General features: G+C 42.0%; 1 protein-coding gene across 1 annotated transcript; it reads left to right on the top strand.

The window, feature by feature from the left end:
• Nucleotides 1-21,244: 21,244 nt before the first annotated feature.
• Nucleotides 21,245-49,103, top strand: LOC140200799 (hepatitis A virus cellular receptor 1-like). Its single transcript, XM_072264413.1, has 6 exons — nt 21,245-21,359; nt 21,836-22,183; nt 31,788-31,871; nt 36,652-36,710; nt 41,328-41,436; nt 48,250-49,103. Exons 1-6 carry the CDS (start codon nt 21,308-21,310, stop codon nt 48,324-48,326), a joined length of 729 nt encoding a protein of 242 aa, XP_072120514.1. The 5' UTR covers nt 21,245-21,307; the 3' UTR covers nt 48,327-49,103.
• Nucleotides 49,104-72,089: the final 22,986 nt, after the last annotated feature.

The following is a 72,089-nucleotide window of genomic DNA, read 5'->3' as shown; positions in this document are numbered from 1 at the left end:
CCTCCCAATTACTGGGGTCTGATCTTCATCTCAGCTTTACCTATGAGCTGCTTGGGAAGTGCACCAGACATCTGAAGTAGTCATCCCTAGTACCAGGTCTGACCACAGCACCAGTATCACTCCCAGTGTCAGTGCTTATTACAGCATGATTGAATAATTTGCAGTTTGCAGTTCAGAGACTCTTGAGTCACCATTAAGCCTCTTCACAGTCGGACAGAGAGTGAAAGTACCTTCACTCCTCACCAACAAATAGTCATAGTCATAGTCATACTTCATTGATCCCGAGGGAAATTGATTTTTGTTACAGTTGCCCCAACCAAGAATAGAGTATAAATATAGCAATATAAAACCATAAATAATTAAATAGTAATATGTAAATTATGCCAGGAAATAAGTCCAGGACCAGCCTATTGGCTCAGGGTGTCTGACCCTCCAAGGGAGGAGTTGTAAAGTTTGATGGCCACAGGCAGGAATGACTTCCTATGACGCTCTGTATTGCATCTCAGTGGAATGAAATGACCTTGACTCCAGTCTTGAACTGGGTTGACAGACCAAATTTAGACTACCAGTGCAGAACAGGCTTGTGTTTCAACAGAAAATGGTTTCAACAGAATCTGGGTCTCTTGATCTCTCACTCACTCTCTACTTCACCCTCCGTTCCGTTCAGGTACGAAGCATTGAAACGTGACACGAAATGACAGGACTCAACCAGACCAGCGACCCAGCAGTTCGAACAGCCAGTTGGATACTTGGCAATTTGCCCATTCGTGTTACTGATGGACATTTCAGACACGAATTTCTGTCGATGTCGCGTCACATCTGTGATCGGAAGAACTAATTTATCTCAAAACCGGGAACTGAAAGCAACATTGAAGGAAATCCGTGCACGTTTAGACTTTGATGGAAACACCGGGGAGGAGCCGAGTGTTTGGTAACATTTGCCTCATTTCTCCGCTTCTGTGGAAGGAACACTTGTCCACGATAAGCCGGAAGCAACAGTTTAACTCGCAGCCGCAGCATCTGCTGCAGCGACACGGAGAGCGGCCGCCACAGTGTCCGGAGCGATGGCTGTTACTGGCGTTGTGGCTCATTTGTTAATAATGTTACTTCTGTTCGGTACGTTTCTGAAAGCAGGAATTGAATTATTTTGTTCAATCTTGTTGTTTTAACTTCTTGGACGCAGTAGTTGAGACGGAGACTGTGTTTGAGTGAGGGACCCGGGAGGGATACAGCCGAGACCCTGAGTGATGCCCGGCGCTGCCGGTTTTTGTTGATCAATGGCCGGGGGGGGGCGCGGGGTGAACTGACGGGGTGAGTAAACTTGCAGGACTGATCAGTGCTGATCTGAATGGACCATGAAACAAGACCAAAGCTCGGAATATCCCCGATCATTGCGGTGAAGGCTTGGGAGCACAGTGGGTATGTGAGTGGGAAAATGAATCACAGATCCAAAATGGCAAGAGGGGAGAATGATTTCAATCCGCGAAATCACAATCGGATCTTCGTCCCTCCCTGCTTATTTCTGTGTTAGTGACAGAACAGCTCTCTGAAATGATACCGCAGGACCATCGGTTTTGTCAAAACTACAGAAATGCTGGTCGATCACCACATCCTACTCCGGGTCAGCTGAGGGATTGGTGTTTCAGAATGTCGGGAATACCTAATAGTATCCACATCCCTTTGAATTTTCGTAATATTCTTCAGATGCCGCCCGGCAGGTAAAATGGATCACATTGCCGTTGCTCGGGCAGGTTTCTAAACTGTGGGCTCACCCGTCTGATCATCTCATTCAGCGCCATCTGTAACTTTCTTTCCCTGGTTTGTTTCAGGTCGAGTCGCCTTCGTCTCTGGGACAAACGTGCGAGGAGTCACGGGAGAGTCGATCACACTGCCGTGCCGCTATTCTGTCCGAAAATATGTCAAAAGTGCGATGTGCTGGGGTAGGGGACAGTGTGATGTTATGAACTGTGGAGATGAACTGATCAGAACAAGTGGAGACAGAGTAACTTCCGTAACATCCCAGAAATATAGTCTTGGTGGTAGAATTGCGGCAGGAGATGTGTCGCTCACTATAAATGATCTAGAGAGATAAGGTAGCGGCTGGTATTGCTGCCGTGTGGAGATTCCGGGACCGTTTAATAATCTGAAAACGAATTTGAATCTCCGGGTTTTGGATGGTAAGCAGCTCAATATTACATGATTCTGTGTCAGAAATGGCGGCATAGTGGTGTAGCCGCTATTCTGTCGGAACATATGTAAAAAGTGAGATGTGCTGGGGTTTGGGGACAGTGTCCTTTTAGCGCCTGTGGCCACGGGTTGATTAGAACAAATGGAGACAGAGTAACTTCTGTAACATCCCAGAGATATAAATTTGGTGGTAGAATTGCGGCAGGAGATGTGTCGCTCACTATAAATGATCTACAGAGAGAAGATAGCGGCTGGTATTGCTGCCGTGTGCAGATTCCGGGACCGTTTAATGATCTGAAAACGAATTTGAATCTCTGGGTTTTGGACGGTAAGGATTTCAATTATTACATGATTCTGTGTCAGAAATGGCGGCATAGTGGTGTAGCTGCTAGTACATTTTCCACAGATCTCCTGTGATTCTGGTTCCATCGGGAGCTCCTCTGCTTAGTGTGCGGAAATCATATGTCCTTCCTTGCTTCCTCCGGTGCTCTGAGATCGCAAGAACAGGTTGGTAGATTAATCGGTCAACGTAATCAGCCGCTAGTGTAAATTAACGGCAGGACAATGGCGGGAGCCAAGTTTCTAGGGAGATATGAGGGATGTATCCGATGGGAATCTGGGGCAGATGATATGATCTCGATGGGCTGAACTGCCCTCTTCTGCCCCTGAGAACATAAGAAATACCACAATGAATACTGATATTATTCACTCTGTTGTATATCCAATAGAATGGATAATGTGCAGGATGACAACGGCAGGACAGTACAACGTGATGTGGACTAAGAGTGCATTGTCAGATTCTTTTGTGTGTTGCATCAGATATACATCACAGAACAATGGGCTTCAGGTGTCAATAACTGTGTTAATGCTGCTGTCATAGGAGCATAACAAATAGAAGCAGCAGTTGTCCATTGGACATTCCTGGCTGTTCCAACATTCATTCAGAATGTGGTTGATCTTGTTTCTACCTCAGCGCTATTTTCCACCACTGTCCTGTATCCCTTGACTCCATGTCCAGACATCTATCAATTTGTGTTTTGAACAAATATGAAGAATGTGCATTTACAGACTAAAGGATCATGACCACAGAAAGATCTTCTTATGCTGAGCTTTACAAGATACTAATCAGGTTGTACTGAGAGTATTGGCTCAGTTTTGGGCCCCTTATCTCAGAAAGGATGTGTTGTCATCGGAGAGATTCCAGAGGAGGTTCATGGGGATGATTACGGGATTCAAGGAGTTGACATGTGAGGAGCATTTGGCAGCTTTGGGCCTGTACTCACTGGAATTTAGAAAGATGTGGGAAGATATAATTGAAACCTACAGAATGTTGAAAGGATGAGGTAAGGTGGATGTGGAGCCGATGTTTCTTATGGTGGGAGTATCCAGAACTGTAGGGCACAGCCTCATGAATGAGGAGTGACCCTTTAGAACAGAGGTAAGCAGGAATTTTTTTAGCCAGAGAGCAGTAAATCTGTGGAATACTCTGCCACAGACTGCAGTGGAGGCCATGTCTGTGTGTATATTTAAGGTGGAAGTTGATTGTTTCCAGATTGATCAGGGCACCAAAGGATACGGTGAGCAGGCAGGTGTATGGGGTTGAGCAGTATCTGGGATCAGCCATGATAGAATGGTGAAGCAGACTCAATGGGCTGAATGGCCTCATTCTGCTCCTATGTCTTATAGTCTTATGGCATGTACAGTTCTGATGAAAGGTATTGGCCCAAGCCATCAACTGTACTGATTTCTATAGATGCTGCCTGGCCTGCGGAGTACCTCCAGCATTTTATGTGCACTCCTTCGATTTCCAGCATCAGCAGATTTTCTCATTTCTCATGTAAGCTTTGCTGGCCTGTCTCAAGTTCTAGGTTCCTCAGGCAGGGAAAACAGCCTCCTTACATTTTTTTCTGCCAGGTTCTTGAAGGATTTTTTCTCTTTGTTGAAGCTGAAGAAAGTAAAATCCCAGTCTACTCAATATCTTCTCATTTTGAAAACCTACCAATCCTGAATCATTATTGCACTCTGCCTGTAGCAAGTACATCCTTTCTTAGGTAAGAGGTCAAAACTGTCCAATATACTCTTGGGTGCTTTTGCCAAGTCATTTTACAAGTACAGCAAGACTTGCTCATTGCTGTATTCAGATTCTCTTGTAAATTGCAATCGACTATTTGCACCTACATCAGACCTTGGTCTCTATAAACTTTAACATTACGTAATCACTCTCCATTTAATAACTAGTTACTTTCCTATTAATTGCACTAGAATGGATAAGCTTTAAATTTTTTCACATTGTAGGAACATGGAAATGTAAGAAAACCTACAGCACAATACAGACCCTTCGGCCTACAAAGCTGTGCTGAACAGGTCCTTACCTTAGATATTACCTAGGGTTACCCATAGCCTTCTATTTTTCTAAATTCCATGTACCTATCCAGGTCTCTTGAAAGACCCTATCAGATCTGCCTCCACCATTGTCGCCGGCAGCACATTCCACGCACTCACCACTCTCTACATAAAAAACTTACCCCTGACATCTCCTCTGTACCTACTTCCAAGCACCTCAAAACTATGCCCTCTCATGCTAGCCAATTCAGCCCTGGGAGAAAGCCTCTGACTATCCACACAATCAATGCCTCTCATCATCTTATACACGCCTATCAGGTCACCTCTCATCCTTCCTTGCTTCAAGAAGCAAAGGACAAGTTCCATCAATCTATTCTCATAAGGCATGCTCCCCAATCCAGACAACATCCTTATAAATCTCCTCTGCACCTTTTCTATGCTTTCCACATCCTTCCTGTAGTGAAGCGACCAGAACTGAGCACAGTACTCCAAGTGGGGTCTGAACAGGGTCCCATATAGCTGCAACATTACCTCTCGGCTCCTAAACTCAATTCCACGATTGATGAAGGCCAATGTACCGTATGCCTTCTTAACCACAGAGGCAATCTGCACTGCAGATTTGAGTGTCCTATGGACTCGCACCCAAGATCCCGCTGATCCTCCACACTGCCAAGAGTCTTACCATTAATACTGCAATCTGCCATCATATTCGACCAACTAAAATGAACCACTTCTCACTTATCTGGGTTGAACTCCATTTGACACTTCTCAGCCCAGTTTTGCTTCCTATCAGTGTCCCACTGTAAACTCTGGCAGCCCTCCACAATATCTACAACACCCTGACCTTTGTGTCATCAGCAAATTTACTAACCCATCCCTCCGCTTCCTCATCCGGTTCATTATAAAAATCACAAAGAGTAGGTGTCCCAGAACAGACCCCTGAGGGACACCACTGGTCACTGACCTCCATGCAGAATAGCACCCGTCTACAGCCACTCTTTGCCTTCTGTGGGAAAGCCAGTTCCGGATCCACAAAGCAATGTCCCCTTGGATCATACCTCCTTACTTTCTCAATAAGCCTGGCATGGGGTACCTTATCAAATGCCTTGCTGAAATCCATATACGCTACATCTACTGCTCTACCATCATCAATGTGTTTAGTCATATCCTCAAAAAATTCAGTTGGGCTTGTAAGGCACGACCTGCCTCTCACAAATCCATGCTGACTATTCCTAATCATATTATGCCTCTCCAAATGTTCATAAATCCTGCCTCTCAGGATCTTCTCCATCAACTTATCAACCACTGGTCTATAATTTCCTGGGCTATCCCTACTCTGTTTCTTGAATAAAGGAACAACATTTGCAACCCTCCAATCCTCTGGAACCTCTCCCGTCCCCATTGATGATGCAAAGATCATCCCCAGAGGCTCAGCACTCTCCTCCCTGGACTCCCACAGTAGCCTGGCGTACATCTCATCTGGTCCTGGTGAATTATCCAACTCGATGCTTTTCAAAAGCTCCAGCACATCCTTAATATCTACATGCTCAAGCTTTTCAGTCCATTTTAAGTCATCTCTACAATCACCAAGATCCTTTTCCATAGTGAATACTGAAGCAAAGTATTTAGTAAGTACCTCTGCTATCTCCTCTGGTTCCATACACACTTTTCCACTGCCACACTTGATTGGTCCTATTCTCTCACTTCTTATCCTTCCTGCTAGCCTTATAATCTTCTGGACTCTATCATTACCAGTATTTTGAAACTTTCGTAAGCTTTTCTTTCCCTTCTTGACTAGATTTACAACAGCCTTTGTACACCATGGTTCCTGTACTCTACCATCCTTTCCCTGTCTCATTGGAATGTACCTATGCAGAATTCCATGAAAATATCCCCTGAACATTTACCACATTTTTTTCGTACATTTCCCTGAGAACACCTGTTACCAATTTATGCTTCCAAGTTCCTGCCTGGTAGCCTCATATTTCCCTTTATTACAATTATATTATATTCCTTTTGACATTTTCTTGCCCTCCCATGGAGCTTGTTTATATAAAATACATAACTTTTTCTCTCATATATTTCATTGCATCTCAATCCTGAATGATGATGCCTTATTTTGAGATTTTGAGATGATGATCCCTACAGGCAAAGCATTTCTTACACCTTCCTTTTGTAGCCCTCTCAGAATTGTATCCATTTCAATCAGCTCTCCTGCTATTCTTCTAAGCTCTGCTGTGCGCTCAACATCTGTTTCCCTGGAATCAATGTATGAATATTTATTTCTTCTAAACAAGTTTTTTGCTTATCTGCCTATTGGCTTACTTAGCCTTCAGTGACCATGAACACAGACACCCAGATCCTTTGGATATCCAATCACTCACCATATAACAAAAATCTGTTTTTCTAATATTCCTCCTGAAGTGGATCATGTCACATTTCACCACATTATATCCCATTCATTATGTCCTTATCTATTTAGCCAGACCTCCCTTTTCCACTGATTTCTCCTTACATTCTCTGTAAATCTCATGGTGTTAAATCTTGGAAATGTTGCCCTTGAGCTAAGTCTTTGATATATGTTACGCAGAGAAGAGGGTCCAACCCTGTGACTATGAAGCCCATCCACCTGCAGATTCACAACCCAAGCTTATTCCATCTGTTTTCTCCGTTAACCAATGCAGATTAGAGAATTGACCCCAAAACAAAATGTCCTAATCACAGCTAACAGTGGCACTTTAAAGATCCTCCAATGGTCTCAATACTTAATATCCACCTGTTGTCCCAAATCTTTTCTACAAGTTATATAAGCTTGAAGTAAGTGAATAAAATTGCATTACAAGCATTGAAAAATGTAAGAAAATAAATTTAATCTTTCTTCTGTACACAGACAAGCACACAGTTCTGTTAGCCATAAGTAAGTGCTTTATTACACACCATGGAAATGATGTTTCTTATTTAAATCTCTGATATCAGTGTCTTTTTGTTTGGATAGACTGCACTGTTGGTGATAAAAGTTAATAAGTATGCCTTGAAATTGATTTTAATTGAAATATTTATGTTTAGAACTTTAAGATTTGGTGAAGATATTTGCATAAAGTAGGCTGGGAATGTTTGCAGTTAAAGTGATAGTAAAACTTGCATTTAATAAAGTGCCTTTCACTCTGAGCAGCCATTGAGGAAACTGCTTCCACAGACAGGGATGTGGTAATGATCAGATGTAGATCACTATTGCAGATTTATTAACTCTATTACCATTTGGTTAGGAATTGAGTTAATTTCTTGTTAGGAAAAATAATCGAAGTCATGGCAATACTGAAAGACCTTAATGTGACCAAATTAATGGTACTTCATCTGTTCACAGAATGAGCAAAGAAGGTAAACAAATCAGTGACACAAATAGAAGTAATCCTGATTTCATCACCTTGTGGAAACTTGTCCAAAATGTTTTATGAAGAAACTCAGTGAGATGACAAGAAATTGGCAGATGGAAAACAATGAAGACATAAGGGAGATCATCCAATTTAGTGCCAATCATGTAAAAGTAGTTTTTCTTAAATTCTGAGTGATTGGATGGTGCTGAACATTAGAAACAAGGTGTGATGATACTCACATCTCTTCAAGAGACTCTCCAGGTGGAAATAATAAGTTACCATTTATAATTAGAAGCTTTGAACATTGAAGTCACAGAGTCATACTGTCGTTGTACAGAGTCTTGGCAAGACTGCACTGGGCAGGTAGAGGAGAGTTCCGGTTTCTTAACAAAGAAGAGACATACTTGCCACAGAGAGAGAACAATGAATGATTGGAGTCACAGATGACCCTCCCTCACTCTTCAATGTAGTGAGTGCTCAATATATTTGGAGAGTTCAAGATAAAGTCATTGTTTGAACACATCGGTGGTCCATTTGGTCAGAATATATCTGAACTGCCTTTTGCATCACCAGGTGTTCAGACAGTTGCTCTCATTGTCTGCAAACTGCTCACTCATCATTGCTTCTCATAAATTGGAGACACAGTAATCTGAGACAGAATGGATATATATCTAAAACCTGGATCTGGGGCAGTGGGCATCTTTTTCTTGAAATCACTTTGATCCCTCTGTAAATTATTATCCTAATACTTCCATTCTTTGGTGTTATGTTTAAATCTGTCTGTCAGTTTTTTTTAGCTTTAATGATGCAATATAAATCATTATCAGTCCCTGCATTACATTTAATTACAGTTGTTCTGCATGAAAAATAACTGAATACCTTGGCTAGGGCAAGTCAGCCTTGTTCTGTTGTTTCTGTCCATCTCTTTCTGGCCATTATCATGGTTCATTTTCCCTGCTCATCCTTTCTCACACTCCATGCTTCCGATCACTTCCACATCTCCCACTGCCTCCCCACCTCCTTGATATTTCTTCTGCACATCTATCAGCCAGTCACCTCCCAATTACTGGGGTCTGATCTTCATCTCACCTTTACCTGTGAGCTGCCTGGGAAGTTCACCAGACATCTGATGTAGGCATCCCTAGGACCAGGTCTGACCACAGCACCAGTATCACTCCCCGTGTCCATGCTTATTACAACATGATTGAATAAAGTAAAACTGCGGCTACAATTTGCAGTTCAGAGACTCTTGTGCCACCATTAAGTCTCTTCACAGTTGGACAGAGATTGAAAGTCCCTTCACCAACAAATGTCCATGACTCCAGTATTGAACTGGGTTGACAGACCAAATTTCGACTGCCAGTGCAGACCAGGCTGGATTTAAAACAAAAAATAGTGGAATCACCTTCTTTGGGTCTCTTGATCTTTCGCTCACTCTCTACTTCACCCTCCGTTCCCTTCACGCACAAAACATTGAAACGTGACACAAAGTGACAGGACACAACCAGACCGGAGACCCAGCAGTTCAAACAGCCAGACGGACACTTGCCCACTTGCCCAATAGTGTTACTGATGGACATTTCAGGCACGAACTTCTGTGGATGTAGCGTCATGTCTGTGATCTGAAGAACTGTTTTATCCCCAAAACCGCGAAGTAAACGACATTGAAGGAAATCCATGCACGAGGAATGCGGTAGTCATAAGGGATTCCATAGTCAGGGGAATGGACAGGAGATTCTGTGAGCCTGATAGAGATACCCACATGGTGTGTTGCCTTCCAGGTGCCAGGGTACGGGATGTCTCGGATTGGAACCAGAATATTCTGAAGGGGGAGGGTGAGCAGCCTGTTGTCTTGGTACATGTTGGTACCAGTGACATAGATAGGACAAAGGAGGAGGTCCTGAAGAGAGATCTCTGGGAGTTAGGAAGGAAGCTGAGAAGCAAGACCTCCAGGGTAGTAATCTCGGTGTTGCTACCTGTGCCACGTGCTAGTGAGGGCAAGAATAGTAGGATCAGGTAGATGAATGCATGGCTGAGAGACTGGTGCAGGGGGCAGGGCTTCAGATTCTTGGATAATTGGGATCTCTTCTGGGGTAAGTATGGCCTGTTCAAAAATGACACATTACACCTGAACCGGAAGGGGACCAATATCCTGGCAGGAAAGTTTAATAGAGCTGTTAGGGAGGGTTTAAGCTAATTTGGCAGGGGGATGGGAACCGGAATGACAGAGCGGAGGAAGGGAAAAACAGAAATAAATCTAAGATAGTGAGCAGTAAAGATGTCAGGAAAGACAGGCAGGTGATGGCGCAAATGTGTAGCCACTGAGATGAGTTGCAGTGCAATAAAGTTGCAGTGAAATCAAAGCGAAAAGTACCAAATACTGGTGTTAAGGTGTTATACTTAAATGCACGCAGCATAAGGAATAAGGTGGATGATCTTGTCGTACAGCTACAGATTGGCAGGTATGATGTTGTGGCCATCACTGAGATGTTGGTAAAGGATGCATGTCTCTGGGAGCTGAACATCCAAGGATACACGGTGTATCAGAAGGATAGGAAGGCAGGCAGAGGGGGAGGAGTGGCTTTATTGGTAAGAAATGATATTAAATCATTAGAAAGAGGTGATATAGGATCGGAAGGTGCAGAATCTTTATGGGTTGAGCTAAGGAATCGCAGGGGTAAAAGGATCCTGATGGCAGTTATTTATAGGCCTCCAAACAGCTGCAGGGATGTGGACTACAAATTACAACAGGAAATAGAAAAGGCTTGTCAGAAGGGTAGTGTTATGATAATTGCAGGGGATTTTAACATGCGAGTGGATTGGGAAAATCAGGTCCGCACTGGATCTCAAGAGAGAGAATTTGTAGAATGTTTGCGAGATGGCTTTTTAGAACAGCTTGTTGTTGAGCCCACTAGGGGATCGGCTGTACTGGATTGGGTATTGTGTAATGAACCGGAGGTCATTAGAGAGATTGAGGTGAAGGAACCATTAGGAGACAGTGATCATAACATGATTGAGTTCACTGTGAAATTTGAAAAAGAGAAGCCGAAATCTGGTGTGTCGGTATTTCAGTGGAGTAAAGAAAATTACAGTGGCATGAGAGAGGAACTGGCCAAAGTTGACTGGAAAGGGACACTGGTGGGAAAGACGGCAGAGCAGCAGTGGCTGGAGTTTATGCGAGAAATGAGGAATGTGCAAGACAGGTATATTCCAAAAATGAAGAAATTTTCAAATGGAAAAAGGATGCAACCATGGTTGACAAGAGAAGTCAAAGCCAAAGTTAAAGCAAAGGAGAGGGCATACAAGGAAGCAAAAATTAGTGGGAAGACAGAGGATTGGGAAGTTTTTAAAACCTTACAAAAGGAAACTAAGAAGGTTATTAAGAGGGAAAAGATTAACTATGAAAGGAAGCTAGCAAATAATATCAAAGAGGATACTAAAAGCTTTTTCAAGAATATAAAGAGTAAAAGACAGGTGAGAGTAGATATAGGACCGATAGAAAATGATGCTGGAGAAATTGTAATGGGTGATAAGGAGATGGCGGAGGAACTGAATGAGTATTTTGCATCAGTCTTCACTGAGGAAGACATCAGCAGTATACCGGACACTCAAGGGTGGAGGGAAGAGAAGTGTGCGCAGTCACAATTATGACAGAGAAAGTACTCAGGAAGCTGAATAGTCTAAAGGTAGATAAATCTCCCGGACCAGATGGAATGCACCCTCATGTTCTGAAGGAAGTAGCTGTGGAGATTGCAGAGGCATTAGCGATGATCTTTCAAAAGTCTTTTCTTTTTAAATCTTTTTATTAATTATTATTGAAAATCAACAACAGAAAAAAATACATCAAAATAATCAAGATAACATATCCATATGTAAAGTAAAAGTTAAAACTATCAACCAGGCTGAACAATATATCAATAATAATCAATAAACAAAGTATTAAAGCTTTTTTTATATCGAAAAAAGGAAAGAAAGAAAAAAAAGAACCCTTACTAACTAAAACAGAGAAAACCCCGAATAACTAAAAAAAAAAGAAAAGAAAACCATTTGGAGCACAAACCCGGAGCTATGAGCCAAACAAGCTTCTATAGAAAAAGACATCAAACCACCAGCCAAACCCATAAACCAAGCATCAGAGAAGGACTATCTGAATTAACTCAAGTCAAATGGTAATAACGGGCAAAAGAACCTCACCTTTTCTTGAAGTCAAATTTAGGATCAAAAGTTCAACTTCTAATTTTTTCCAAACTAAGACATAGCATCACCTGAGAGAACCATTGTATCAAAGTGGAAGCAGAGGCATCTTTCCATTTTAATAAAATAGCCCTTCTGGCCAATAATGTGACAAATGCAATTACGTATTGGTTTGATATAGAAATACCGTGAATATGTTGAGGAACTATACCAAACAAAACTGTCAATTTATTAGGTTGTAAATTGATTTTTAAAGCTTTAGAGATTGTAGAAAAAATAGATTTCCAAAATTGTTTCAATACAGAACACGACCAAAGCATACGTGTCAATGTAGCTATCTCAGTTTTGCATCTATCACACTGACTATTTACATTAGGAAATATTTTAGACAATCTCTCCTTTGTCAAATAATAATGATGTACAATTTTAAATTGAATTAAAGAATGACTGGCACAAATCGAAGAAGAGTTAACCAGCTTCAAAATTCGCAACCAATCCTCTGTTATCAGGGTCATATTAAGCTCTCTTTCCCAATCTTGCTTAATGTTAAGTAAAGGATAGTTATCCTGTTGTAATAGTAAATTATAAATTTTCCCAATAAAACCTTTCAGTAAAGGGTTCATTTTTAAAATAATGTCTAACAGGTCAGAGCCTTGTATATATGGAAAATTACTTAAATATTCTTGTAAGAAATGTCTGACCTGAAGATATTGCAAAAAATGTGAGTATGAGAGGGTGTATTTAGTTACTAATTTCTCAAAGGACATCAATCGACCTTCTTGAAACAAGTCGATAAAGGAAAAAATTCCTTTATTCCTCCAAAGAGAAAAGGTAGGATCACTAAGTGAAGGTTTAAATAAATAGTTTTGATAAATTAAACTAAAAAGGTTAGATTTTTTAAGATTAAAAAACTTACAAAACTGGTACCAAATTCGTAATGATTGATTAATCATAGGAATTATATTTAAATAGAAATTTTGGTTAATTGTACAGGTAAAGGAGCTCCTAATAACGAAGTTAAATGAAATTGTTTCACCATTTTCAATTCCAAATCAACCCAAGATGGTCGTTCCTTTTTATCGGTCCAATATAACCAAGAACACGCATAACGTATATTAACCGCCCAATAGTACATTCTTAAATTAGGCAAAGTAAGACCTCCATCCTTTTTTAATTTTTGTAAATGACATTTTCCAATTCTTGGTCTTTTATTATTCCAAACAAAAGATCAAATAATAAAATCAACCTAATCAAAAAACTTCTTAGTTAGAAAAATAGGATTGTTTTGAAATACATATAAAAATTTTGGTAAAATCATCATTTTAACTGCATGAATTCGACCTACTAACGAAAGTGTAAATGGATTCCATCTAGAAAAAATTTGCTTCATAAAATCCACTCAGGGAACTAAATTAGCTCTACAAAGGTCTCCGTAATTTTTAGTGATGATAATACCTAAATATTTAAAAGAATCCGTAACTTTTAGAGGAATATTACCATATATAGATGCGGAATAATTTAAAGGAAATAATTCACTTTTATGCAGGTTTAATTTATATCCTGAAAACAATCCAAATTCATTTAATAATTTCAATAAGCTAGGAATAGATTCTTCAGGATTCGAAATATAAACCAAAAAATAATCTGCATAAAGGGAGATCTTATGAATAGTCCCATTTATAGAAATTCCTTGAATATTTTTAGCTTCACGAAGTGCAATATCCTTGTCTTGTACCCCGGGAAAGCTGGAAAAAGGGGGATCTACAGTTATTAGAGATAACAGTGGCAATAGGGCTTTTATATATCAATCTAATCCATTTATTAAAATTAGTACCAAAGCTAAATTTCTCTAAAACTTTGAATAGATATTTCCATTCAACTCTATCAAATGCCTTTTCAGCATCTAGAGAAACAACACATTGGGGGGTCTTAGAGAGGGATGAGTATATAATAGTTAACAATCTCCGAGTATTAGAAAAAGAATAACGGCCTTTTATAAAACCAGTTTGATTCTGAGAAATAATTTTTGCTAGTATATTCTCCATCCGATTAGCCATTATTTTTGAAAGAATTTTGGCATCCACATTTAATAATGAAATAGGTCTATATGAAGCACAATCAGCAGGATATTTATCTTCTTAAGAATTAAAGAAATAGAAGCTTTATAAAATGTGGAAGGTAACTCTCCTAACAGAAAAGGATCTTTAAGCATTTCCAACATATAAGGAGTAAGCAAATGTTCAAATTTTTTTATAAAATCCTGCAGTAAAACCATCCAATCCAGGAGCTTTACCAGATTGCATTGAAAGAATAGCTTTCTGAATTTCTCTTTCAGTGAAAGGAGCATCAAGAATTTGCTGATCTTCAATAGATATTCTAGGAAAATCAATCTTTTGTAAAAAGGCATACATATTAGAAGGGTCAGCTGGAAACAGATTTATAGAGTTCACTGTAATAGTCTTGAAAAAAAATAGTATCTTCATAATTACTAGCTAAACTAACATCTCCCTTACGAAATTTTTAAAATTTGTCTTTTAGCTCTAACTGCTTTAAGTTGAGATGCTAATAGCTTGTTACTTTTATCTCCAAACATATAAAATTGACTTTTTAACTTAAGCAAATTTCTTTCAATAGGATAAGTTAGTAGTAAATTATATTCTGATTGAAGTTCAACCCTTTGTTTAAATAAATCAACATTAGGAGAAACTGCATAAGTGTTATCCAGATCTGGAAATTGTATCTAACTCTATTTTTGTCTGTTTCTTAAGTTTAGCCAAATAAGATATTATCTGACCTCGCAAATATGCTTTGATGGTATCCCATACAATCAATTTCGAAACATCTCCCGTATTATTAAAAAGAAATCTTTTATCTGAATCTCTATAAATTTAACAAAGTCCGAACTTTGTAATAAATTTTCTGGAAAGCGCCAAGGCAAGTTTACATTACTAACATCATTTAACTCAAAAGTTAAGCCTAAAGGCGCATGGTCCGAGACTGCAATAGCATCATATTCACATTTCTGGACTTGGGACAAAAATCGGAAACCAGCTATAAAATAATCAATTCTCGAATATTTATTATGAACATGTGAATAAAAAGAATAATCTCTGTCATTAGGATGTAAATTTCTCCAGATTTCTATCAAACCATAATCAGTTAAAAAGGAATTAATAAGTGTTGCCGAATGACTCGGAAGCTGCTGATTAGTTGAACTTTTGTCAATCAAAGGGTTTAAAGAACAGTTGAAGTCACCTCCCATCAGCAGCATGTATTCATTTAAGTCTGGTAATAAACCAAGTACATTTTTAAAAAAAGAAGGATCATCTACATTAAGTCCGTATAGATTAACCAGGACAATTTTTCTATTACAAATTATTCCTTTTATAATTAAAAATCTACCATTATTATCTGAAACAATGTCTTCTTGAATAAATATTAGATTTAATAAAAATAGATACTCCCTTCGTCTTATTTTGACAAGTAACATGATATTGAAGGCCCTTCCATGTTTTAAAAAATCTATTTTGTTCGCCCGTTCTGATATGCGATTCTTGAGCAAAAATTATATCGGGCTGGAACCGATTAAAAATTTTAAATGTCTTCTTTCGCTTAATAGGGTGATTCCAGCCACGTACATTCCAACTAATAACGTTTATCTGTTTAAGTACCATTGGATATTATTCTTAAACACGACAATACACGCATACCATCGCGGGCTAATCAAAGATGGCGGTGATGAATATAACCAAATAGAAAATGCGCATGCTCCGGAACTCCATAATGGAGAAAAATACAAAATGTGTGAAAAAAAATCTCACAATAAACCCTAAAGTACAAAAATACCCCCAAACCTCCCATCATCCCCAAAGAAGGAAATCCAGCAAAAGAAAGAAAGGCCGGAACGCATCCCCAAGGAAAGACATAAGAACGGAATTCTGCGTGCTGCTCAATTTAAATAATGATTAAAAGTTTTTTCTCCCAATTCCCCCCTCCCCCTTACAACGAAAATACGTAACCTTAAAATAAGAAAGTCCAGCGAAGAAAAATTGTTTGTACTTAATCATTGAAAACAGGCTAAAGGAATGCGGAGACAGTCTCCAAAGACACCGAAACGATACTATTAACCCACTTCCTCCCTTACCACCATTCAGGGCCCCAAACAGTCCTTCCAGGTGAGGCAACACTTCACCTGTGAGTCGGCTGGGGTACTATACTGTGTCCGGTGCTCCCGATGTGGCCTTTTATATATTGGCGAGACCCGACGCAGACTGGGAGACCGCTTTGCTGAACACCTACACTCTGTCCGCCAGAGAAAGCAGGATCTCCCAGTGGCCACACATTTTAATTCCACATCCCATTCCCATTCTGACATGTCTATCCACGGCCTCCTCTACTGTAAAGATGAAGCCACACTCAGGTTGGAGGAACAACAACTTATATTCCGTCTGGGTAGCCTCCAACCTGATGGCATGAACATCGACTTCTCTAACTTCCACTAAGGCCCCACCTCCCCCTTGTATCCCATCTGTTACTCATTTTTATGCACACATTCTTTCTCTCGCTCTCCTTTTTCTCCCTCTGTCCCTCTGAATATACCTCTTGCCCATCCTCTGGGTGCCCCCCCTCTTGTCTTTCTTCCTGGACCTTCTGTCCCATGATCCTCTTGTATCCCCTTTTGCCTATCACCTGTCCAGCTCTTGGCTCCATCCCTCCCCCTCCTGTCTTCTCCTATCATTTTGGATCTCCCCCTCCCCCTCCAACTTTCAAATCCCTTACTCACTCTTCCTTCAGTTAGTCCTGACGAAGGGTCTCGGCCTGAAACGTCGACTGCACCTCTTCCTACAGATGCTGCCTGGCCTGCTGCGTTCACCAGCAACTTTGATGTGTGTTGCTTGAATTTCCAGCATCTGCAGAATTCCTGTTGTTTACTATTAACCCAAACAGTTTAATCTCTAAAGAGAGAAAATCAACACCATTATTCTTTAACTTACTACCTTATTTAACAAAAAATTAAAGCTAATTATCTATTACTAAACACTCCATAATGTAAGAAAAAAATCTATATAAACTGCAAGCAAACTATCACTTAATTAATAAAGAAAAAGAAAAATAGAAACAGATAATCAAACCAGTTTACAATCTATCCACTGTATTAATTCACTCCGTATACTAAACAGTCTTCAAAAGAAAGTCATTCTTTAATCAAACCAAGAAGACCACCTCTTCTTTAAGTAATCCATCAATCAAAAGATATCTTCAGCATACCGAAATCTTCAAAACCTGTTTTCTTTTAGAAAATTATTCGGAGACTCTAATATCCTTCATACTTCAGCCGATTCCACAATAGAATTGACAAAATCCAATGCCACTTGGGGATCCAAGAAGACACGAGGGGTAGAGTCTTTAGGAAATAACTTCAGTTTCGCTGGATATCTCAGGGATGGAAAAAGAGTTTTTTTGTAAGCGATTTTCATGACCGGTGTGAATTTGATCCGTTGTTCCATAACTTCCCGTGGATAATCTTCATAAAGACGGATCTCGGAACCGTTAAATTTAAAAACTTTCTGTTTTCTTGCACATTTTATGATTTGATCTTAAACCTTAAAGCGAAGAAAGTTGACTAAAATTGGTCGAGCTTGACGAAGTAAAAATTCTGTGAGCTCTTTCAATCTCGGGAGGCTGAGATAGAATATCTGGGAACAGAGATTGAAACAGATTGGCAAAATAATCCAATAGATTCCCAGATTCAGAGTGTTCCGGAAGACCCAGAATACAAATGTTATTCCTACGAGACTTTGCCTCTAAATCGAAAATTTTGCGTTGAGCCTGTTCCAGTCGGGTTGAAATATCCGCAACCAAATCCAAATCCTGCAGGACAAACATGGCCTAGAACATAATGACTTTTTTAGGTACCTTCAAGTACGAAACTATGTTAACCAGAGTTGTAGATATCAACAGTATCAATCTATCAACCTATCAACGGTAGAATTAGAATTTTTCAAGATTCTGAATTCGGCTTGCAGTTCAATACCTAGTAAATCAGTTTCTCGGTTATATAATGCACTCTCCCATGCTAAAAATGTAAATACACTGTATATTAAAGAGAAGTGGGAGAAAGAAGCGGGGTTGGTACTTTCAGAGGAGGCTTGGGAGAAAATCTGCAGCTTTCAATGGTCCTCGACTAATTCTTTGACTTGGAGAGAACATTGTTGGAAAAACATTATAAGATACTTCAAGACCCCATATCAGGAAAAATATAAAGATACAAATGTGATGTGTTGGAGAAGGTGCGGCTCCAAGGAGGCAAATCATTTTCACATTTTTTGGGATTGCCCTAAATTAAGTCTATTTTGGGAAGGTATTCATAGAACATTAGTTAAGGTACTTAGGTCCCAGATACTTCTGAACTTTGAGACGCTCTATTTGGGGCATGTATTGTTTCTTGAACAGAAGGAAGATATAAAGTTGCTGCAGGCCCTCTTTGCGGCAAGTAAGAAATCAATCACTAGAAAATGGCTAAATCCAATACCACCTACATTAGAAGATTGGTACTAAATTATCTTGGAAATATTTAAAATGGAAAAGTTGACTTACTCTCTGAGAACTCAAAAAGAAAAATTTTATCAAATCTGGGATAAATGGATTGAATATATAACCCTAATGCGAGCAGACTTTAGATGACTCTCCTAATGATTTATACTGCTCTTCTCTTCAACACAGTAATATTGCTAACGTAAGCACCCCTAGTCTAAATGTTTGTTTTTTTTGTTTTCTTTTGGAAAATAGAAAATTAACACAAGTAAAGGGAAAGATTTGGGAAAGGGATAAAAAAAATGAAAAAATTAAGTAAATAAGTACATAGGGATTGGATAATTATGTCTGCGGGCAGGAGCAAGCATGAACAAATTAGGATATAAACACCTACAATGGTTGATACATAGGCTTATATACAACATTTTGGACCAGTGGAAATGGTCCAGAAGGGTTATATGGAAATTATTATTACCATTTTTCTTAACAACTACTTCCATTACTTAGCCTAATAGGTTAGATTTACCACAGTACATAATTATCTATTTAAATGTTTATTTTCCTTTTATATCATCTCAATGTGTACTTAAGAATGTATAAATAATTGTAGTTTTATACATATAAAAAAATGGAAAAGGTTATATGTGTGAAAAAAGTACATGATATTTGTGAATTCCTTATCCAAATAAAAATAAAATTTAAAAAAAAAGAAATATCCGCAACCTGACGTTTCGATTCTTTAAACTCAGTATTCAAGGAAAGAATATTTTCCTCAAAAGTCTGTAAACTCTGTCGAAACGACTTCAACTCAGAGGTGTTATTATCCATTTTGTTATTGAGAGCCATCAACGTACATTCCAAACGCTCAGCCCAGACAGGCATATCTTCTGATTTTTCTTTTGAAGTTTTTTCCTTTCCATTGCTGGGTTCAAAAGGCTGTTTTCCACTTCTTAAAGGATACGACAAAATGACCACTATTTCCCTCTAAGATCCAAAAAATAAAAGTTGAATAATTCAAGGTTTAGACTGGGGAAAAGGAGGAATTAAAGGCAGCCACAAAATTTATGTGTTACTCCATTGAGCTGCAGGCGGATTCCCGATCTTTCAAAAGTCGATAGATTCTGGCATGGTTCCGGAGGACTGGAAGATTGCAAATGTCACTCCGCTATTTAAGAAGGGGGCAAGGAAGCAAAAAGGAAATTATAGACCTGTTAGCTTGACATCGTTGGTTGGGAAGTTGTTGGAGTCGATTGTCAAGGATGAGGTTACAGAGTACCTGGAGGCATATGACAAGATAGGCAGAACTCAGCATGGATTCCTTAAAGGAAAATCCTGCCTGACAAACCTATTAAAATTTTTTGAGGAAATTACCAGTAGGCTAGACAAGAGAGATGCAAGTTACATACGTGGATAGAGCGTTGGCTGATTGGCAGGAAACAGAGAGTGGGAATAAAGGGATCCTATTCTGGTTGGCTGCCGGTTACCAGTGGTGTTCCACAGGGGTCAGTGTTGGGGCCGCTTCTTTTTACATTGTACATCAACGATTTGGATTATGGAATAGATGGCTTTGTGACTGTTTGCTGACGATACGAAGATAGGTGGAGGGGCCAGTAGTGCTGAGGAAACAGAAAGTCTGCAGAGAGACTTGGATAGATTGGAAGAATGGACAAAGAAGTGGCAATGTTGGAAAGTGTATGGTTATGCACTTTGGCAGAAAAAATAAATGGGCAGACTATTATTTAAATGGGGAAAGAATTCAAAGTTCTGAGATGTAATGGGACTTGGGAGTCCTCGTACAGGATACCCTTAAGGTTAACCTCCAGGTTGAGTCGGTAGTGAAGAAGGCGAATGCAATGTTGGCATTCATTTCTAGAGGAATAGAGTATAGGAGCAGGGATGTGATGTTGAGGCTCTATAAGGCGCTGGTGAGACCTCACTTGAAGTACTGTGGGCAGTTTTGGTCTCCTTATTTAAGAAAGGATGTGCTGACGTTGGAGTGAGTACAGAGAAGATTCACCAGAATGATTCCGGGAATGAGAGGGTTAACATATGAGGAACGTTTGTCCGCTCTTGGACTGTATTCCTTGGAGTTTAGAAGATTGAGGAGAGACCTCATAGAAACATTTTGAATGTTGAAAGGCATGGACAGGGTGGATGTGGCAAAGTTGTTTCCCATGATGGGGGAGTCTAGTACGAGAGAGCAGGACTTAAGGATTCAGAACAGAAATGCGAAGACATTTTTTTAGTCGGAGGGTGGTGAATCTATGGAATTTGTTGCCACGGGCAGCAGTGGAGGCCAAGTCATTGGGTGTATTTAAGGCAGAGATTGATAGGTATTTGAGTAGCCAGGGCATCAAAGGTTATGGTGAGAAGGCGGGGGTGTGGGACTAAATGGGAGAATGGATCAGCTAATGATAAAATGGAGGAGCAGACTCGATGGGCCGAATGGCCGGACTTCTGCTCCTTTGTCTTATGGTATAGACTTTGATGGTAACGCTAGGGAGGAGCCGAGTGTTTGATAACACTTGCATCATATCTTCAGGGTGTCGGTGAACAACACCCGTGTTCCTGTGGAAGGAACTCTTGTCCACGACAAGCCGGAAGCAACAGTTTAACTCGCAGCCACAGCATCTGCTGCAGCGACACGGACAGCGGCCGCCACGGTGTCCGGCGCCATGGCTGTTACTAGTGTTGTGGCTCATTTAACAATAATGTTTCTTCTGATAGGTACGTTTCTGAAGGCAGGAATCGAATTCACTTGTTTAATCTTGTTGTTACAATTTCTTGGAATACAGTAATTGAGGTGGAGCCGGTGTGTGAGTCAGGGAGCCTAGACCCTGAGTGGTGCCGGGTCTGCCGGGTTTGAAGATTGAGGGGTGAACTTGGAGGACTGACTAGTGCTGATCAGAATGGACTGTGGAACACCTGATCACTGTGTATTGCACAATCATTGCGGTGAAGGTTTGGGAGCACAGTGGGTATGTGAGTGGGAAAATGAACGAGAGGCTGGATCTGTGATCAGAGGTGTCCGTTCGATTCCCACTGGGCAGTTTGGGGATGTTCCGTCATATTCCCCCGATGCCTCGCAGCAGGAAAAATGGATCAGTTTCCCAATGCTGGGACGGGTTTTCAAACTGTGGTCACAACCCCTCTCATCATCTCAGTCAGCGCCATCTGTAACTTTCTTTCCTGGATTGTTTCAGGTCGAGTCGCCTTCGTCTCTGGGACAAACGTGCGAGGAGTCACGGGAGAGTCGATCACACTGCCGTGCCGCTATTCTGTCCGAAAATATGTCAAAAGTGCGATGTGCTGGGGTCGGGGACAGTGCTCTTTAAGCGGCTGCGGACACGTGTTGATCGGAACAAATGGAGACAGAGTAACTTCTGTAACATCCCAGAGATATAGTCTTGGTGGTAGAATTGCGGCAGGAGATGTGTCGCTCACTATAAATGATCTACAGAGAGAAGATAGCGGCTGGTATTGCTGCCGTGTGGAGATTCCAGGACCGTTTAATGATCTGAAAACGAATTTGAATCTCCGGGCTTTGGACGGTAAGGAGTTCGATATTACATGATTCTGTGGTAGGTTAATCGGTCAGTGTAATCTGCCTCTAGTGTAGATAAACAGCAGGACAATGGCGGGGAGCTGTTTCCAGGGAGATATGGGGGATGTATCTGAAGGAATTCCTGGGCAGATGATATGTTCTCGATGGGTTGAACAGCCCTCTTCTGCCGCTGAAAGCGTAAGAAATAACATAATCAATACTGATTTATTGTTTATTCTGTTGTATATCCAGTAGAATGGATAATGTGCAGGATGAAAACGGCTGGACATTACAGTGTGATAACGGACAAAGAGTGCATTGTCTGAGATTCTGTGGAGAGGAATGTTTTGTGTGTTGCATCAAATATACAACACAAAACAATGGGCTTCGGGTGTTAATAACAGTGTTAATGCTGCTGTCAGAGGAGCATAACAAATAGAAGCAGGAGTTGTCCATTGGGCATTTCTGGCTGTTCCAACATTCATTATCAATTATCAGTTCCTCAGTCTCCGCCGCATCTGCTCCGAGGATGAGGTTTTCTGTTTCAGGACATCTCAAATGTCCTCTTTCTTTAAGGATCATGGTTTCCCTTCTGCTGTCATCAATGATGCCCTCACCCGCATCTCCTCCATTTCCTGCACTTCGGCTCTCACCCCATCCTCCCGCCACCACAACAGGGACAGAGTTCCCCTTGTCCTTACCTACCACCCCACTAGCCTCCGGATCCAACACATTGTCCTCCGCAACTTCCGCCATCTTCAACAGGACCCCATCACTAAGCAGATCTTTCCCTCTCCACCCCTCTTCGCCTTCCGCAGGGATCAGTCCCTCCGCGACTCCCTGGTCCACACGTCCCTCCCCACAGATCTCCCACCTGGCACTTATCCCTGTAAGCGTAAGTGCTACACCTGTCCCTACACCTCCTCTCTTGCCACCATTCAGGGGCCCAAACAGTACTTCCAAGTGAGGCAACACTTCACTTGTGAATCTGTTGGGGTCAACTATTGCATCCAGTGCTCCCAGTGCAGCCTCCTCTACATCGGTGAAACCCGACGCAGATTGGGGGACCACTTCGTCGAGCACCTCCGCTCCGTCCGCCACAACTGACAGGATCTCCCAGTAGCCACCCACTTCAACTCTGCTTCCCACTCCCATTCAGATATGTCCATACATGGCCTCCTGTACTGCCATGATGACGCTTATCTCAGGTTGGAGGAGCAACACCTCATATACCATCTAGGTAGTCTCCAGCCCCTTGGTATGAACATAGAATTCTCCATCTTCCAGTAATTCCCTCCCCCTCCATTTCCCCTATCCCTATGTCACTCTGCCCCCTCCCCCAGCTGCCTATCACCTCCCTCTTGGTTTTGCCTCCTTCTGCTACCCATTGTGTTTTTCCCTATTCTTTCTTCACCTTTCCTGCCTATCACCTCCCTGCTTCCCCTCCCCCACCCCTTTATCTTTCCCCTTACTGGTTTTTCACGTGGAACCTCCCAGCCTTTTCCTTCCCACCCTCCCCCCACCTCCTTTATAGGGCCTCTGCCCCTTCCCTCTTCAGTCCTGATGAACACAGAACACAGAGCCTTGGTCTTGGGGAGGACAGGAACACAGAACCCTGGTCTAGAGCACAGGATCATGGAGCCTTGGACTTGAGAGATAGGACACAGGGACATGGAACTCAGAGCCAGGACCCCTCCTTGGGAACAGGACTTAGGGCTGGGACTCATACACAGAACATAGAGCCAGGAACCATCCTTGGGAACAGGACTAGGGGCCAGGGCTCAACACAGAATGCTGAACACGACAAGACGGTTCCCAACACCAGGTAGCAGCAAATGGCCGGACCTACCTAATGAAGGCATGGACACAGAGACAGTTCAAAACAACAATAGACAGTTCCTTATCTTGCTCCGGCAGTTGACTTGACAGTGGTGCAGTCAAAGGTTGCAGACAAGGGTTACAGGTGAGGCAAGGCTTCAGATACTGGTTGCAAGGCAAGGCTTCAGGAGGAAGGAGCAAAGAAGGGATTCAGACAGGGGGCTTGGACAGGAACAATCCAGCAGCCAAGCCCTGGTCTCCAGCGGTATTTATGTGTCTGCCCAAACGAGAATCATGTGCTTTAATTAGAGCACCCTACAGAACAATGGAAAACCGGAAAACCTGGAATACGGATCGATGGACCGGGCCGTGAACCAGAATGCGGGCTTTATGGACCAGACCATGACAGAGAGAGGTCAAAGCTGTCCACATTGCTGAGCTTGTCTATATAACCTTGCTGCCTCTTCATATCCTCTTCTGTGCTCCCAGTCCCACTTGGTTTTACACCGTTGGTAAATCTCCAAATATACCCTTTGTTTCCTCATCAATTTCATTCCATCCCAGTCCTGAATAATGACCCCTTATTTTCAGATTATCCCTATTCTTGACAGGCAAAGCTTCTCAGACACCTACCCTTTCAAACCCTCTCAGAATTGTATGCATTTCAACAAGCTCATCTCTCAATCTTCTAAGCTCTGCCTTCTCCTCAACATCTGGGTAAAGAATAATATCTATTTGCCAGTGAAACCTTTTTCCTGGGTGTCTATGGAAATGCAGCTCATCAGCCCCTCGCTAATGAGCCACCGGATCCCACAGCAAGAAACCCACCTTTATCGGGCTTTGTATATCTAGGGTGTATATGACTTTGGTCCCACCAAATCCCTGAGGTTGGGATGTTTCACCCACCCAAACCCCGGTTTAGAAACAGAGAAACATAGAAAACATACAGCACAATACAGGCCCTTCCGCCCACAAAGCTGTGTCAAACATGTCCCTACCTTAGAACTACCTCGGCTTTACCCATAGCCCTCTATTAATCTCCATGTAACCATCCAGGAGTCCTTTACAAGACCCTATCGTTTCCACCTCCACCACCGCCACTGGCAGCCCATGCCACGCACTCACCACTCTGTGTGTAAAAAACTTACCCCTGACATCTCCTCTGTACCTATTTCCAAGCACCTTAAAACTATGCCCTCTCATGCTAGCCAATTCAGCCCTGGGGAAAAGCCTCTGACTATCCACAAAATCAATGCCTCTCATTATCTTGTACACCTCTATCAAGTCACCACTCATCTTCCATCACTCCAAGGAGAAAAGGCCGAGTTCACTCAACCTATTCTCATAAGGAAAGCTCCCCAATCAAGGCAACATCCTTGTAAATCTCCTCTGACCCCTTTCTATGGCTTCCACATCCTTCCTATTGTGAGGTGACCAGAACTGAGCACAGTACCCCAAGTGGAGTCTGACCAGGGCCCTATATAGCTACAACATTACCTCTCGGCTCTTAAACTCAATCCCACAACTGATGAAGGCCAATGCACCATATGCCTTCTTAACCACAGAGTCAACCTGCATAGCAGCTTTGAGTGTCCTATGGACTTGGACCCCAAGATCCCTCTGATCCTCCACACTGCAAACAGTCTTACCATTAATACTATATTCTGCCATCATGTTTGACCTACCAAAATGAACCACCTCACACTTATCTGGATTGACCTCCATCTACCACTTCTCAGCCCACTTTTGCCTCCTATCAATGTCCTGTTGTAACATCTGACAGCCCTTCACACTATCCACAACACCTCCAACCTTTGTGTCATCAGCAAACTTACTAACCCAACCCTCCACTTCCTCATCCAGGTCATTTATAAAAATCACAAAGAGTAGGGGTCCCAGAACAGATCCCTGAGGCACACCACTGGTCACCGGCCTCCATGCAGAATATGACCCATCTACAACCACTCTTTGCCTTATGTGGGCAAGCCAGTTCTGGATCCACAAAGCAATGTCCCCTTGGATCCCATACCTCCTTACTTTCTCAATAAGCCTTGCATGGGGTACCTTATCAACAGCCTTGCTAAGATCCAAATACACAACACTTACGGCTCTACCTTCATCAATGTGTTTAGTCACATCCTCAAAAAACTCAATCAGGCTCGTAAGGCAAGACCTGCCTTTGACAAAGCCATACTGTCTATTCCTAATCATATTATGCCTCTCCAAATGTTCATAAATCCTGCCTCTCAGGACCTTCTCCATCAGCTTACCAACCACTGAAGTGGAGATATAGTGAGATTGCATCCACTGTAGCCTATTGTGGCAGCAGGCAAATTGCAGCAGATCCATGTCCTTGCTTAGAAAGGAGCTAGTTATGGCCTTGCCCATCTTTTCGATGTACTTTGTCAAAGTAGATGTGAGTACATCTTTGCAATAGTCATTGAGGCAGCTCACCCTGCTTTTCTTAGGCACTGGTATGATTATGAGGCAGGTGGAAACCTCTGACTGTAGCGGTGAGAAATTGAAGATGTCTTTGAACATTCCCACCAGTTGATTGTCACAGGTTTTCAGAGCCCAACCAGGTACATCAGAGTGACCTGATCCCTTCTGAAAGCCTTTCAAAAGGTGTACTGACATTGGCCGACAAGATGTTAGGAAGTGGAGGCCTCAGGGCCCTGTGCTTCTATCTTACTTACCGCACAGTACCCTTACCTCACCACCCTTTTCTTAAAATGAAACTGCATTTGCCACCCCAATCTGCAGTCCAAAGGCTGCCAATTCTGAGGATGGATAGATTTTTTTTAAACAGTTCAAAACGGTGTTGCTTACTGAAGAATCCATGTCTGTGACTGTGGTTTTCAGCTGTAAGAGTTCTAAGTGGAAACTTTTGATGATTCCCTTTGGAGTTTGCACTTTTCAGCACCATCCTGGAACATCTAAAACACCAACCTGGAACTCTGAAGGAGTGAAACATGATTAATGCAAAAGTAGAGAACTTGGAAAGGTGGTTATGGAAAGTGTCGCCGTCATAAGAACACATAACAAGGAACTGGAGAAGAGGATGGAATGGAATCCTTATAGAAGAACTGTGGGAAAAGACATAGCAAAGATCACTAGGGACATTCATGGATTGTAGAGAGTAATAGTCAATCACTTATTTCTGAAAATGTAGCTGGAAAAGTCAAAGTCAAAAGATAATACCAGAGGTGGATCCCACAAAAAAGAGAGCTGAGTGGAAATTGTCAGCAAAACTGATGACATGTTTGACTTCCTTGTAACAGTAAGAAAGAGGAAGTATACTACCAACTATTTACTGAAGAAAGAGGTAACGGATAGGTCCTGAATAGAACTGAAACAAGAACTGTCTCACATACTCTACCTAGTTTAGAACACATTGTGTTCTCATAGCAACTTCTTTAATTTGGAGGATGTAAAACGATTTTCTTGAAAAGTGAAAGGAAGTGAAGGGGGGGACAGATAAAAGGAAATTATGTCAATTAGCATGACTTCAGTAGTTGGGAGGATGCTAGAATCCATTATTAAGGATGAGGTTTTGGAGTATTTGGAAGTGTGTGATAAAGTAGGCCAAGTCAGCATGGTTTCCTTCAGGGGAAATCTTGCCTGACAAATCTGTTGGGATTCTTTGAGGAAAATACATACAGGATAAAAGGAGAATCGGTGAATCTTGTTTAGTTGAATTTTCAGAAGTCCTTTAACAAGGTACCACTCATGAGGCTTCTTAACAAGATAAGAGCCCATGGTATTACAGGAAAGATACCAGCATGGAAAGAGGATTAGCTGATTGGCAGGAGAATAAGAATGGGAATAAATGGGGCCTATTCTACTTGGCTTCTTTCTTTCTTTCTCTACTTCTATCTGTCTCTATCCCTTCACGCGCTCTCTCTCTCTCTCTCTCTCTCTCTCTCTGTCTCTATCTTTCTCTCTCTCCATCTCTCTTTCTATCTCTCTATATATATCTCTCTCTATATCTCTCAGCACAAATTTACTCCCAGCACAAATTGCTTTAACAGATCCAATAACAACTGTTTCCATATTGGGAATTCTAAAGGTTGCCTTGCATTTATTGTGGACTGCACATAGGCAGGTATACTAGAGATTCTGAAACAAGCACTATATGACTGTAGTTGAGAGATTTTAAACACAAACTAAATTGTTGACATTTGCCTGCAAAGTTTGTTAAATTTTCTCTCACATTTTAATTATCAGGTACAGTATTTCATTTGCAATGACATGTTGATTCCAGTAAAGTATCCAATGGGCAAATGCTTTTGTCATTGATTCTGATATTAACCTTACTCAGAGTGACAGAGTTCCACGCCATGTAGCAAACCATCAAGAATGTTCTTTGTATTGCCTGTGGCTTTTCAAATAATACTCCTCATTGTCCCATTTGTTGCTAATAGAAGTGAGAAATAATACACTGGAAACGGGAAAGAGAAATCCAGTGCAGAAGATCAACAACCTGTTGTAAATTGTTCAAGAGAATCGCAGCAGAAAGCGAGTCTGTGGGGAGGAAATGGTTTATTAATCTCACAAGTTTAGCAAAAGTTGGAATAGATGTATGTTCAACATAGAATGTGCATTCCCTAACTGACTATCCAAGGATATTCATGATTAGTGCAGAAGAAACAGAAAATATCATAACACAAGTGGGTCAATGTTTTAAGCTATTAAGACCATTTGGTCTTTATCAGATTGTGTGACCAACTCGAGACATTGTAACATTTTAATCAAAAATCACCCAAAGCAGCTTTGTCTACAGCTGTGCAAAACCTGGAGACAATAAATCAGTCATCTTAAAGAAGATGAAAAGTATCTTTGCTTTGAAATGGAGAAAGTGTTGGAAAAGGTATAGAATTAGGCTACGTCCACACTAGACCGGATAAATCCGTAACTGAAGCTTTTTCTCTTCGTTTTGACCATCCGTCCATGCTGAAATGATGTTTTCCTCCCCCAAAAACAGAGCTTTTCTAAAACACTCTCCCGAGTGTTTAAATCTGAAAATTCAGGTTGGGCGTTGTAGTGTGTATGGGGTAACCGGAGGTTTCAAAAAACCTGTCGTCCCTTTCATCGATGAAGAGACTATGGCTGTAGGAAATGTTTCCAGGGTGACCCCTCTGTGGGAGTGGGGAAGAAGTTGGTGGGGCCACCCGGGGGTCTGTGTGTCCGTATGTGTAGCTATTGCAGTGGCTATGAGGCTGGTATTGTGGCAGTAAAAAGTACTGGGAGGTGCCATCATGTTCCTCATCATTGCAAATCCCTCCTCAACATAGTTAGTTAGTTTTTCAATGTTCGTCTTCAGCCGGGTCATACTGTCCATGAACTCCCTGTCGGTTGCCTCCATACGCTCCAGTATTTGTTTTTTTAGTTTTAAGTACTCCTGCGCGAGAGCCAACAGCTGTCCGTCGTTTGGCAATTTCCTTTTAAGTTTTCCTAGTCTGTAACTGGACAAACGCACACTAAGTATACCGTTTCCTCTTCACTTGTTTTCTGTAGATCTGTCTTGCGCATGCCCAGTAGGAGGAAATTCGCCCAAGTACCCGTTTTAATGAGGACGGAAGTATTTTCAAAAACGCCTAGTGTGGACGCCTATCATTTTTACGTGAAACTGGCATTTTCAAAATTATCCACTCTAGTGTGGACGTAGTCTTAGTAATCACTGGGACAAGTGTGGATTGTTTTGAAATATCCGGTGTGGCTTTGTTAAAGAGTAACGGTGTCTAATTAATGTGACACAGTTTTTGTTGAGGTCAAATTATCACTGAGTATTTGATAATGTGCTACATTTGCAAATAGGAGTAGCTTAGGTGCTCATCTTGGTTGGCATGAATGACATGGGCCTATTTCCATGCTATCTTACTCTATACTCAATTATAGGATTTTCATCAAGATTAATTTAATGAAAGTAAATATAAAATAAAATCTGTAAATTGCCGTAAGCATATATTAAAAAATTTAATTAAATAAGTAGCGCAAAAAGTGAGGGAAAAATAGATCAAATTTTCGAGATATACAGATGGTGTAAAACTTGGCTGCATTGTGAATCATGAAGTAGACAATAATGGACATTAAGAACTGGATGGAGGAATGGGCGATAGATGCTCAGAAGTGTGACCCGTTATATTTTGTGAGGAAAAGCAGATATAAACCAGATGGATCATATGAAAGTGAGAATAGTATGGAAATTGGTAACAAGCAACAAGAGACTTTCTACTGAAGATGGAAGTTAATGCAGACAAGTGTGAAGTTTTGCACTTTGGCAGGACCAATCTTACACAGTGACTGGTGGAGCAATGAGGATTGTGGTAGAACAAAAGGGATCTGCAAATACAGGTCCGTAATTCATTGAAAGTGCTGTCACGCGTAGATAGGGCCATAAAGAAAGCTTTTGGCACATTGTTCTTCAAAAATCAATGTATTCAGTACAAGAGATGGGGTGTTTTGTTGAAATTGCATAAGACGTTGGTGAGGCCTAATTTTGAGTATTGTGTGCAGTTTTGGTCACCTGCCTATAGGAAATATGTAAACAATGTTGAAAGAGTGCAGAGAAAATTTACAAAGATGTTGCTATACCTGGAGGACCTGAGTTATAAGGAAAGATTGAACAGGTTTGGACTTTATTCCCTAGAATGTAGAAGATCAAGAGGAGATTTGATAGAGGTATACAGCATTATGAGAGGTATAGATAGGGTTAATTCAAGCAGGCTTTTTCACCTGAGGTTGGTTGGGACATGGGTTAAGTGTGAAAGGTGAAAAGTCTAAGGAGAACATGAGGGAAACATCTTCACCCAGAGGGCCGTGAGAGTCTGGAATGAGATGACAGTATAAGTGGTGTATGCAAGCTCAATTTCAACATTTAAGAGATCTTAGATGTTCCAGGTCGGGGGAATAAGAGTCCGACAAGGCCATTGTGTCCAAGCACCACAAAGAGCTTATCATGAAACACAGGCTCCCATCTATTGCCTTCTCCGAATCAGCAGTCCAGTCCATCCTGTGTATTGAGAAGTCATCGGGTCTTACCAATTTATCCAGTACTTCTGAAGTAAGCCTTGTCTCCATGAAACAGAGAATGTGACAATTCCTCGTTTCCCTCTGATACAGTAATCTTGCCCTTAGGTCTTCAATCTTGTTCTCCATCAACTGTACATTTGCTAACAGTATACTGTGTAGAGTAAATTTCATGCCCTGATGTTTCACTCTAGCTTAGAGTCTTCCCCTCTTCCCTCTCATCCAACCATGGTGATCTACCTTTGTCCGCTTAAGGATGCCATACCTGCTTGCTTGAGAGTTAAGTCTGCTGAGTCCTTCGGAAGACTGTGAAATCATTAATTCTTCAAAATGGTTCAAAATTATGTTAAAGGGAAATTACAGTCTACGGACTGCAGTGAGAGTCATTCAAAAGAAGTATATTTTGAAGTTTTGTAAGCCACCCGTAGCACGTTGCCATTTTTCACTCATCCTCGCCAATAGAGTGTAGATAACTGGGTCCTCCGTAGAATTACATTTGACCCAGCACTTACTGACTACCAATCCAAAGGCTATCTTTTAACTTCACTGTTTTATTTCTGTAACAAAAACATTCCTGTGTATCACCATAAATTCAATGTATTTTTTTGTTTAATTGTGAGAGGCACTTTGAACCTGAATATCCATCACACTTACTGGTTCTCCAGATCTAACCCAGCCCTCATTTAATTCTATGTGAGTTATTGATTGAGAAAAATGAATGAGTTCACTGACATGAAAGTAAATTAACTCTTCTTCTGTTGCAGAAACCAGCACAACATCTCCTTCAACTACAATTGAGTCCTTGTCTGCAGACCATGGAAATGACATTGCTCCATCTGCTTACCAGGGTCAGTCTGCATCTTCCAGGTGGTACAATTTATCTTCTAAACAATGACATTAATATTTTTTTATTTGTGTAAACTGCACAATTTAACTATCAATCTTCAAAGTGGACAAGAAAGCCTTGAAATTGCTTTCAACTTAAATGTTCAGGTGTAGAACATTAACAATTATGATGGCTTTAACTTAGATAAAGTATTCTCTGGCCGGGTCTCTGTCGATCCCATGGTCCTTAATCTTCTAGATCAGCCTACTCTGAAGCACCTTGTCATTCGCTTTTTGAAGTCAACAGCATCCACTCTCATTAATTAACCTAACATCTCCTCAAAAACCACATATAGGTAAAACATTTCCTTCCCTGTCTAGAGAAGGGGCTAGACTTGACCTCTCCCTAGGAAATGAGGTGGGCAAGTGGTTGATTTGTTCAGTGGTGGGGGAGCACTTAGTGATCAGTGACCATAATTATATTAGCTTTTGATATGATTCAATATAATGTCGTAAACTGGGGTCAGGCTTATTCTGATGTCGTCAGACAGGAATTCATAAAAGTTGACTGGTAGAGGCTACTTGCAGGTAAGGGGGCATGTGGCAAGTGGGAGGCACTTAACTGTGCGACAGGAAGACTTCAGCACCAGCATGTTCCTGTTACGGTGATGTGCAAGGCTGGTGAAATTAGAGAACCCAGTGATAAAGGATATGGAGGATCTGGTCCAGAAAAAGAAGGAGGCAAGTGATAGGTATAGGCAGCTTGCTTCAAGCAATTATAATATTGGATGTAGGAGAACACTTGGGAATGAAATTAGAAGGGGGCTACAAGATATCTCTGGCTGATAAAATAGAGGAGATTATCAAAGATTCCACAAGTATACTAAGAATGAAAAAGCAATTGGAGGAAGAATCATCACTGTGGTAATCTAAATTCTGAGTCATGGGAAATGGATGAGGTCTTCATTAGAATTGATATCGGTTTATTAGTTGTCACATGTGTTTTTACAGTGAAATGCTTATTTTACATACCGGTCATACAGATCATATAATTAGAGATATCCAGTCCGTTGATTAGCACAGGCAATTAATACTTGGCCAGGTACCCCCTCTGGGTCAGATGCTTTTTGTGGGTTCACTCTCCTTCAGGACACTCTAATGTCTGCTTCAGAAACTGAAATCACAGGGTCATCGGGGGCTGTGGGAGTTTGTGAAGTTTCCTCAATGCTTTGAGAGCCAAAGCAAGTACAGAAGGCATTGAGCTCATCTGGGAATGAAACCGTGTTGTCATCTCTGAGCCCTGAAGAAGGGCCTGGGCCGAAATGTCAACTGTTCGTGCATTTCCATTGATGCTGCCTGACCTGCTGCATTCCTCCAGCATTTTGTGTGCGTTGCTTTGTCACCTATGTCGCTTGGTTTCAGTTTGTAAGATATAATAGCATTCAAGCTCTGCTGTAGCTGTCGAGCATCCCCAGTGACTCATGCTTGTTCCAGATTGCCACTTCACATGTGAGATGGCTTTCCAGAGATTGTAACTGTACACCTTGTATCTTGTTAGACTACCAGGCCTGAGTGACACTGATCTACAGTAGCCCTCAGCAGATTGTGGATCTCAAAGTTCATCCAGCACTTCTGGTTGGGGAAAACTCTAAATGATTTTTTGGGGACATGTCCATCTACAATTGTTTTAATAAACTCCGTCACCACAGTGGTGTATTCATTCAGATCTTTTGATGAGTCCTTGAACATGGCCCATCCACTGACTTGAAGCAATCCCATAGCCACAACTTTGCCTCCTGCAACCACCTCTTTGTTGTGCTCATCACTGGAGCTTTGATCTTTAGAATCTGCCTGTATGCAGGTAGGAGAAGGACAACCAAGTGATCAGATTTCTCAAAATGTAGTCTTGGCATGGAACAGCAGGCTTTCCTAATCGAGGTGTAGCAGTGGTTGGGACCCCTGGTGCTGCAGGTTAAATGCTGATGATAACTGGGTGGAGATTTCTTCAAATAAACCTGATTGAAATTTGGGACGACGATTGAGGTGGACAATTTCTTGCTTGTTGATGGCAGCAGTTAATATCTCAAATGCCTGGTGAATGTCTGCTTTTGGTGACAGATTAGCACTGAAATGGCACCACAAGGAGTCAACTGTATCAAGTCTACTATGGAAAGGCCAGGACTGAAGAAAGCTGATTGTCACCACCTGTCTGAGGATAAATTTGAGAAGTGAGGGAGGTGTAAGCAGTTAACATCCCAGTGAATAGGTAGAAATTTTCTATAGCATTCCTCAGATCCTGCCCTGCTGGTAATTTGATCTGTTTCTCAGTGTAGGGACAAGATTTCAGACTGTGGTTGCGCTCCCTCTTCTCGTGCCAGACAGTGCTATCTGTAACACTGGCTTGTTACTGGTTAGAACGAATGGAGACAGGGTAACTTCTGTGACATCCCAAGGCTATCATCTTGGTGGTAGAATTGGGGATGGAGATGTATCACACACTACAAGTGATCTACAGAGAGGAGTTAGTGGCTGGTATTGCTGCCGTGTGGAGATTCTTGGAATGTTTAATGATCGGAAAATGTACTTGAATCTTCTGGTTTTGGACAGCAAGCAGTTCAATATTCCATGTTTCTGTCTCATCAATGGTGGTGCAGCAGTGTAGCAGTTTCTGTAACTGTCCCACAGATCCTGTGACCCAGGTTCAACCTTGAGTTTCGATACTCCATATGAGAAGGTCACCTCGGTTCCCCAGGTGCTCGAGTTTCCTCCATATACATGGGGCACATTTGTTTGGAGAGATTATATTGCTTTGATTGAATGAATAGTGCTCTTCTGCCCACTGAAAACATATGAAGTAACATAAGGAATATTGATTCTGTCTTTGTTGTTAATTGTTGTACATGTAGTATGGATAATGCGCTGGGTGAAAGTGGCAGGATGCTACAATATAAAATGTACAATGTAATAGTGATCCCTGTAGTACCCATGAGTTACCATGATAATGTCAATGGCTCATTAAGGACAGAATGCCTTTTCACAAGGACTTGAGTCTAATCCTCACCTTGGAACTTTCTCATTACTTATTTCAATCTCTTCTTGGGGAAAAGCACTGAACTCAGAGGTAGAGGATGTAACAGACTCCTTGACTTACTGGTAATATCTGACCAAATTAGTGGAATGCAAAAGCCGAAGGAAAATTGATTCCCCAGGAATTATGTATAGGGAGATAGGAAAAAGGCTGAAGAGCAGGACCTCCAAGGCAATAATTTCTGGATTAATCCCTGTTTCACCTGTTAGTTAGAGCAAGAATAGGATGATAGTACAGATGAATGAATGGCTATGGAACTAGTGCAGGGGCAGGGTTTCAGGTTCTTGGATCATTGGAACCTCTTCTGGACCAGGGGTGACCTGAACATAAAGGACATGAGGCACCTAAAGTGGAGGAGAACCAATTTCTTGGCCAGGAGGTTTGCCAGTGCTACTCAGGATGGCTTAAATTAGTTTGGCCGGGGATTGGAACCAGAACACCAGGTCAGAAAGTGGAGGGATGCAGAGGAAGGTAGATGCCAGGGCCAGTAAAAACAGGCAGGAGAAAAGTAATAGGCAGATGCAACAGATAGTTTGAAGTGTGTGTAATTCAATGCTAGGAGTATTATGGATAAAGATGATGAACTGGAGCATGGATCAGTACATGGAATTATGATGTTCTGGCCATTGCAGAGACTTTGTTGAGGGAAGGATAGGAATATGTGCTTAATTTATTTTGTTTTGCCACTACATTGTAGGTTGAGGGACCTTGTTATAAGAATCACCCGTTGCAACAATGATCAGAAAGAATCTCTATTTACCTACAAGTAACCTTTATTGTCTAAACTAAAAAGCATGTGGGTTCATGAACTAACTACTTGTCTGCACACCCACCAGAATTCCCAGAGCCTCCATGAACAGTCAGTGAAGGGAAAAGGTACTACCAGCGAAAAGAGTCTATGCTGGCCAGGCATTCCTCATGGCCCTGGTCTCCACATGTCCGTGGGATCCGCCTCATCCGCGATGGTTGATCTCTGGTTGCTGGAGAGTTATCGCTGTAACGTATCTGGAACTCCTGACTTTTATAGTGTACCTCATCAGTTGAACTGGTGGATCTCCATCCATTGGCTCAAGGTCACCTGGCCCACCTGGGTCACCTTCTTACTGGTTCTAGTCCAGGGTTATAACCAACATTGCTTCATGTTTCTATCCACCCCAGCCTTATGTATTTGTGTCTTTCAACTCTGACTGGTCCAAACCAGTTAAACTAGGTAACCCAAACACTAAAACTAATGAGATTACAAATCACTTCTCTGGTAAATCTACCAGTTTACATAATAAATACCTACTCATCTGAGAATTGTCTCAAGTTTAGCAGGTCATTAGCTGAAGCTCCTTGTGTTCACATTCAATCGATCTGATTAAATTACCACAGAGCAAGACTCAGTTCAGAGTTCACAAATTGGGTGGGGGGGAAACAATACCAATTGGTTTGTCTACTTCCCCTGTCCTTGATTCATCCAAATCCACTAATTTGTAGACTGTAGTTTCATCTACCAGTAGAAGACATGAGGGTTTAGTTTATTTGGCCATTTAATTACAGCCTGTTGAAGAGCCCGTTGAAGAGCCTGTTTATGTGCTGTACTTTTCTATGTTCTGAAACATGGGTCTGGAAGTTTTGGCAAATTATCTCAGTATCTGGGTAAGACTGTTTTTATACTCAATACCATCTTGTTCTGTTTTCTGCACATTTCATTCTTACAACTGTCATTACAGGTCTTACAACCTCTCCGTTTACATCTCCCAGAGATTCCAGTTCAACTCCACATTTAGCTGTGAGTAAATACCTTTTTATCCAGAAGATAAGTGTAATTTAATCATAAAATTTCACTGAGATGACAAAGTTATCTCCTTCTGCTCAGCTTGTTCCAGAGTTGTATTGTACATGCATACTTTGACAATAAAATAACCTTTGGAATGCCAGAACTTTAACATACACATAGGTATCCGTTAGTCTCGTGAGATCATGGATTTGCACCTTGGAAGGTTTTCAGGGTACAGGCCTGGGTAAGGTAATATGGAAAACCGGCAGTTGCCCATGCTGCAAGTCTCCCCTCCCCACGCCACCGATGTTGTCCAAGGGAAGGGCACTAGGGCCGATACAGCTTGGCACCGGTGCCATCGCAGAGCAATGTGTGGTTAAGTGCCTTGCTCAAGGACACAACACGCTGCCTCAGCTGAGGCTCAAACTAGCGACCTTCAGATCACTAGACCCACACCTTAACCACTTGGCCACGCGCCAACACTTTTCATAGAAAAAGTTAAGTAATTGAAGAGATTGTTCTGAAGTGAAAGCAGAACTCTGTTTGGGTCATGGTGAAGGGAGGGGAGACCATAAAACCATAACAAGAGGAGGAGGACAGGAGCAGAATCAAACTTTGGCCCCTCAAGTCTGCAGCCTCTTGCACCCTTACTAATCAAGAATATCTCAACCTCCACTTTAAATGTATATTATATATATATATATATATATATATATATATATATATACACACACATACACTATCCCTGATGATGAATTCCACAGATTCACCACCCTACAGCTAAAAATATTCCCACTAATCTCTATTCTAAAGAGATGTCCTTTTTATTCTGATGTTGTGCCTTCTGCTCCAAAACTCTCTCACTACTGGAAACATCCTCTCCATTTCCACTCTATTCAGGCTTTTAAATATTCGGTGGGTTTTAATGAGATCTCAATTTATGTCGCAAGGATGTGGCTGGGGACAAACCCAAGTGCAGGATACAGGTGCTAAGCAGAGTCATTAGGCGTTAGCACCACCGTGAACGGGGAGCCAGTATCCAGGAGACGATGCAGAGCTTAGAACTAACAGTTCTCAGGAATCAGGAAACGAGGTTACTCTCAGTAGAGTCAACCAATGAACTGGCAGCTTATTGCTGTGGTCACAGGGTTTTTATCCTGCTGTTTCTGATGGGAAGCAGGTGCGTGGAGTTAGTGGAACCTGGGAATGATTGGAATCTAAATGAGGTGATTCAGGCCCAATTCTTGAGGCAAATGGCAAGGTGGGGGATTGCCAGAAGGGACCATGACAACTTATTCTTCTAAACTTGCAGCAATTACAGACCCAGAGCCATCTCAAACATCAAGCTTTGCATTCCTGAGTCATTCTCATAAACCTCCTCTGGACTCTCTCGAATGCCAACACATATTTCCTTAGATATGAGGCCCAAAAGTGCCCAAAATATTCCAAATATGTTGACAAACACCTTATCAAGCCTCAGTATTACATCCTTGCTTTATATTCCAGTTCACTCAAAATAATTGCTAACATTGTATTTCTTTCCTCATCACTAACTCAAACTGAAAGCTAAAATCTATGGAATCCTACATTAGGACTCTCATGTCTCTTTGCACCCAACACTTCCAGTCAACATGATGCCAGCAAACAATGATTTCTTAGGCAGCATCTTCCAGGTAGCTAATCTCTTCAATTATTTAACTTTTTCCACAAAAAAGTAGAACTTTCAACGTTCTGGCATTCCAAAGGTTATTTTATTGTCAAAGTATACATGTACAATGCAATTCTGATATTTGTCTTCTCCAGATAGCCACAAAATACAGAAAAACCATGGGTGTTGTTGAAAGAAAAGACATCAACCCCTCTCAACCCCTTGTTTCTGTCTTGATTGTTTCGGAGACTGTTAGAGTCTGCGATGTGCTGTTTGGAGCTCGATCAGGTTATCTGGCATGTTGCAATCCTCAAATAGTACCATGAACACAGGTTGTCTCGTGCAGGAGACCAGAGAGGGGCCATAATCCAGGGGTCCCCAACCTTTTTCGCACTGCGGACCGGTTTCATATTGATAATATTCTTGCGGATCGGCCGACCACAGGATGGGGGGGTGGGGGGAGGGTTGCCAACGGACAAGAGTAGCAGTCCAATACGCTGGGTTTACCCCGAGAAAGACTACAATGACCATGAAGCCTTGCGCGGGCACCACTGCGCATGCGTATATGATTTTTTTCTGCAGATCGTTTTTGGCGATTCTGTTCCAGGGGAGGGGAGGGCGGTGTTAATCACGACCGGAATATAGATGATAATTAGCTAATACACTCAATTTCGTTTCTAAAAGGGTTTATCTAACAAATTTAATATTAAACACATATTTTCCTCGCATGAATATAGTGATAAGTCAATTATCGGGGAGGCCAGGGGAGCTTGAAGTAAATGTTGAACGAACTTCCAGTAGAAGTGGTAGAGGCAGCTTCGATATTATCATTTAAAGAAAAATTGGATAGGTATATGGACAGGAAAGAAATGGAGGGTTATGGGCTGAGTGCAGGTCGGTGGGACTAGGTGAGAGTAGCGTTCAGCACGGACTAGAAGGGCAGAGATGGCCTGTTTCCGTGCTGTAATTGTTATACAAGTCAATAGCATCATAACATTTTAAGTAACGTTTGGATATTAAACATACAGCATATATTTTCCCGGTATGAACATATAAAGTCATTGCAACACACCAATATCGCTGAATCAGTGGGAGCCCTGGGCTTGTTTTCCTGCAACAAGACGGTCCTATCGAAGGGTGACGAGGGACAGCGATACTCGAACGGCGTTCCTTATGTCCAGTCTATTCCGCAAATTAGTTTTCGTTGCATTCATTGCAGAGATATGTTGGAAATGGAAGCAACGTTTTCAGTGCTTTCGTGGCTATCTCAGGATTTTTAGCCTTGACTTTGATCCAGAATGCTGGCAGAGATGTTATGTCAAACATACATTTCAACCCACCGTCATTTGCAAGCTCGAGGAGTTGATCTCCTTCCCGCGCTGACATGGATGATGCGCGGGTAATGACCTCGCATGTGTAATGGCTCAACAGTGGGCGTGACAGGGAATGAGGAAAGGTGCATCTGACTCCTATCGCCAAATCATATCGTTTCCTTGCGGCCCGGTGGCGCATGCTCTGCAGCCCGGTACCGGTCCGCGGCCCGGTGGTTGGGGACCACTGCCATAATCAACTCCGTTTTGAAGCATTGCGGAAGATTGAAGTATCATGGTGAATGTGGAGGAGGTCAGTGGTTGCTGTCCATGGAGGCCATGGATTGAGGGTGGTTGGTAGCCAGCTCAGCAGCGTTCTGAAGGCCTCAGATCAGCAGGGCAGTGGTCAGAAGGCCACAGGTCAGTGGCATGATGGTCACCCTACATGGAGGGACTGAGTTCAAGCAGTCGCTCTCACGGTTCTGGTGGGAGGATATGCTTGAAATTCTGAGATGTATGGGATTATTAGTCAGTAATTTATTTTGCACTCCTTCAGGTTTTTATGTTTTCTTGCTTCTTGCTGTTTGGCTGGTTAGGGTTCTGGGTGGACAATGTGTTGGTTTTTGTATGTGGGAGGGGTTGGGGACTTGGGATCTGATGTCCTTGTTGTTTTTTCTGTGTGGGCAATCTCCTTTTTTGTGTGTTTGAGGTGATTAGGGGTTTGGTGCTGTTGTTGCTGTTTGTTTTTGCGGGGGAGGGGTTTGGTGGTGTGATGTTGTTGTTACTGGTTTCTACATTGCATGGCTATCTGGAAAAGACTAATGTCAGAGTTGTACATGAATACTCTGACTATAAAATGAACCTTTAGAATGCCAGTAGTAACTGGCAGCCAACTAGAAAAGAGCCCTTTACGCCTATGCATTTGTATGCGTAATCAGTGAGTTTGCACGCGGGCTCAGTGAATGAAGGTGAGGTGAATCTTTTGAATTGAAGTATTGAGGACTGAGCAATGGAGGTGACCAATTTGTGTGTCAGGGTTTATTGTACAATCAATGATGCTGGTAGCCACATGGATGGATATACCAGTATAAGATTTAACTTGGGAAATACTTCAGCTTTCTCACAGCTCTTACATCCTTGGAACATTCTCCATGATATTGACCTGCACAACTGGCACTTCCCACTAATTCCTGAGCATTCGTCCAGCAGATCTGCTCTTCTGCAGATAATTTATGTTGATCATCTCTAAAAGGCTTCTGATGGGTTCCATTACATTCCAGAACATATTACAGCTCCAGCTGTCTCACATTCTCTTATTTGTCAAAATTTCACAGCAGAAATAGAAAATGAAGATCAGTTCTTCCAGCCCTACCATATTGAACAATTCACTATTGCTTTCTCCTAATGGCTCATTTCCATCTCATTTTGCAACCCTGTGTGACCACAGCCAAGCTGAGGAGGATCCTAGCCAGGATAAATCCATACAAAGCTGCCGGGTGCTGAGGGATTCAGCTAAACGTACATCTTAATGGATATCTTTAATATCTGTAAAGACAACAGTCCACACTGTGCATGCAGACTTTAAGGAAGCCATGTCGGCATTATACAGAGCTTGCAGTTCGCTCATTTTAAATTTAAAGCTGAGAAAATAGGTCTTGTTCTCTGTTTCAGGTTCCTGGTGAGCGTGTAAACAACCTGATTTTTCTGCTTTGCTGGACCGCTCGTGTCTCAGTTTTTGTTTCTTTTCTTTCCATCACCGTGCTGCTTTGCAAGTGGAAACGTAAGTGACAAATTAATATTTAATATTCAAAACATTTTGTTAAGATATTTATGTAAAGTTGCTCTTCACATGTGATGATGATATTTATTTAAAGTAAAATGCTTTATTTGAGCAAAGTAATGACAAAGGTTAGATATGTGACTCTCCTGTTTCCTCCAGTGTAGATAAGACCATGTCTCTACTCAATGAGGTACTCCCGGTATCTGTGTGAAACTTGTAAACAGCTTATTCCCATTTCCTTTATTCTCTGGTCATAATGTATAGTTGTCCTGCTACACACATTTGTCTCCTCCCTGTCCACCTGTGTTCACACTTCTAGGGAACTATGAACTTGCACACTCAAGTTTCACTCTTCAGTCACAGTTCGCAGAGACACGGCATGGTTTACCAATCATCCCATCCACATTTTCTTCCAATTCATTAATATGCATGGCAAACACGACAGAACAGACAAGAAAGTAGAAGCATTGATCAATCATTGCAGGCAAAAGAGATCTGAAAAATGAAAGATTGACATTCTATTGACAACTGTTCAAATTAATCAAATTAAAGAGGCTAGGCGTGAGGAGGTTAGTTCACAGCAGGGGGATGGGAACCAGTGCAGAGAGACAGAGGGGTGTAAAGTGAGGGTAGAAGCAAAAAGTACTAAGGAGAAAAGTAAAAGTGGCAGGCCGACAAATCCAAGGCAAGCATTAAAGAGGGCCACTTTTCAGCATAATTATATAAGGGCTAAGAGAGTTGTAAAAGAGTGCCTGAAGGCTTTGTGTGTCAATGCAAGGAGCATTCGTAATAAGGTGGATGAATTGAAAGTGCAGATTGTTATTAATGATTATGATATAGTTGGGATCACAGAGACATGGCTCCAGGGTGACCAGGCATGGGAGCTCAACGTTCAGGGATATTCAATATTCAGGAGGGATAGACATGAGGGAAGGGGAGGTGGGGTGGCGTTGCTGGTTAAAGAAGTGATTAACGCAATAGAAAGGAAGGACATAAGCCGGGAAGATGTGGAATCGATATGGGTAGAGCTGCGTAACACTAAGGGGCAGAAGACGCTGGTGGGAGTTGTGTACAGGCCACCTAACAGTAGTAGTGAGGTCGGAGATGGTATTAAACAGGAAATTAGAAATGTGTGCAATAAAGGAACAGCAGTTATAATGGGTGACTTCAATCTACATGTAGATTGGGTGAACCAAATTGGTAAAGGTGCTGAGGAAGAGGACTTCTTGGAATGTATGCGGGATGGTTTTTTGAACCAACATGTCGAGGAACCAACTAGAGAGCAGGCTATTCTGGACTGGGTTTTGAGCAATGAGGAAGGGTTAATTAGCAATCTCGTCGTGAGAGGCCCCTTGGGTAAGAGTGACCATAATATGGTGGAATTCTTCATTAAGATGGAGAGTGACATAGTTAATTCAGAAACAAAGGTTCTGAGCTTAAAGAGGGGTAACTTTGAAGGTATGAGACGTGAATTAGCTAAGATAGACTGGCAAATGACACTTAAAGGATTGACGGTGGATATGCAATGACAAGCATTTAAAGGTTGCATGGATGAACTACAACAATTGTTCATCCCAGTTTGGCAAAAGAATAAATCAAGGAAGGTAGTGCACCCGTGGCTGACAAGAGAAATTAGGGATAGTATCAATTCCAAGGAAGAAGCATACAAATTAGCCAGAGAAAGTGGCTCACCTGAGGACTGGGAGAAATTCAGAGTTCAGCAGAGGAGGACAAAGGGCTTAATTAGGAAGGGGAAAAAAGATTATGAGAGAAAACTGGCAGGGAACATAAAAACGGACTGTAAAGGCTTTTATAGATATGTAAAAAGGAAAAGACTGGTAAAGACAAATGTAGGTCCCCTGCAGACAGAAACAGGTGAATTGATTATGGGGAGCAAGGACATGGCAGACCAATTGAATAATTATTTTGGTTCTGTCTCCACTAAGGAGGACATAAATAATCTTCCAGAAATAGTAGGGGACAGAGGGTCCAGTGAGATGGAGGAACTGAGCGAAATACATGTTAGTAGGGAAGTGGTGTTAGGTAAATTGAAGGGATTGAAGGCAGATAAATCCCCAGGGCCAGATGGTCTGCATCCTAGAGTGCTTAAGGAAGTAGCCCAAGAAGTAGTGGATGCATTAATGATAATTTTTCAGAACTCGTTAGATTCTGGACTAGTTCCTGAGGATTGGAGAGTGGCTAATGTAACTCCACTTTTTAAAAAAGGAGGGAGAGAGAAACCGGGGAATTATAGACCGGTTAGCCTAGCGTCGGTGGTCGGGAAACTGCTGAAGTCAGTTATCAAAGATGTGATAACAGCACATTTGGAAAGCGGTGAAATGATCGGACAAAGTCAGCATGGATTTGTGAAAGGAAAATCATGTCTGACGAATCTCATAGAATTTTTTGAGGATGTAACTAGTAGAGTGGATAGGGGAGAACCAGTGGATGTGGTATATTTGGATTTTCAAAAGGCTTTTGACAAGGTCCCACACGGGAGATTAGTGTGCAAACTTAAAGCACACAGTATTGGGGGTAAGGTATTGGTGTGGGTGGAGAATTGGTTAGCAGACAGGAAGCAAAGAGTGGGAATAAACGGGACCTTTTCAGAATGGCAGGCGGTGACTAGTGGGGTACCGCAAGGCTCAGTGCTGGGACCCCAGTTGTTTACAATATATATTAATGACTTGGATGAGGGAATTAAATGCAGCATCTCCAAGTTTGCGGATGACACGAAGCTGGGTGGCAGTGTTAGCTGTGAGGAGGATGCTAAGAGGATGCAGGGTGACTTGGATAGGTTGGGTGAGTGGGCAAATTCATGGCAGATGCAATTTAATGTGGATAAATGTGAAGTTATCCACTTTGGTGGCAAAAATAGGAAAACAGATTATTATCTGAATGGTGGCCGATTAGGAAAAGGGGAGGTGCAACGAGACCTGGGTGTCATTATACACCAGTCATTGAAAGTGGGCATGCAGGTACAGCAGGCAGTGAAAAAGGCGAATGGTATGCTGGCATTTATAGCGAGAGGATTCGAGTACAGGAGCAGGGAGGTACTACTGCAGTTGTACAAGGCCTTGGTGAGACCACACCTGGAGTATTGTGTGCAGTTTTGGTCCCCTAATCTGAGGAAAGACATCCTTGCCACAGAGGGAGTACAAAGAAGGTTCACCAGATTGATTCCTGGGATGGCAGGACTTTCATATGAAGAAAGACTGGATGAACTGGGCTTGTACTCGTTGGAATTTAGAAGATTGAGGGGGGATCTGATTGAAACGTATAAGATCCTAAAGGGATTGGACAGGCTAGATGCAGGAAGATTGTTCCCGATGTTGGGGAAGTCCAGAACGAGGGGCCACAGTTTGAGGATAGAGGGGAAGCCTTTTAGGACCGAGATTAGGAAAAACTTCTTCACACAGAGAGTGGTGAATCTGTGGAATTCTCTGCCACAGGAAACAGTTGAGGCCAGTTCATTGGCTATATTTAAGAGGGAGTTAGATATGGCCCTTGTGGGTACGGGGGTCAGGGGGTATGGAGGGAAGGCTGGTGCAGGGTTCTGAGTTGGATGATCAGCCATGATCATAATAAATGGCGGTGCAGGCTCGAAGGGCCGAATGGCCTACTCCTGCACCTATTTTCTATGTTTCTATGTTTGAAGAGAGAGGAGCTGAACCAATGCATCTCCCCATGCATCTAACCATCCACCATCTTCTGACTGGACTGATACACTTTCAGACAATCATATAGAATCTGAAGCCACCTCCTTTCCCCCAGACACTGAGACCCATCTCACATCTCCAGCTTTCATTCTTCAATGATAATTGACTACAGTGTTGTTTCATACAACCGTGGCTGACAAGGGAAGTCAAAGCTAATGTAAAGCAAAAGAGCAGGCAACAAAGCAAAAAATAGTGAGAAGACAGAGGACTGGGAAGCTTTTAAAACCCTTCAGAGAGCAACTGAAAGAATCAGCAGGAGGGAAAAGATGAAATATGAAAGCAAACTGGCAAACAGTATCAAAGTGGATAGTAAAAGCTTTTCAAGTATATTAAAAATAATAGAGAGAAGAGATTGGCTGTAGGACCGCTAGAAAATGAGGCTGGAAAAATACTAACATTGGACAAGGAGGTAGCAGATGAACTGAATGAGTGTTTTCCATCAGTCTTCACTGTGGATTACACTAGCAGTGTGCTAGGTGTTGAAGGGTGAGAGGGAAGAGAAGTGAGTGCAGTTATTATTACAAAGGAGAAGGTGCTCAAAAAGCTGAAAGACTTAAGGGTACATAAGTCACCCAGACCAGATGAACTGCAACCTAGGGTTCTGAAAGAGGTAGCAGTAGAGATTGTGGAGGAAATATTGATGATCTTTCAAAAATCATTGGACTCTGGCATGGTGCCAGAGGACTGGAAAATTGCAAATGTGACTCCATTCTTTAAGAAAGGAAAAAGCAGCAGAGGGGAAATTATAGACCAGTTATCCTGACCTCAGTGGTTGGGAAGATGTTGGAGTCAATTGGTAAAGATGAGGTTATAGGGTACTTGGTGACGCAGGACAAGACAGGACAAAGTGAGCATGGTTTTCTTAAGGTAAAATCTTGCCTGATGGATATGTTGGAATTCTTTGAAGAGATTACTCATAGGATAGATAAAGGGGATGCAGTGGATGTTGTATATTTGGACTTTCAGAAGGCTTTTGACAAGGTGCCACACATGAGGCTGCTTACCAAGTTAAGGAACCATGGCATTACAGTAAAGTTACTGGCATAGTTAGAGCATTGGCTGATTGGTAGGAGGCAGTGAGTGGGAATAAAAGGATCCTTTTCTGGTTGGCTGCCAGTGACTACTGGTTTTCCACAGGGTTTGGTGTTGGGACTGCTTCCTTTTATGCTGCATATCAATGATTTAGATGATGGAATAGATGGCTTTGTTGCCAGGTTTGCAGATGATATGAAGATTGATGGAGGAGCAGGTAGTGTTGAGGAAACAGGAAGGCTGTAGAAGGACTTAGACAGATTAGGAGAATGGGCAAGAAAGTGGCAAATGAAATACAATGTTGGAAAATGCGTGGTCATGCACTATGTTAGAAGAAGTAAATGTGCAGACTCTTTTCTAAATGGGGAGATAATCCCAAAATCTGAGCTGCAAAGTGACTTGGGAGTCCTTGGGCAGAATACCCAAAAGGTTAACTTGCAAGTTGAGTTGGTGGTGAGGAACGCAAATGCAATGATAGCATTCATTTCAAGAGGTCCAGAATACAAGAACAGGGAAGTGATGCTGAGGCTTTATAAGGCACTGGTGAGGCCTCACCTTGAGTATTTGAACAATTTTGAGCTCCTCATCTAAGAAAATACGTGCTGGCATTGGAGAGGGTTCAGAGGAGTTTCACAAGGATGACTCAGGGAATGAAAGGGTTATGATATGAGGAACGTTTGATAGCTCTGGGTCTGTATTTGCTGGAATTTAGAAGGATGGGCGGGGGGTCTCATTGAAACCTTTCAAATGTTGAAAGGCCTAGACAGATTAGATGTGGAAAGGATGTTTCCAATGGCGGGGGAGTTTAGGACAAGAGGGCACATCCTCATCATAGAGGGGCGTCCATTTAAAGCAGAGATGTAGAGAAATTTCGTTAGCCAGAAGATGGTGAATTTGTGGAATTTATTACTACAGGCAGCTTTGGAGACCAGGTTGTTGGGTGTATTTAAAGCAGAGCTTGATAGGTTCTTGATTGGCCACAGCATCAAAGGTTACAGGGAGAAGGGTGGGGAGTGTGGCTGAGGAAAGGAAAAATAGATCGGCCATGATTGAATGGCGAAGCAGACTCGATGGACCAAATAGCCAAATTCTGCTTCCATGTCTTATGGTCTAATGGTCTTATTTTATAGAACCAACATGGCATTCTGACAGTCACTGAGACTGCTTTGGTATGTAATTTGAGTGAAAAAAATTCATTTTTCTACTTATTGAGATTTACTTCAATTTGATCATAAATGAACATCAGTCAATGAGTGAATTTCATAACATTATATTCTTTCTTCAGGTTCATTGGTAAATATGCAAAAAAGGAACAATTTTGGTCAAGTTGTTTCCCTTATTACGCAGGAGTGAAGTATTTGCTCATTATATCACCATGAACTGCAGTCTATGTATGAAAGGTCATTGATAAGTTTGTGGCCTAAGGTAGAAGGAGTCAATTTTAGAAAACCTAGCATATTTATTTTTCAACATAGTCCCCTCCTACATTTACACAATTAGTCCAGCAGTCGTAGAGCATACGGATCTTGGACCTCCAGAAAGTGTCCACAGCAGGGGTGATTGATAAGCTCGTGGCCTAAGGTAGAAAGAGATGAGTTATATAGCTCTCATTACGTGCACATGCAGGTAAACTCTTTGAGTGATTATGCAGAAAGTTTGAAGTTAATAACACATCACCATAGGCCACGAACTTATCAGTCACCCCTGATGAGTTATTAACTGATGAGTTATTAACCTCAAACTTTCTGCAAATTCACTCAAAGAGTTGGCCTGCATGTGCATGTAACAAGAGCTGTATAACTCATCTCCTTCTACCTTAGGCCACGAACGTATCAATCACCCCTGCTATGGACACTTTCTGGAGGTCCAAGAGCCATAAGCTTCACAACTGCTGGACTAAGTGTGTAAATGGAGGAGGGGACTATGTTGAAAAATAAAGGTGCTAGGTTTTCTAACATTTACTCTTTCTACCTCAGGCCACGAATTTATCAATCACCCTGAGTAGTTCAAGTACAGCATCTATGGTTCACTCATCGGTGTTCTGCATTTTTGTGTCACTCAGGCACATCCTCCATCTGTCAGAACAGGAGCAGTACCAAGCCCGTGAGAGACTCCATACCCTTGCAGCAATCACTTTGATGTCCATGGGAAGGCCTTCCCATAGTGAACCAAAGATTGACCACATATGTTGACTGAAATACCCATCCCAAGTGAGGGTGCAGAATCCAGAGTTAGTACCAAACTTTACAGAAAAGTTATGAACTGGAAAGAAAGCCTGAAATTTTTGTGTATGGAAACAATATCCTTTTTTCTGGACTCCAGCTATGTGACAATGTCATCAAAGTAACAAATCATTACATAACTGAAAAGTTATGATGGCCATCATCTGATCAATACTGACTTCAACAGGCATTCACAAATGTAAACGGCGGAAATGTACAAACACCATTAAACTACTTGTACATGGCTGATGCGCTCCAACTTCACGGCATGAAAGCATTTTTTGGAACTACAAATAAAACTGACCTTCTCTGGAGAGGTGGCAACACTACAGATTACAATGTCTGAGCATATTGCTCCATCTATAAATTTGCGTTGAAGGTGAATTGATAAAGCCAGGAGAGTAACTGAAAATTGCCCCTCACCAATATGAACTGTGATGGAAAAATAGCAGAATGTCATATCAGAACTGTTTATTGAAATTCACAATGCTTCAGCCTGGATTGCCTTTTTGAAAATGGTATTTTCTATTTTAGTGTTTTCGATAGAGTTTTTGGATCATGTGCATGTATTATTTTTGGTGTACTTACTTATCAATGAACGATATACAGTATGTCTTAAAAGACTTAATGGCGTTAATGAAGGAACTGAATGATTTGAGAATCATTGGCGTAATTTGGGTTAATAAACCACAAAAAGATGTGATGATGTTGGGAGTACTGAGATAATTCATCCTGGTTAGATTCTGGAGTGGATCTTGAGATGCATCCCTTATTCTGTGTTTTATTTTTGTCTTCTATTTGAGTAATCATACCTGACTTGTTGAATTTGATGTGCCTTATCAGAAGGGATGAGACAACAGAAAAATAAGACTTTTGACTCTTTGCAGGGAGAAATCCGAGGCATGACTGTGATCCTGAGGAACCGGGGAGAATTGCATTGGACAGATGTAAATGGTTATGATAGAGCTGTTGTACAATAGGACACTGACAGTAATGTAACACCTGTGTAGCACTTGTCTTATCTCATGTGACTGAGAAAAATCAAATTGCTTCGTACTACACCAGGTGCTAGTGGGCCATCAGAAGCTCTAGGTATCGAAAGGAGGCAATGAATAGAAAACACACGCTTCTAGGGGTAAATTTTATTTATAGAAAATAGCAATGTATATAAAATATTTACATGAGAAAGAACAATTCAAAATTTCAACATTGTGTTTTAGGTTCCAACTCTCAGATATCAAATGGAAACCAAATTTCTTCCTATAGATACTGCCTGGCCTGCTGCATTCACCAGCAACTTTGATGTGTGTTGCTTGAATTTCCAGTATCTGCAGAAAATTTATGATTTTGGATCTCCCCCTCCCCCTCCCACTTTCAAATCTCTTACAAGCTCTTCTTTCAGTTAGTCCTGACGAAGGGTCTCGGCCCAAAATGTCAACTGTACCTCTTCCTAGAGATGCTGCCTGGCCTGCTGCATTCACCAGCAACTTTGATGTGTGTTGATCGATACAGCTTAACTCTTTTCACAACAAATTCTCCAACATCACAACTTTTAAACAAAGTAAATCTCATTCAGTCGCTGATCAAAGTTCTTGCAAAAATAATTAGTTCCTCCATAAAATCAAATCAGATCCTTCAAATGAAAAATAAACTTATACATCCAACCATATTAAGTCCTCCACATCTTGAAGCATTCATTCCCGCGCTGGTTCCTCAATCTTGGGTGGCTCGCCATCCCGTTTCTTGGCTCATTGGATGAAAAGGTGGATCATCCACTGAAAGTCCATTCACAATACATTACACAAAAAAATAACTCAACCAAGTCCCTTGGTATGATTGCAATGTTGAATCAGATTCGCAGGTCCAGCAAGTGAGACAGGAGTTGCACTGACATTGAATAATTTATTTACAAACAGTAAAAATACGACCAAACATTCATGTTCCCCAGTCACAGACACTACAAATCCCAACAAACACATGGATATTTGACAAACAGACTTAGTTAAAAGTATGTGCAGAGCATACCTTCCCAATCATCATGTGCATCCTTGCCTTAAACAAAGGAAGAAGAGAGAAAGCCTCTTCCATGTGCGATTTTATATACCCAGGATATTTGAAACTGGACCACCAGGCAGTTATCCAATGGGAAAAGATGCTGTAGCTCCTAAACTAACTAATCACGATGGAAGCAATTTTCAACAATTAGAATAAGGCGCACCCCACAGGACACGAAAGTCACGAAAGTGATGATCCAACTCTCAGACTAGTATGACTCTCATGAACTCCCAAATAAGTTATACATAAAACAGGAGAGTACAATACCCAGTACTGTAAACCCAATAGTCACCTCCCAGGATACTATAGTGTCCACCAGCCTCCCTCTACTCCAAGAGGCCACCAGCCCTACCCTAGAGTGTAATAGCCAATGAGCTAGTCTCCCATTTAATTTGATCAACCAGGTGAGAGATGTTACCCGACCCATCAGGAATGTAGATCCAGCATCCTTAACCAGTAACAGTACAAGTGCCACTTTCCTTTATGAGCAGGTAATCCAAGGCCATCGAAATCAGTTCCTGGGACAGTCTGGCCGTACCATGCAGAGAAAGGCTATCACTCAAAACATCCTTCCTTTGAAATAGCCCTCTTACCAACCAGCGTAGGCAAGTGTTCATCCCGGGCACTAGGATGGCATACATCCCCCACCACATATCAACCACACCACCCTGTGGAAACAACGGGTAGGCCTAGGAACTGCGTATCCAGTAAGTGCCATTCAGCTTCCAACAAGTGCCCAGCCTCAAAACACCATCTGGCATGGACACAGTCATCCCAGGATATGTTCCTGCTCACACTTGCCATCCACCTTGCACGTTGTACCTGTACTCAACACCCACACTCACACTCTGTCAGCTGGGAAGATCACATTAAGTGTCAGGGCATTCCAATTAAACAAATGGTATGTAGGGAAATTTCAGCCCTTAAAGCGCACACATCACCAGGACTGTTAAAGCTCAGGTCCCTTAAGCCTGTTACCATTCTCTGGGTTGAGGTTAGTTGGAATACACTACTCCCTCCCTGCTCCCCCAAAACAGAATGCCAAAACCCGGGAAGCTAGATAATTTCTCCCAACAGGCTTTTCTTTGTCGTCGAAGGGAGCGATATCAGTGGCATCCTTCTGTAATGTTGAAAGGATTTTTCATGCAAATTCAACAATCTGACCCATTGGTCCAGTGTGCAAATTCAAATGCTAACCACAGGAATGTATAACGAGATCTCCCACCACAAATCAACGATCACCACTTTGCCATTCTGTAAAGCAGGGAGATAGAAATACACTCGCTCCTGATTAGTCACTGGATATTTAGCAAACCCAAAAACAATAAAACTACAAATGCTCAATTCCCTCGGAAATGTGGGCATCTCATACCCGGAATAAAGTTACCCAAACTCCCACCAAGTTTCAACTCACATTTCATATGGCCAGTGTGTAATGAGACATCCCTAAATCAATTACCATATTAAAACACAATAAACATGTAACAGGTTTAGAAAACAAGAAACCAAGAAGTAATGGATTAAACACAAAACTTAAATTACAAAGTCTGGGTTGTACTCGTCTTCTTTAACAGTTCCTATGGACAGTGGCGTATCTAAGGTATGGCAGGTATGACACGTGCCCTGGACGTCACTTGAAAGGGGGGTGCCACTGAGCAGTTTCTATTAAAGTCTAGACAAGCCATCTTCCAATAGTGAAAAAAGAATTTTCTTCAGATGTATGATCTGTCTTTGATTATCATGGGTGAGAAGCACTAGGATGGCCTTATATCAGAGCATTGTGTAAGAAGAGCATGAAACATTTCTTCACGAAGTAGAACAAAAGTGGAGCTGAAGGACGGAAGAGATGAAAGTTGGAAGAGGAGGAAGCCAAGAAGTTGAGCAAGTTCTTCATGCCCTCCTTTGAAAAGCTTGGAACAAGTAGTTTGACACGTTCCATGGAGTCACCTGCACCTGCTACGTTTGTTAGAATCCGAAGGTGGATCAAGTACAAATGCGTCATAAGCCGAGGAGGAAGTCAAGTCAGATAAATCCGAGTATAATGAGATTAAGAGTGAGGCTGCCACAGAGAACGTGGACATGACAGGAAGGGAAGACGATGGTGGTGGTGGTGATGTTGAGTTTATTGACGAGATTTTACCTGACAAGATTAAACCTGACAACACTGAACCTAGTGAACAGGACGGTGTCAAAGAGCCTCAAGCTGTCATACCAGAAGTGATTGAACAGCATGACATTGGACTTCTGAAGTTCGACAAGGATACTGGAAAAGCAATTCTGCCTGATGCGTTGAGAACAGAAATAATAAAGCTGGGTTCGAAGTATTTCCAGAACGGTGAGGGGCCTTTCCAACCAACAAATAACTGCTCAATGAACAAAACTTGGTTCAAGAGGAAATTGCGAAATGGTCATGGTGAGGAAGTGTCTCGCTCATAGCTGGTCTATTCCCCTTCTAAAAAGTCTTCATTTTGTATCTGTTGTCTTCTCTATTCCCGGTCAGACCATCAATCCTCATTGGAGCAGGAAAGTGGATTCAACCAGTGGAAAGCACCTGAAAGGATTAGTGTTGATGAAAATGCCAAGAATCATCGGGAATGCTTCACACAGTGGAAAGAAATGGAAAGCAATATAGCTGGAAACAGAGGAGTTATTGATGCGGTATTTCAGTCACAGATTGAGAAGGAAAAGCAGAAGTGGTGTGATATCTTGACAAGAATTCCTTGCGACTCAGAACCTGGCTTTGCGAGGACACAGGGAGTCACTTCAGCTATACGATGACTCCAATGTGGGAAGTTTCCTTGGCTTACTGAAACTATGGGCCATCTTTGACCCTGTCATAAAACAACACCTAACTCATTTGGAAAGTCATCCTGGATCCACATCCTATCTTTCATCGGGTGTCCAGAACGAATTCATCCACATGATGGCATCCACTGTTCACGAGAGTTTACTGAGAAGCATTCGTAAAGCCAAGTACTATGGTCTCATGTTCGACTCAACTCCTGATCAAGCACACCGTGAGCAGATGTCAGAAGTAGTGAGGTATGTGGAAGTTGATTCTGAGAGGAAAACAGTCCGTGTCAGAGAGTCCTTCCTTGGTTTTATCCAGATAAGCAGAAGAGCCCTGAGAGCTTGGTTGAAGACATCTTGAAACAACGAGAGAAGGATGAAATGGAGCTGTAAGATTGTCAGTCACAGTGCTATGACAATGCTGCTGTGATGGCTGGACACAGAAGTGGTGTTCATCAAAGAATAAGTGAGAAAAACAACCTGGCGGTGTTTGTGAATTGCGACAATCACTCACTCAAATTGGTGGGTGTACATGCAGCCAAGCAGGATACAATGATGGTCACGTCTTTTGGAACCATCGAAGCTCTCTACGTGTTTTCATCTCGTTCAACACAGCGCTGGGAAAAATTCAAAAACGCCGTGCCTGTGGTTTTTAAGTCGGAGTCTGAAACCAGGTGGAGTGCAAGGACAGAAGCAGTGAAGCCCGTCAACAAGTACCTTGAGGAGATACTTCAAGTTCTCCAGGACATAATAGACAATGAAAACGAGACCAATGAAACAAGAAGTGATGCAAGGCAGCTGTACAACCACATGTTGAGTTACAATTTTCTGATTTTGCTAGGATTTTGGAACAAAGTACTCATTCGCATTGACCGTATTCAAAAGAGGCTGCAGGATCCTAGCATGAACTTGCACGATGCTGCCCTGGATTTGAAAGCCCTCCGAGATCATTTTTATGATGAAAGAGAAGTGTTGGTCAGTGAATCACTCAAAGAAGGAGTCGGTCTCAGTCAAGAATGGAATATTGAAGTTGAAAGACGTCAGAGACAAAAGAAACGAGTGGCTGATGAGAACTCGAGAGACGCTGGGTTAACAGCTAAGGGGGAAATGGAAAGAGTCATGAAGGGAACACTCGACCGTCTTCACAGACAGATGGATGAAAGTTTCGCTCATTTGCATGACAAGTTTGGGTTCCTTCTCAATGTCGAGGGACTGTGTTACGACACCGACAGCAATGACTCAAAGAAGAAGTGCGAAAATTTGGGCAAATTGTACAGCTCTGATGTTGATGGACAGCAGGTATATGAAGAAATTTTGGATTCAAAATGTAGCTATCAAGGCGGGTCAACATGAAAATATCAAGACCTGAAGGGCTTCTTGAATTTATTGTTCAGTATGGAGATGAGAGCGTCTTCCCCAATCTTTACTTTGCTGTTCAGATAATGCTAACCATCGCAGTTTCCATTGCCAGCTGTGAGAGATCATTCAGCAAGTTAAAACCAATACTTTCATATTTGAGAGCCTCCATGGGTCAAGGCAGACTCTGTGATCTTGCTCTGCTGAGTGTAGAGAGAGAAGAAACTGAAAAAACTGACTTTGATCACATCATAGACCAATTTGCATCAGTGAAAGCAAGGAAAGTGTGTTGTAATTTTCATGTAGTGCCATAATTTGTTAATTAAAAGATTAACGAGCTTGATTTGTATTTTTGAGCTGATATTATGGTAAAGTTATCTAAAAGATGGGTGTCAGATGTTTGGATAGGGGCGCAATTTCAGTGCTTCCCAACCACCCCCTCCCTACAACAATGGGATGTGAATATATTAACCATCCCCGGATTGCCACTGCTGGTGATCATTAGCAGGGAACCCTGAAAGGAGGGCGAGGAATCTGGCGGATGACAAAAAGAACCCTTATCAGCAGAGGACTTGAAGAAAGACCCTTCCCCCTCAACAACCTCCCTTTTTTGCTTTTCCATGTAGAACTTCCTCCACTTTACATAGAGGATGAGGGTAGGAACCCCATTTAGCTGCTCCTCCGGGACCCATCTTTAAGCGTTATGGAATATGCAGGATCGCCCACTCCCCGTCTGCTTATCTAACTTGGCTATGTACACCCTCTTCTACATACTCTAATCCTTGTAATGATTGAATCACTGTATTTACAGGATGACCAACAGCCTGTGCTATTAAAGGCAGCACTACCCCTTTAATTGGAAAAACTTCTTCCATAACCACATGCCTCACCATTCCAGAAGTTAATCCAATGTCCTCTGGTGGGAAATCACTATCACAGTGTATTTCTGTGATAGGAGCCCACTGGCATAGAACTTTAGAACCCTCCTCTGCTGTGCTCCATTCTACTTGGGGTTTTAAATTCCATTCAGTAAGAATGGGATGCCTCAGTTTAACTGCGGCCATAACACAAATCCATAATGATGCATTAAGCTCAGGGGAAGCAAGCAGTGATCTCAGGACATTATTGATGGCGTGTTGGGACAATAGTCTCATTTCAAGGATTAAATGGCAATAATTTCGAGGATTAAACGGAGGGGTCCACTCTCTCCCCCCTCATTTTCGTCATCCATCCAGACATCCCCATCTCCCAGTCCCACAGTAGGATCATCGACCCATCTCAACATGGCTCAAGCCTTAACAGGATCAGATTCCCAGTTGGCCCTTCAGGCCCTCTTGAGATTCTTTTATTAGCCAACAGGCTATCTGGATATTCATATCTTCTAACTTCACAGCCCACTGTGAGCCATCAATAGTGATTCACTCAGAATAATACAATGCTGAGATCATCCAGTTCATTCTTAAGACTCATTATTGTTTTACACTGAGGTCTTACGACGGGTTAACATTCCTTTATCCGAAATTCTGAAATCCAAAAAGCTCCGAAAACCAAAGTTTTTTTTTTTCGCCAACAGCTGACGTCACTCAGGTATAACGTGGCAGCACTAGCAGAGGCCGCCAGGACCCGGCTGACTCGAGGTGGCTGAGTTGGCTTGACTGGAAGCTGGCTGTGTTTTGCTTGATGCGTGAGCGTGTTTTGGAACCTGTCGAGGGAAAGAGAGTGGGGAAGGAACGGAAATTGCTGGGAGGGGGTCGTGTGGGTCCGGTAATGGCGGACAAGATAAGAGGCGGGGTTGAGGGAAAGAAAGTGGAGAAGGAGAGGGATAGAGACTTGGGACGAGAGGTAGGCAGCTGGGGAGAGGTGGATTATTGTGAAGAGAAAAATAAAGGGAATGAGGAGGTAGTGAGGGGTCGGATGAACAAAAACCAAGACAAAGGGAATAAAAGAATAAGAAATGATAGTGGAGAAAGCTCTGAAAGTGAGGAAGATGAACAAGCTCAGAGAGGAGGTGTTGTCATAATTAGGTTTAATGAGAAGGCTCAGGGACATATGAAGAAAATTAACCCATTTGTGCTAACAACAACTCTGACAAATAAGATAGGGGAAATAGTATTTGCAAAAGTCCTTAATGATGGCAACTTATTGATAAGATGTGCGAATGAGGAACAACTTGAGAAAGCACTCAAGCTAAAAGAGATAGGAAAATGCAAGGTGGAATACATTGGGAGGGTGGGAGCACAAAACAGTGGTTGTAAAGGAGTGATCACGGGGATACCAATGAGTATAAATATGGAGGAGATAAAGAGGAATATCAAAGAAGGGAAAGTAATGAATGTTCAAAGACTGAAAACAACAAAGGAGGGAGTGAAAAAGGAAAGCGAATCAGTATTGATTGAATTTGAAGAAGAAAGAGTGCCAAGGAAGGTGTTCCTGGGTTTCATGAGTTACCAGTAAGGGTGTATGTGCCAAAGCCACTGAGGTGCTATAATTGTCAAAGGTTTGGACACGTGGCTAAAAACTGTAAAAGGCAGAGGAGATGTGCTAGATGTGGGGGTGATCATGAATATGGAAAGTGCGGAACAGGAGTTCAACCAAAATGCTGCAATTGTGGAGGAGCTCATAATGTTGCATATAGTGGGTGTGAGGTTGTAAGACGGGAGACTAAAATTCAAGAAATAAGAGTGAAAAGAAAGATCACTTATGCAGAAGCTGTAAGAATGTCAAGAGAACAGAATAATGTTCCTAATGAACAGGGAGCAATAGGGATACGAGAGATGCAACAAAGAACAAATGACAGGATTTATGTAGACAAAAAGGCTCTAGTAACATTCATTGCAGGAGTGATTAATAGTACGGCTGAGGTAAAGTCAAAAAGTGACAAAATTCAGCTGGTGGTAAAAGCAGCAGTAAACCATTTAGGGTTAGTAGGACTGACATGGGAGGAAGTGAGGGAGAACCTCAGTAATTAGTCAAGCCAGGAAGTGTCATGTGTTGGTTAATACTAATTATGGTGATTCTTTTACAATGGAATGCAAGGAGCTTACTGGCCAATAGCCAGGAATTCAAGCACTTTATTAAAGAAATGGTTGTAAAACCGGATGTAGTGTGTATTCAGGAAACTTGGTTGAAACCAACTTTAGACTTTGTGGTATATGGGTATACAATGATAAGGAAAGATAGAAATCTAGGGGGAAGAGGGGGTTGTGCTATGTTAATCAAGCAAGGTATACCATATAGGGTACTGGAAAAAGGAGATGATCAGGAATACATAGTGGTGGAAGTGTGGGAGAGAGGGGAGGGAGTGGTTATAATTAACTACTACAATCCATGTAAAAGGTTGGATTTGGACAGCCTATTAAAAATACAAGGACAAAACAGACATAAAGTAGTGTGGTGTGCAGATTTCAATGCTCATAGCACAATATGGGGGGATCAGATTACAGATCCAAATGGAAAGGTAATTGAAGATTTGATGGAAGAAAGGGATTTGGTGTGTATGAATGATGGTAGCGGCACAAGGATAGATATAACAACAGGAACTGAGTCAGTGTTAGATATTGCGTTAGTGTCTAATACCTTGGCTGGCATTAGTAACTGGGGAGTTTGGACTGCTTCAACAGTAGGCAGTGATCACTACCCAGTTTTGTGTTCAGTGGGTGAAAGAGTTGAAGTAAGACCAGGTGGCGGAACCCCAAAGTGGGTGTTTGAAAAAGCTGATTGGGGTAAGTTCCAGAAGTTGAGTGAAGAAGGGTTGACAAAGATTGATATTTCTGGAAATGTAGATGAATTAAACAGTCAGGTGACTTCAGCAATTATCATGGCAGCAGAAGGATCTATACCTAGGAGTAAAAATAGGATGAATAGAAAACTGGTACCATGGTGGACAGAGGAATGTTGTCAGGCTGTAAAACACAGAAATAGAGCATTCAGGCTAGTTAAAAGAACCCATAATATGCAGCATTTGGTTCAATATAAGAAAGCACAGGCAGTGGTGAGAAGAACTATACGTCAAGCTAAAAGGGCAAGTTGGAGGAGTTTTTGCGACAAGGTAGGAAGAACAACACCTGTGGGAGAGATATGGGAAATGATTAAGAGGATGGGAGGAGATAGAAGGGAATGGGAATATCCAGTAATGATATCTGAGGAGGAAACTGCAGTCTCCAGTAGGGATAAGGCTGAGGTCGTGGCCAAGTCATTTGTACTGATACACAGTTCAGAAAATTTGTCTGAAGAAGGGAGAAGAAGAAGGGAAAGAATAATGAGCCAACACCCAGGTGCGTTAAGCAGGAGGGAAGGAACAGATGATATATTTGATGATCCATTTACATTAGCAGAAATGGTGAGAGCAATAAAGAGATCGAGACCAACCTCCCAGGGAAAGATCTGATATGCTCTGTGATGCTAAAAAATCTAGGAGAAGGAGCGCTCTTGAAGTTGCTGCATTTTTATAACAGAGTGTGGGAGGAGGGAAGATTACCAAGTGCATGGAAAGAAGCAGTAGTAATTCCAATAATGAAGCCTGGCAAGGATCTGTCAAAACCCACTAGCTACAGACCAATTGCATTAACATCAAGTATATGTAAGATAATGGAAAGGATGATAACAGAAAGGTTATCATATGAGCTTGAGAAAAGGGGAATGCTGGCAAGTTATCAGAGTGGTTTTAGAAAGGGAAGGAATTCCATGGACTCAGTGATTATGTTAGAGACTGAAATAAGGAAGGCCCAGGCAAATAGAGAGTCAGTAGTGGCAGTGTTCTTTGACATTGAAAAAGCCCATGATATGATGTGGAAGGAAGGATTATTAATTAAACTGCACAAGATGGGGGTTGGTGGGAGAGTTTTTAATTGGATTAAAGATTTTTTGTTTGGTAGAAAAATTCAAGTTCGGATTGGATCAGAATTATCAAAACAGTACATAGTGGAAAATGGCACACCTCAAGGTAGTGTGATTAGCCCGTTACTTTTCATCATTATGATCAATGATGTCTTCACAAAGGTACCAGTGGATATAGGTAGGTCACTGTTTGCGGATGATGGGGCCTTGTGGAAAAGAGGCAGGAACATGGACCATATAATCAGGAAACTACAAGAAGCAATTGATGAAGTGGTGGAGTGGGGTTATGATTGGGGATGTAGATTTTCAGTAGACAAAACTCAATCTGTATTTTTTACCAGGAAAAGGGTTGAGGTAGGGAAGAAGTTAAGGATGTATGGGGTTGAATTAGAAAGGGTTGCATCATTTAAATTTCTGGGAGTTATATTTGATTCACGATTAACATGGGCAGACCATATCAGGAAAGTTGAGGAGAAATGTAAAAAAGTAATAAATGTGATGAGATGTTTGACTGGTAGGGAATGGGGAGCAAGTTGTTCAGCTTTGAAGAGAATGTATGTGGCTTTAGTAAGATCTGTATTGGATTATGGAAATATAGTATATGGATCAGCAGCTAGGTCTCTTATAAGGAAACTGGATGTGATTCAGGCTCAGGCCTTGACAGTGTGCAGTGGGGCTTTTAAAACGTCACCAGTGTCAGCCCTACAGGTAGAAATGGGAATAATGCCTTTGGAACTAAGAAGGATGCAACTGATGGTAAACTACTGGGCTAACTTTCAGGGGCACAATGATTCTCACCCTACTAAAGGAGTGTTGCAGGAGTGCTGGGAAAATGGGAGGTTTCAGAGGGATACCTTTAGTCGGGTAGGGAATGATATCGCGAAAGAATGTGGAGTATTTGATCTGAGGATAAGTCCTTCAGTAGTTTATCCAGTTGTAGCTCCATGGAAACTTGTATGGCCTGACATAGACTGGCATTTGTTAGAGGTAAAAAAGAAAGAAAGATATAAAACAGATTTGGTAAATGCATTTAACTGTCATGTGATGGAAAAGTATAGTGATTATACTCACATTAATACGGATGGTGCAAAGGAACCTGAAACAGGAGTGACAGGGTTTGGGGTGGTCATACCAGCAAAAGAAATTGGAATCAGCAGAAGAACATCTAATAAGTTAGGGGTGTTTACAGTGGAGATGCTGGCGGTGTTGGTTGCGTTGCAATGGGTGCAGAAAGCCAGACAAGCCAAAGCATTGATATGTTCAGATTCATCCTCAGTTCTAGCAAGTTTAAGGTCTTTTCACACAAACAGTCGGCAAGATGTACTTTATGAAGTCCTTCAGTTAGTTACAAGAATTGCAAATCAGGGAGGTCAGGTAAAATTTCTATGGGTTCCAGCACATGTAGGGGTGAAGGGGAATGAGAGGGTGGATGAGTTGGCAAAGAGGGCGTTAAAGAAAGAAAATGTGGAAATGCACATTAGTATCAGTAAGGCAGAGGTTAAGTGTGTAATCTGGGAAAAAGTCAACTGAATGTGGCAAGAAAGATGGGACAGGGAGGGGAAAGGGAGGCATTTATATCAAACACAAAAGAGTGTTGCAGTCACTAGGGTAGGTAATGGAAACAGAAGAGAGGAAATTGTGTGGACTAGGTTAAGGCTGGGGCATTGTACATTAAACAAAACATTGAAAATGATAGGGAAACACCAGACAGGATTGTGTGAGGAATGTCAGGAAGAGGAGTCAGTAGAACATGTAGTTTTGTGTTGCAGGAAGTATGGGATACAGAGAGAGATGATGAGAAATAAATTAAGGGAGTTGGGGATGCAGCAATTCACATTAAAAGGGTTGCTGGGCATGGGTGAGAGAGCACAAGTCCGGGTATTTTTAGCATTTTTAAGGGGTACAGGGGTTTTTTATAGAATATGACGAATAAACAGGAATAGGATACTAGGATGGTCAAAGATGGGAGGGTGAAGTGTAGGTTTGTGTGTGTGTGTGTGTGTGTGTGTGTGTGTGCGCGCGTGATTGGGTGAAGGGATTTAGAATGTATGTCTAGTGCACATTCTGACGCAGAGGGTGGTGGTAATGCACCATTAAGCTGGATGCCAACCGCCGTAAAGCAAGATACAGACAGACAGACAGAGGCCGCCAGACATCAGTTGTGGCTCAGCGCTCGTACTGGTTACACGTGGATTTACTGTTCCCTGATATTTTGTGTTCACTGTTGACTTTGTGTTTAATTTCACTGTAAAAATGTCAAAAAGAGCTGCAGATACCCCTATGGGTAACAATGAGAAAAAGAGAAGGAATCTTCTCTATCAATAACGCAGAAAGTGGAGTTATTGCAGAAGCTTGATCGCGGTGTGTCTGTGCGGCGTCTTACTGAAGAAAATAGTGTCGGACCTACCGCTGTATATGATTTAAATAAACAGAAAGACAAGTTACTTAAGTTTTATAGTGACAGTGACAGTGACATTCTACATTTATTCCAATAAGTCATTTACCACGTGTTTGATTCGGTTCGTTTGAAGCTGTAAATTTTTATGTTTTATTGAATGATTTTGTTGGAAATAAAATGTCTTCTTATTAGTCCCTAAACAATACAGTATAACAATTATTTACATAGCATTTACATTGTATTAGGTATTATAAGTAATCTAGTGATGATTTAAAGTATACGGGAGGATGTGCGTGGGTTTGGTGCGCCGCTGGGTCTTAAAGTCTACCGCGCTGCGACAGGTTAAATAAGGGACTTGAGCGTATGTGTTTTTTGGTATGGGGGGAGGTCTGAAATCCGAAAAATTCTGAATTCTGAAATGCAACTGGCCCCAAGGATTTCGGATAAGGGATTGTGGACCTCTATTGATGCAAAAAGACAGTATAGAAAAAATGTGATGTCCCATTTCAACCCCAGTGAAATCTGGCTGGTCTGACCAATTTACTGACATCCCATAACCCATCAGCAGGTTAGCGAGACTTCCAAAGCCTGCACTATTATTTGTCCACCCTGGTCTCTGCATCTCTCAAACGGAGAGTCATCTCTTTTAAATAACCTGTTAAAGAAATGTATTTCTGCTCAAAAAGCCACACCCTGCTTGCAGTGCCAAGTTTAATATTATATCAGGTATATGAATCCAGCAAGTAAGACAGAAAATTATATTAATTATTTATTTACAAATAATAAAAATTTGACCAAATGTTCATGTTCCCCGAGTTACAGATATTACAAACCTGAATACTCAACAAACATACTTAGTTAATACGTGCAGAGCATACCTTCCTAATTGTCATGTGCATCCTTGCCTTAAACAAAGGAGGAAAAGAGAAAGCCTCTTCCATGTTCACTTTTATATACCCAGGATATTTGAAACTGGACACCAGGCGGTTATCCAATGGGAAAAGGCGCTGCACTTCCTAAACTAACTAATCACAGCGGAAGCAAATTTCAACAGTCAGAATAAGGCAAACCCCCACAAGACAATGATTTAACAGAACTAATTTCCTGTTACACGTTAGAGATCTTGGACTCTACTCTCTGCCAATATCGTCTCACTACAGCCGGTGCTCATTATAGCCAAAACTTCAATAAATGTTTTATCAATATCGTCTCTCCTCCTGGAGTTTCACCCTGAGGATTTCCGATAAGTAGGGTAGAGATACTAACTACTAATTCCACTTTTAGCAGTTTATACCTTTAGTTAGTTTCTAGTTTGCCACGTTTGTATCACTTGTCTACGCCTGCGTCAGCCACACCTTGTACTCATACAGCTATTTTTTCAAGTTCTTTCTTTTTTGAATTCAGTAAACCTCATTTACACCCCTCCACAAGTGAAGCTTTCTAACATTGCATCTTTGGGTTTAACTAACCTGGTTACACTAACTTTAAAGATGACCTGAAGAACCGCATTGTGTGACTGTGCTGTAGTGCACAGAGAGGAAGATTGAATCTTGGATGCATGTTTTAATCACCTGTGTTTGTCACAAAGGCGATAGACATGCTTCTTAAGAACAGTCATCATGTCAATATGTGGAGGTTATTCTGACAATCTGTTCAACCTAACCCACACAGAATCAAGGTGCTCACTGTCTGCTGGGTGAGTCTAGGTGTATGGCAACATGGTTGGAATTAAATGTGAAGCAGCGGTTGTGAAGGTTCAATAAATACACATGAATTGCTGTTAACTTTCTGTCCAACATTCACAATTGATTTGAAAGCCAAGAAGAAACAGGAAGTGAATATTTCACAGCAAGACACACAACACCATTGGTGAAGAGTGACTTCTAGCCTGACTGAAATATTGTTGTTGCATTGTAAAAACATTGTAGACTGCCTCTAATGTAGATGAATAGCAGGGGAATAGCAGGGAGCTGTGGGAGAAATGTTCCATGAAGATAGTGTGGTGTGCATCTGGTGGGAACATATGGACAGATGATATAATCTCGATGTGCAGGATGGTCATCTTCTGTCCACAAAGAGCACATGAAATAACAAAATGAATACTGATTTGAGATTTATTGTTCCCTATTGCTCACAATTATTCACTCAGTTTCACTTGTCCCATCAGTGAACTGGTCCCACAACCTATGGACTCACATCCAGGGGCTATTCAGCTCCTGTTCTTGATATTTACTGCTTTTCTTGTATTTGCACAGTCTGTTGCCTTTTCTACACTGGTTGTCCATCCAGTTGGGTCCAGTCTGTCAATGATTCTATCATGGTTATTGGGTTTACTGAGTAGGCCCACAAGAAAATTAATCTCAGGTTTGTGAATGGTGACGGATAAGTTCTTTGATAATGAATTTACTTTTGAACTTGTCTCTTTGAATATCAGTAGTATGGATAATATGCAAGATGAAAATGGCAGGACATTGCAATGTAATACGGACAAAGAAGCATTGTCTGAGATTCTGTGGGGAAGAAACTTTAGTGTGTTGAACAACCCTGTACCGAGTGTTCTACAGAAACTTGGGATTATCTTGTTCTTGCTGGTTTTGATGTTGCTGTCATAGGAACATTAGAAATAGGAGCAGGATTTGTCCATTGGATGCTCCAGCCTGCTCCTCTGTTCATTAGGAATTGCAACTTCACTGCCATTTTCCAGCACTACCCCATATCTCTGGACTCCATGTCCAAATGTCTATCAATTTGTGATTAGAACAAACACAATAACTGAGCTTCTGCACCACCCTGGAAAGCTCATTTCATCTGTATCTCAACTGGCCTATCCCAAGTTCCATAACCTTCCCCGACGTCTACCCTGCCATTTTCTCCAATGCTTTTGTTTTGTTCTCCTGTTCTTCTAAACTTGAAATTACAGTCACACTCGACTCAGTTTCTCCTCTTAGAAGAACCCACTAGCACAGTATCTTCCCTGTGATCTGCCTATGGTAAGTAAATCCTTTCTTTTGGCAATAAACCAAAACTACAACAGAGAACAAGTCCAGGCCCCATATAACTGAAGTTTTGCTTCCTTACTCCTGCAGTGAAACTCTCATTAATCAAGGATAACCAGTCATTTGTACCTACACGTTGGTCTGAATCGGCTTGTGTACCATTTTGCTAAACTCCAACACTGCCCAGTCACTGACCACCAGGTTCAGGGACAGTTATTATCCTTCATCCATCAGACTCTTGAACCAGCATGCATTACCTGACTCACCTCAACCCTGAGTGCATTTCACAACCTATGAAGTCACTTTCCAGGGATTTGTGTTATTTATTTATTTAGTTAGTATTACACAAAATGCTGGAGGAACTCAGCAGGTCAGACAGCATCAATGGAAAGAAATAAAGAGTTGATATTTTGAGCTAAGAGTCTTCATCAGGACTTGAAAGGAAGGGGGAAGGAGGTGTGGGAGAGGAAGGAGTACAAGCCAGCTGAGGGGGAATGTATGTAGCTGGGTGGGGAGGGAGTGGCTGTGGTAGTGAGTCTGGGTGAATACGTGGTCAGAGAGTCTGACAGCAGTGGAGATTACAGTGGGGAAACAACATGAGGGGGTTTCACTGAACTCCCGTCTGTTATGTTCTGTAACAAGAAACTAATTCAAAGGAAGACACAGGGAGTCTGAGATATGTGTTTATTTACATTATGTGAGGCAAAAACGTATCATGTGGTAATGTGGTGATGGATACAATTAACATATTTTTACATATAACCCATAATGAATTATTTAAGTCAACAAGAATGCTTAATCAAACAATATAGGTACGACATTACTCAAATATTAGTGACATATCAGATACACAACACCATCAAGTAAATGCTCAAAGAGTCTGAGGGCAACAGAGATCACAGAGGGGGAGCAATGAGAGAGGGTCTCACTGAACTCCCATGGAGGAGAAGATTTAAACTTCTTCAGGGTAGGGTTGCCTGGAAGAGTGTGGACAGGGCACAGTTCTGGTACAGCTTCACCTTGGCGTAGATGCTGTACTTGGTCTCCATCTGTTTCTCGTTGATCTGAAGGCATTTCTAGCTTTGCTGAGTCTGCCAGTGCTAGATGTCGTTCTTGGTCCCACTATCCTGCCAAATGATGCTGTTCAGGAAGGTGAATCTGCCGGTGCTGGATAAGTCAAAGCCATATCATATGCCCCGACAGGAGGAGGAGACTTTACATTGAGGGTCGTAGTCTCACTCTTTCTCTGGCTGACTCTGAGTCCAGCCTGTCCACCAAAGGAACACAAGTGGTGAGTTTCCTCTTGCCATGTGCTGGTATGATTGTGATAGTAATATAAGGTCATCTGCACAGTCAAGATCTTCTAAAATTGAGAATAGATCCTGATTAAAATCACAATTACATGTCACTTAAAAGTTGTTGAATGCCTTATTTGCTACAATGAGTTGGTGCTGAAAAGAATAAGTAGATGTGTGTACACTTGCTAAAGTTTCTCACTGCATACTCACAACACGTTGGAGGAACTCAGCAGGTCGGGCAGCATCTGTGGAAAAGATCGGTCGACGTTTCGGGCCGGAGCCCTTGAAGCTGTGCTTTCTTGTGGCGGCATGTGGTGGCAATCCTTCCTGATTCTCGCCAATCCCTTAATTACTGAAGGCTGCATTCTTTTGTTAGTGATCTCGACTGTGGCAACGATGGAGAGAGGCTTAACAATTGTCACCTGCTGCAACGACGACACACGAGGAATTCTGCAGGTGCTGGAAGTTCAAAGATTCAAAAAACTTTATTGTCATTCTAACCATACATCAGCTCTGCAGGGCAGATTGAGACAGCGTTTCTCAGGGGCAGTGCAATCATAACATAACAAATGCAACACTAAATAATAAACATAACAATAAATAGTAAAACACAACAGCCACATGTCAGTTAAAATCAAGTTATAAGTGTCCAGTGCAAGTTAAAAGTGTCCAAAGCGGAGCCAGGTAGAGCAGCTATTTAGCAGTCTGACTGCCTGTGGGAGGAAGTTGTTTAGTAGCCTTCTGGTTTTAGCTTTGATGCTCCTGTAACGTTTGCCTGATGGCAGAAGAACAAACAATTCATGGAGAGGGTGTGAGGGGTCTTTAATGAGGTACAGTGTCTTCTGGAGGCATTGACTCTGAAAGAGGTCTTGGACAGAAGGTAGGGAGACCCCAATAACCTTCTCTGCTCCCCTAACCACCCTCTGCAAGGCTTTTTTGTCGACAGCACTGCAGTTGGAGTACCAGGTTGTGATGCAAAAGGTCAGCACACTCTCAACCACATCTCTGTAGAATGTTGTTAAGATGTTAGTGGGGAGTGATGCTTGTTTAAGCTTCCTCAGAAAGTGCAATCTCCACTGGGCCCGTTTCACAATCCCAGTGGCGTTCCTGGACCAGGTGAGATTGTCCGAGATCTGCACCCCAAGGAACTTGACGTTTTGCACTCTCTCCACTGTGGAGCCGCTGATGCTGAGGGGTGTGTGCTCAGGCTGAGACCGTCTGAAATCGACGATCATCTCCTTGGTTTTGGTGACATTAAGTATCAAGTTGTTATCACTGCACCAGCTCTCTAGGTGTTTGACCTCCTCCCTATACATTGTTTCATCATTTTTGCTGATGAGCCCCACCACTGTGGTATCATCAGCAAATTTAATGATCAAATTCTCCTTGAATCTAGCTGCACAGTCATGTGTTAGCAGTGAAAACAGCAACGGGCTAAGCACACAGCCTTGTGGGGATCCAGTGCTCAGCGTGATGGAGTCAGAGATGTTCCTGCCAACACGGACTGACTGTGGTCTGTCTGTCAAGAAATCCAGAATCCAGCGACACATGGCAGTGCTAAGGCCAAGCAGCGACAGTTTCTCCACTAGTCTCTGTGGGATGATGGTATTGAACGCTGAAGTGAAATCAATGTACAGGATTCTGGCACACGTGTCTTTGTTGTCCAAGTGAGAGAGAACTGTGTGCAGTGTGGTGGATATTGCGTCCTCCGTAGAGCGATTTGGACGATAAGCAAACTGTAGAGGATCCAGCGATGAGGGGAGGCTGGCTGTGATATGAAGCTTTACGAGCCATTCAAAACATTTCATCACTATGGGGGTCAGGGCAACGGGACGGTAATCATTCAGACGGGCTACAACTGATTTCTTTGCTACAGGGATGACTGTGGAGGTTTTGAAGTATCTGGGGACAATAGCTTGACTAAGGGAGATGTTGAAAATGTCTGTCAGGACATCTGCTAATACATCAGCACATTCCTTGAGCACACATCCAGGGATGTTGTTGGGACCTCCCGCTTTCCGTGGGTTGACCCTGGCAAGGGTCCTCCGCATTTGCTCTGGATCAATGATTGGAGCCGGCTGGTCAGATGGTAAAAAGGGACTGGCTCTCCCGCTTGCTGTAGTGTTTGATGCTTCGAAGCGTGCAAAAAAATTGTTAAGCCTCTCTGGTAGAGGGGCGTCGCTGTCATCAGTTTTCTGTCTGATCTTGTAGTCTGTCAGAACTTTAATTCCCTGCCACATCCGTCTGGTGTCACCTGTGTCACACAAGTGTCCATGTATTTTCCCCGCATAGGCCCTTTTTGCTTTCCTGATCCCTAGTGAAAGCACAGACCTGGCTGAGTGAAGCGCACTCCTGTCCCCCGATCTGTAGGCTGTGTCACGGGCCTTCAGTAGTGAACGCACCTCTGTTGTCATCCATGGCTTTTTATAATGGTGCGGTGCGGTGAAGGTTTTCATCACAATTTCATCCTCCATGCATTTGGCTATATAGCTGATTACTGCCTCCGCATACTCCTCAATGTCTGTACGGTCATCATAGGAGGCTGCTGTTTTGAATATGTCCTAGTCTGTGTGCAAAAAACATCATTGTAGCGCTGAGGCTGCTCCTTTTGGCCAGACCCTTATCTCTCCTTTCTCTGCTCTCACACGTTTAAGCAGTGGTTTATATGCTGGTGTTGCCTGACAGATATGTGGTCAGAGTGGCCAAGATGGGGGCACTTGACCACATACCTTCTAAAGTTGACCACAGATCTTCTGAAGTTGAGAATAGTTGTTCACCTAATGCTTCTCTGCTTATTTTTCGTTGTTTGCCTCATAACCCAGTCAATCACCAGGGTAAATAATATCGCCAACATCACAGAGCCTTGCCTGACTCCCGTCTTGACTTCAAAGCTCAAATTGCAGTCCGAACTGTGCAGGTGAAATTAGCAGACAAACTCTGGATAAGCTGAACAATTTTGGAAGAGATTCCATATGATCTGAGAGTTCGCCAGAGGCTCTCCCTGTGAATGCTATCAAAAGGCTTTTCAAAGTCCACAAAATTCACATACAGTTGTCACTACCACTCTGTAAACTGTTCTGTGATGTTACACAGCATGAAGTTCTGGTCAGCACAGCCTCTGTTCCTCCTGAAGGCAGTTTTCTCTTTACACAAGCACACATCAGCAGTATCTGCAATCCACTGGACAATCACTTTGGTGAGAATCACTTGGCACTCCTTTCTTGAGGATCCTAACAATAACTCCCTTTGTTCAGTTCTTGGGTTCTTGTTCCCCTTCCCTGATTATAGTAAGCAGTGTTTGCAGGACGGCTGCTGCAACTTCTGGTTCATCTTTGAACAGCTCAGCATTCAAATTATCATAAACTGGAAATTTGCTATTCTTTAATGATTTAATCGCAGCAACAATTTCTTCTTTCTTGGGTGGATCTGTATTGATGTTGAGATCCTCTGCTACCTCTTATATGTCAGGTTCTTCATTTGATGGTGATCTGCTCAGTAATTCTCCGAAATACTCATACTTCATGGTTCATACATTCCATCATACTTCTGTCTCTTTCTCAATTGTCAAAAGCAGATCGTTCTTATCTCTCACGGGACCACTGGACCTGGCCTGGAACTATCTGCAGACCAATCTTGCATATATTTCCCTGATCACCTGAATTGGCTGCTGTTTTGGCCTTCTCTGCTAGGTTTTCAATGTAGACTCTCTTATACTTTCTTACAGGTCTCTTCACTTCCTTGTTAGCATCAGTGAATACCTGTTAAGTTCCATCTTAATGCCTGTTGACTTTACATCTGATAATTTCTTCTTAGCTTTCCACCTTTCTAAGGCTGTCCATGTTTCCTGCTGTAACCATTCTGTGTTCTTCTTTGCAGCTCTGTATCCCAGACAAGCCTCACTGTTCTCCTTGAAGAGCAAGGCAATCCGTTTCCACACAGTGTCAATCTTGTCTACTGACACATCCTCGTCAAAGTCTTGCAAGGCCTGGAATCTGTTCTTAAACTGAATGGTGAAGATAGATCTCACACTTGGGTCCTTGAGCTTTTCAACATCAAAACATCTTTGTACATGTGTTTAGTCCCAGTGCTTCTCAGTTTGAGTGCTACAACAAGGTGGTGATCACTTCCTGTTTCTATTTCTCCCTTCAGATTTACATCCTGCAAGGATCGTCTCCAAGTACCACTGATCATTAAATGGTCAATCTGATTCTTGTCATGTCCATTGGATGAGCATTAAGTCAGTTTGTAGATTTCACAGTGTAGAAAGAGAGTCCCTCCTATGACCAGATTGTTCATGGCACAGAATTCCACCAGTCTTTCACCATTGTTATTTATCGTTCCACGTCAATGCGTGCCCATGGCCCGAGAGAAGTGTGAGTTGTTATTTCCCACTTTAGTGTTTAGATCTCCCATGACGATGATTATGTCAGGATGTGGCATTAACTCTACCACCGATTGCAGCTGTTCGTAGAAGACATTCTTCTCTGCAATGTCACTATTGTTAGTTGGAGCATAGCACTGGATCACAGTCATGTTCACTTGCTTCTCTTTTATGCTGACTCTCATCAGCCTACTATTGATTGGTTTCCACTCCAGCATTTCTCAATGCCTTTCTTCAAAATGACAGGTACACCATCATGATGCTGCCCATTTTCCCTTCCTGAGTCTAAAACTGTTTCACCAGTTGCTGCCTTTAGTCTGCCAGACACTGTCCATTTCACTGACACCCAGTATATGCAGGTTGTAACCACACATTTCTGCAGTTATTTGTGCTAGCTTTCCAGTGTTGTACATGGTTCATACATTCCAAAAAAAAATTGGTCTTGGTCTTGGCTGTGCTCAGGGCTTCCTTCATCATGCCAGTAGCTTCATCTTTGTTTTCACTACTGTCAGTCATGCAAATCCCAGGTGGAGACTTAGGAATATCGTCGCACACAGATATATAGGGATTCTTCTTTGCTGTTTCCATAACAATTTTTTTTGACCAGTCAGGGTTGTTAGTCCTGGGTTGAACTCATGAACCTGGAAGACGGGTGGACCACTCTTAGTCTGAGCTCTACCTTTTTAATTATTTGGCATGGGTGACCCTACTCAGAGCCAAAGCATGGGGTCCTGACTCCAGTCAACATAGCTCTCCAGGTCGTCAAGGCATGCAAGCCTCCAAGCCCTAAGACAAGGTTGTGGTCCTCTTGGAGGCAACAGTGGAAAGGGTGAGCATTTTCAAGTTCCTGTGCGTCAACATTGCTGAAAATCTATCGTGAGCCCAACATATTGATGCGAAAAAGAAGAAGGTATGGCAGTGGCTATATATAATAATAAGTTTAAGGTCAATCATGTGGCAGCAACTCAATGCATAACAAGCAGGAAGACACGGTCAAGAGGGGTAAGAAATGTGACCCAAATCACTTTGACCTGGGAATGATTACTGGTGTCAGAGGGGGTGCTTTCAGTATCTCAGAAACTGTTGATCTTGTATTTTCACACACAGCAATCTCTAGAGTTTACAGAGAATGGTACAATAAACAAAAAGCACTTTGTTAATGAGAGAAGTCAGAGAAGAATAGCCAGACTGGTTCAAACTGACAGGAAGGTGACAGTAATTCAAATAACCACATGTTACAACAGTGGTGTGCAGGAGAGCATCTCTGAATGCTCAACATGTTGAACCTTGAAGTGGACGGGCTACAGCAGCAGAAGACCAAGAACATACACTCCATTGCCACTTTATTAGGTACAGGAGATACAGGAGTGTGTGTATATAAATTGTGCAAAAGAGGACTAGCGAGGAAGTATGAATGAACCACTCAGAAATCTAACAGTGGAATGGAAGTAGCTGTCCTAAGTTGTTGATTGTGGGTCTTTAGGCTCCTCTGACCCTCACCAATGGAAGTAGAAAGTAGAGGACATGTCCCAGATGGTGAAACTCCTTAATGATTAAAGTCACCTTCTTA

This window comes from Mobula birostris, chromosome 7, assembly GCF_030028105.1.
Source record: "Mobula birostris isolate sMobBir1 chromosome 7, sMobBir1.hap1, whole genome shotgun sequence".
In the NCBI taxonomy this organism is placed as follows: domain Eukaryota; kingdom Metazoa; phylum Chordata; class Chondrichthyes; order Myliobatiformes; family Myliobatidae; genus Mobula; species Mobula birostris.
This window is presented reverse-complemented; position numbering and strand designations above follow the sequence as displayed.

What these genes read in the sequence shown, in the direction of transcription:
- LOC140200799 (XM_072264413.1), top strand. Translation starts at nt 21,308, where the DNA reads ATGGCTGTTACTAGTGTTGTGGCTCATTTAACAATAATGTTTCTTCTG. An exon ending in GAATCTCCGGGCTTTGGACG is followed by an intron (nt 22,184 to 31,787) that starts GTAAGGAGTTCG and finishes CTTCTGTTGCAG; the next exon opens with AAACCAGCACAACATCTCCT. An exon ending in GTTCAACTCCACATTTAGCT is followed by an intron (nt 36,711 to 41,327) that starts GTGAGTAAATAC and finishes TCTCTGTTTCAG; the next exon opens with GTTCCTGGTGAGCGTGTAAA.